We start from the raw sequence: 72,089 nt of genomic DNA on the forward strand, positions 1-72,089 counted from the left end.
TCAGTTTATTAGGCAAGCCACCCGCTGTGCCTTGCCTAATATATAGCATATATATATATATATATATATATATATATATATATATATATATATATATATATATATATATATATATATATATATATATATATATATATATATATATATATATATATATATATATATATATATATATATATATATATATATATATATATATATATATATATATATATATATATATATATATATATATATATATATATATATATATATATATATATATATATATATATACAAGAGCTTAAGAGTGGGGAGCAACACAAAAATACAAATAAAAGTGTAGGTGAGGCTTCAGAAAATTTCGCTGTAAATAAAGAAATAAACGTTAAAACTTGGGAGTAAATGGATGTGTGTGTGTGTGTGTGTGTGTGTGTGTGTGAGTGTGTGTGTGTGTGTGTGTGTGTGTGTGTGTGTGTGTGTGTGTGTGTGTGTGTGTGTATGTGCGTGTGTGTATGTTTGTGTGTGTATGTGTGTGTGCGTGTGTGTGTGTGTGTGTGTGTGCGTGTGTGCGTGTGTGTGTGTACTCACCTAGTTCTCACCTAGTTAAGGTTGCAGGGGTCGAGTCCGAGCTCCTGGCCCCACCTCTTCACTGGTCGCTACTAGGTCACTCTCCCTGAACCGTGAGCTTTATCATACCTGTGCTTAAAGCTATGTATTGATCCTCGCCTCTTCACCGACCGCTACTAAGTCCTCTCTCCCCCTGCTCCATGAGCTTTATCATACCTCGTCTTAAAACTATGTATAGTTCCAGCCTCCACTACATCGCTTGTCAGACTATTCCACTTCCTAACAACTCTATGACTGAAAAAATACTTCCTAACATCCCTTTGACTCATCTGAGTCTTCAGCTTCCAATTGTGACCCCTTGTTTCTGTGTCCCATCTCTGGAACATCCTGTCTCTGGCCACCTTGTCTATTCCACGCAGTATTTTGTATGTCGTTATCATGTCTCCCCTTGTCCTCCTGTCATCCAGTGTTGTCAGACCGATTTCCCTTAACCTTCCTTCATAAGACATTCCCCTTAGCTCTGGAACTAGCCTTATTGCAAACCTTTGCACTTTCTCTAATTTCTTGACGTGTTTGACCAGGTGTGGGTTCCAAACTGCTGCTGCGTACTCTAGTATGGGCCTGACGTACACAGTGTATCAAAACTTGAACGATTGATTACTGAGGTATCGGAACGCTATTCTCAGGTTTGCCAAGCGCCCATATGACTCAGCAGTTATCTGGTTAATGTGTGTGTGTGTGTGTGTGTGTGTGTGTGTGTGTGTGTGTGTGTGTGTGTGTGTGTGTGTGTGTGTGTGTGTGTGTGTGTGTGTGTGTGTGTGCGCGTGTGTGTGTGTACGTGTGCGTGTGTGTGTGTACTCGCCTAGTTCTCACCTAGTTAAGGTTGCAGGGGTCGAGTCCAAGCTCCTGGCCCCTCCTCTTCACTGATCGCTACTAGGTCCTCTCCCTTTCTGCCTCCTGAGCTTTGCCATACCTCTTCTTAAAACTATGTATGGTTCCTGCCTCCACTACTTCACTTGCTAGGCTATTCCACTTCCTGACGACTCTATGACTGAAGAAATACTTCCTAACGTCCCTGTGACTCGTCTGAGTCTTCAGCTTCCAATTGTGACCCCTTGTTTCTGTGTCCCCTCTCTAGAACATCCTGTCTCCGTCCGCCTTGTCTATTCCCCGCAGTATCTTGTATGTCGTTATCATGTCTCCCCTGACCCTTCTGTCCTCCAGTGTCGTCAGTCCGATTTCCCTCAACCTTTCCTCGTACGACATTCCCCTGAGATCTGGAACTAGCCTTGTTGCAAACCTTTGTACTTTCTCTAACTTCTTGACGTGCTTGACCAGGTGTGGGTTCCAGACTGGTGCTGCATACTCCAGTATGGGCCTAACATACACAGTGTACAGTGTCTTGAACGATTCCTTATTAAGGTATCGGAACGCTATTCTCAGGTTTGCCAGGCGCCCATATGCTGCAGCAGTTATTTGGTTGATGTGTGCCTCCGGTGACGTGCTCGGTGTTATGGTCGCCCCAAGATCTTTTTCCCTGAGTGAAGTCTGTAGTCTTTGTCCACCTAGCTTATACTCTGTCTGCGGTCTTCTTTGCCCCTCCCCAATCTTCATGACTTTGCATTTGACAGGGTTGAATTCGAGAAGCCAGTTTTTCTACCACGTGTCCAGCCTGCCCAGGTCTCTTTGCAGTCCTGCCTCATCCTCATCCGATTTAATTCTTCTCATCAGCTTCACATCATCTGCGAATAGGGACACTTCAGAGTCTATTCCTTCCATCATGCCGTTCGCATATATCAAAAATAGCACTGGTCCTAGAACTGACCCCTGTGGGACCCCGCTCGTCACAGGCGCCCACTGTTATACCTCTTCACGTACCATGATTCGTTGTTGCCTCCCTGTCAGGTATTCCCTGATCCATTGCAGTGCCCTCCCTGTTATATGCGCCTGATCCTCCAGCTTCTGTACTAATCTCTTGTGAGGAACTGTGTCAAAGGCCTTCCTGCAGTCCAGGAAAATGCAATCAACCCACCCCTCTCTCTCGTGTCTTACTTCTGTTACCTTGTCACAAAACTCCAGAAGGTTTGTGACACAGGATTTGCCTTCCATGAACCCATGCTGGTTTTCATTTATAATCTTGTTCCGTTCCAGGTATTCCACCACTCTCCTCCTGATAATCTTCTCCATGACTTTGCACACAATACATGTCAGAGACACAGGTCTGTAGTTTAGTGCCTCGTTTCTGTCTCCTTTCTTAAATATGGGGACTACATTTGCCGTATTCCATATCTCAGGTAGTTGCCCAGTTTCAAGGGATGTGTTGAAGATTGTGGTTAGAGGCACACACAACATCTCTGCTCCTTCTCTAAGGACCCATGGGGAGATGTTGTCCGGTCCCATCGCCTTTGAGGTATCAAGGTCACTTAGGAGCTTCTGCACCTCCTCCTCGGTTGTTCGTATGTCATCCAACACTTGTTGGTATATTCCCTCTTGATGTTCCCTTCTGTGCTGTCTTCCCAGAGCCCTTCCTGTCTCTACTGTAAAAACTTCCTTAACTCTCCTGTTTAGCTCCTCACATACCTCCTGATCATTTCTTGTGAGTTCTCCACCTTCTGTGTGTGTGTGTGTGTGTGTGTGTGTGTGTGTGTGTGTGTGTGTGTGTGTGTGTGTGTGTGTGTGTGTGTGTGTGTGTGTGTGTGTGTGTGTGTGTGTGTGTGTGTGTGTGTGTGTGTGTGTGTGTGTGTGTGTGTGTGTGTGTGTGTGTGTGTGTGTGTGTCATTAAAACAAAGTTTAGTTACTTCCTAAACAAATAAACAAATCAGTTTATTTTTACACAGTAAAAGTTTGTTGTACTTGTTGACAAGTTTGTTGTACTTGTTGACAAGTTTGTTGTACTTGTTGACAAGTTTGTTGTACTTGTTGACAAGTTTGTTTCCCTGATATAAAATTCTGCAAGTGAAGATTTATGTCTTAGAATTGTGCTGACGACCAAGAAACTTAGTGCCTCTGACTGTCAGACTGACTGCTGACACTTGACTGTCAGACTGACTGCTGACACTTGACTGTCAGACTGACTGCTGACACTTGACTGCCAGACTGACTGCTGACACTTGACTGTTGTCAGTATATTCACCATTTTTTCACACTTTCGTCTTATTTTTAAGTCGGCAAATTGTTGTTGTTATTGTTGTGTTTTGGAGGTGGCGATATGGAACTTTAAACCGTGTAAATGATTACGAAGTAAGAAAATAAAATCGAATTTATCTTAAGGAAGTCTCCAAACTTCATGTAAGCCGCTGGTAGACCTTGACCTACACTGAAATTGGCGTAAAACAAAACGAAAAGTAACTTAAGGTCGAAGGTCAACGAGTGGCTCTAAAACAGACGAAATATGTTGACCTGACATTCAAGAGAGATCTCTTCACAAGAGTCAACTGTGTGACTTAGTAGAGAACAGGAGGAAGTTCACGTTCCAGTGGTGGAACGTGTGTATGTGTACAGATTGTAAATATGTGAATGTAAAGTGTGTATACACGTGCTGAGATGGTGTATATGTGAGTAGAATTCCCATATTTGTGCATGAAATATTTGCATGGCAGCATGCATGCATGGCGTATGTGAGCAATTTATGTTAAGTCTGTCCATTGAAAGACGTGCAGACGTGTGAGGAATTTCATTTTTTGTGCTCTCAAAATATGTGTGACCATTAAAATTCATATGTATTTGAAAAATTTGTGTACATGATGTTTTATGAGTCTACATATGTGTAATATGTTAAGTAAATTTTACATGTAAGTGGAAAAAAATCATGACATACCTTTAAAATTTACACTTATGTGTAAAAATATTGTACGTGCTTATCTCAGCGTAAATAATTACAATGTGTAAGTCTCATGTTTACAAGGTATAGTCGATACTGTTGGTAAATAAACGGATGTGGAGAGAGAGGTCAGTTTGTAACATGTATCATTTGTAACATGTATCATTTGTAACATGTATCATTTGTAACATGTATCATTTGTAACATGTATCATTTGTAACATGTATCATTTGTAACATGTATCATTTGTAACATGTATCATTTGTAACATGTATCATTTGTAACATGTATCATTTGTAACATGTATCATTTGTAACATGTATCATTTGTAACATGTATCATTTGTAACATGTATCATTTGTAACATGTATCATTTGTAACATGTATCATTTGTAACATGTATCATTCACTGGGTAAAACCAGTGTCACCGTGTTTTTATACAATTGTTTTTCCTTCCAAGCTGCATATATTATAACGCTTTGTTAATATGGATGTGGAGACCAATTTGGATGTATCGTGTTGTCTTTTCGGAATAAAATGTCCAAAGAAGGCTTCGTGAAACTGATTTACTTATAAATCCTACAATAATATAGCGAATCTCATTGTCTTTATTCTTATTATTAATTATTTATGGGGATGATCTCTAATCCCTAAAGCTAGAGCTTTAGGGATTCCAGTTTGCAGACACAGATACGTCTGCAGTCAGGATGATCGCAAGGGCGCCTGTATACCTGGAGTATACCTGGAGTATACCTGGAGTATACCTGGAGTATACCTGGAGTATACCTGGAGTACTTGGAGTATACCTGGAGAGGGTTTCGGGGGTCAGCGCCCCTGCAGCCCGGTCTGTGACCAGGCCTCATGGTGGATAAGGGCCTGATCAACCAGGCTGTTTTTGTTGATAAGTAGCTTTATCATAAACAATTAACTTTGATTCAAATATAAAAGCAGAAGTATTGCAGGCCTAACAAGATCAGATCTTCTTTACAGACTCAGACATCAACGTCAAGAACAAGACGGATAAAGACACAAGCTCAGTATAATGCGAATCTTCATTGGCAATGTTTTCCCCACACATTGGACTTCATCAAATCTCAAACGGATCTTCCTGGATCGCAGTCAGCAAGATTCGAAACCACGTCATGGGAGACTGGCAAGGTTCTCCAAGTGACGCTTTACCTCTCGGATACAGATACCTCGAAAGCTGGGCAGTTTGGTTTACAAGCCATGTTTCTTCCCAGCAATAGCATACCAGTGGGTCTCAAGTATGGTTTCAAGTTATTTCATTCTCCTCTTGTATGTTCTGACCTCGCAAACGGTTTTTATATCAATGCACCACGCAGAAACAAACGAAGGTTTATATAGAGAAAATGGTTTCGAATCCTGCTGCTTGTGTGTGTCTGTTAACTACAACATATCTGTCACCTACTAACTGTTAGTTACGAAACACGGAATCTTTTTTTTTTTTTTTTTTTTTTTTTAGGCTTTGCTCTTTTGCCTGAACAATATTAAAAGTCTCTGTACTTTCTCTCACTCGTCGCTCCTGCACCTCACAAGTCCGCTACAAGTCAGTCGTCACTCTGTCCAGTAATGAACATCAAGACTTGAAAAAGATCGTGGTAAGCGAAACATATCTTGCAATAAAGAATTGAAAAATGTTGCAAATGAGTCCATTTACCTAATGCATTGTCGATATTTTCATGACTTTTAAATTCTCATATTTGCTTTGCAATTATGAGAATATATATGTGTGTCGTGCCTAATAAGCCGAATCGTCCAGTTTGGCTTGTTTGGCAAGGGTTCACCTTGCCGAATAAGCAGAATTAATTTTTTTTTTCCATAAACCAACGGAAATCGATCAGAACATTACGAAAAAATATATATCATTTATTTTAAGGAATAGAAAATAATAGACAGAGTGCATTGACAGAAAACAATATGAATACATTGGTAGAATATATCAAAGATTATGAATCTCCTCCAGCTCCTCCGAAGCTGGACGTGAGCCCAGTATGCAGCATGCATTTCCCCTCTGGATGGCCACGCTGAGGCGCTGGAACATGAAAGTTGCTGCCCTTGGGTCCCTGGTGGTATCGATGAGTCTGAAACCCAGTTCTTTAAGGAAACATGTGGCATTTTTTTCCCCATGATCCCAAGGTCTCTTATCCCACTGGGACAAATTGATACTGTTGGTTTATGTCCCTGTACTTGCTGACCTTGTACTCCTCCCTATGATCAACAGCTCCTCCCTGCCACCCGACACTGTGATGGATGTAGGTGTCAGCCAACATTACACACAGGTATAGTCCCATGCTAAGAGCTTGCCATTCTTCCAAGGATAGATGGTGATTTGCTGGGTTGTGGGTATTGTTGGCTGTTAATGATAAGGGCTCTCACTCGGCTGGGCATCCAGCTGTAGCAAGGGTTCTCTTTATGATGTCGTTGACTTCACTGTGTCTTGTATGCCAGCCCTTGGTTTTCAAACCGTTAAGACCATGTAGACCACATCGGTCTGCTTGCACATCACCACAAATACACGTATATTCTGTGTAAATTGGGGCAGCAAGGCAGAGAGCCACTGTAATACAGAGGGTCTTAGGGTCGAGGCGTGTTCCCATTGCCGAAATGGGAACTGTTTGGAGGAAATCTCCGGAGTGATGTGCACTCACAGCTTGGAGACGGGCAGTCTCCCTGTCTGATGTTACATCCCTAAGCATGTTGGCAAGCAAATTTTCAGCGATGGGGCCATCCCAACTTGACTGTAGGCCAGTGTTGCACTAGGGTATGGTGCTGGAGCAGCAAGAGTTTCTCATTCAGTGATGGCACTGGCATAGTTAGGGTCTCGTATTCCTGCTGAGTCACTGAGGTTGTCTGGAAGAATTTGTTTTATTAACTTATTTGATGCTATGGAAGATGATAGGAAAGCTGGTAGGGCTATCTGGGAGGATTTGCGTACTCCCAGCCCGCCACACCTGACTGGAAGTGAGGCTTGCAACTACTGTCCATCTTCGTAGGTAAGATTCAATACACTCTCTAGCATGGTCTTAAGGAGAGAGTCATATTCCTTGAGTTTTGGACTGCTGAAGGCTGCGGAGCATCTCAGGAAGTAGGTAAGTTTTGGGATTGACAGGCACCTGGTGAGTAGGTAGAAGGCATCATGTGTATCGATGTCTTTCACCCTGCCTTCCATTGTCCTGAGGTCTGAGATGTTTTTTTTCTAGGATCAGATCGCTGCCCAAGGACACACGATGGTGTGTGCGAGTACAACATCCAGTTCCGCTGGATTCGCTACTCTTAAGATTGATCGGGCAAGGACAGCGGAAAGATCGGACAGTGTAGTGACCCCAAACTACTCTAGGCGAAGCTTCTCAACTGAACTACACAAAGACGCACGTCCATGGCTATCGAATTATAATAGTAAGGATGGAAGATATTAAAGCAAAGGATGGTAGTTGCTAAAGATCATCAAAGACATTAAAAGAGCAAGAAAAGTGTCATCGTGAAGATTAATTGTATAGTACTGGAGGAACAGGATTGTAAAGAGCTCTGAGGAGACTTTGAAGATTGTGAGGGCGTCTGATAGTGTCGTCAAGGAAGGAAGTTAGTCATGGTATGTCACAAGTCTGTCTAGCTGTCTCCTCAAGGGAGGTTCCTTGACACTGGTGAGGGGCTTTTAATCTAGAGAATTGGATCTGTGTTCTAGTTCTCTGAATTGAGCCTGAATACCTTCCTCCCCCCTTCCGCAAGCGCTGTATAATCTCAACGGGTTTAGCGCAACACCCCCAAGACCGTATTAATAATAATATCTAGCAGTCTGTATCACTTTTTTATTTTCCAGAACACGTTTAGAGCTGCTTTGCTAATAATTATTTTTTTTTATTCGCCGGTATTCTCCCGGCCCGGGTCTTCTCCAAGAGTGGTGACCCGGTCTTGGCTCCTTCTCTGGGGAATGTCTTCAGACCTAAGTCTTAAACATAATTTTAAACTTTTAAGCCTTTTAATGGAAAAAGTAAACATACAGTAATCTTATATAAGTTTCTCAATAATACACACTAGATCCAGTCTTTCAAAGTATAAACGTAAAAAAATATTGTTGAAAATGTAAAAATGGTACAATAGCTGAAATATACATTTCTGAAAGATTTTTTTCCTTGACGTGTCATTATTTGAAATACAAATGGTAAACTATGGTAAATTATTAATAGTGAAACTTTGAACTGATTTTTCATTATTATTATTATGTTAAGTAAGTTAGTTTATTCAGGTATACACAGTTACAGTTACATAGATTATCATACATAGCAACATGTGTAGAGAACCTAAAATAACCCCAAAAAAAAAGTTAGTGATTTATTTCCAATAGGATCCTTTTAATACATTATTATACAATGTAGGAGATATTTTTATACTATAAAGGAGATATACTAGGCATGAGGTAAAAAGAGTTATTTACATTTACACGTGTGCTAGCTAAAAAAGCAAAAAATCATTCTCTTTCCTTTCTGTAGCTACATTCATCAGACACCTTCTGGCTCTGTTCTTGAACTGGTTCATGCTATGACTGACTTTGACATGTGCAGGCAGTCTGTTCCATTCCTTTATTGCTGTACAATAAAAGGTGTTGGAAGCCTGGCCACTGACTGTGGCTACTACAAAGTTGTGTTCTCTCCTCCTAGTACTAGGATTGCTTTAGTTCTCAACCTTGACAAAATTGGCAGCAAGATATTCTGGACACTGTTCGTGAGCAATTTTATAAACTTGATTTAATTTTAGTTGTTTTACTCTGTCTTCAATATTCAGCATATCCAACTGCTGTAATTCATCCTGGCCTACATGTTCTCTTGGTCCCAGGTCCAGGTTGAATCTTACCATTTTGTTCTGGGTAATTTGCACCTTATTTCGAGTCCATTTACAGAATTTGAAACCTGAGAATAAACTTGTTTCTGCTGTAAAGCGTATAGATTAAATTGCCTTAGCTGGGTTACCTAATTCATGCTGTAAATAGAATTTTAAATGATGCAATTAATATTGTGCCGCACACTTCACAGCACAGATCAGAGCAGCACTTTAACCTACACATACTCCATCAAAGGCCACAGTATTCTCGTCACACAGCCAGACCCCAGATAAGTATAGGCATCTAGCAGAAGCTAGGCGTTCCAGGGCGGGATTAAGGTCAGTTGATGCCCTAAGCACAGCCCAGTAATGGTGCCCCCTAGGACCTTCCATTGCTCAGGTGGCGAGACAGCAGACTCAGTAAGTACTGATGCTGAAATAAGACATTAAAAATTAAGTTTTCTTCAAGGCCATCATCCCCCACGCCAGTACACACATCCCCACGCCAGTACACACATCCCCCACGCCAGTACACACATCCCCACGCCAGTACACACATCCCCCACGCCAGTACACACATCCCCCACTCCAGTACACACATCCCCCACGCCAGTACACACATCCCCCACGCCAGAACACACATCCCCAAGCCAGTATACACATCCCCCACGCCAGTACACACATCCCCCCCGCCAGTACACACATCCCCCATTCCAGTACACACATCCCCCCCGCCAGTACACACATCCCCCACGCCAGTACACACCTCCCCCACGCCAGTACACACATCCCCCACTCCAGTACACACATCCCGCACGCCAGTACACACATCCCCCACGCCAGTACACACATCCCCCACTCCAGTACACACATCCCCCACGCCAGTACACACATCCCCCACTCCAGTACACACATCCCCCCCGCCCGTACACACATCCCCCACTCCAGTACATACATACACACATCCCCCACTCCAGTACACACATCACCCACCCCACACTCCAGTACACACATCCCCCACGCCAGTACACACATCCCCCACTCCAGTACACACATCCCCCACGCCAGTACACACATCCCCCACTCCAGTACACACATCCCCCACTCCAGTACACACATCCACCACTCCAGTACACACATCCTCCACGCCAGTACACACATCCCCCACTCCAGTACACACATCCACCACTCCAGTACACACATCCCCCACGCCAGTACACACATCCCCCACTCCAGTACACACATCCCCCACTCCAGTACACACATCCCCCACTCCAGTACACACATCCCCCACTCCAGTACACACATCCCCCACTCCAGTACACACATCCCCCTCTCCAGTACACACATCCTCCACTCCAGTACACACATCCACCACTCCAGTACACACATCCCCCACTCCAGTACACACATCCACCACTCCAGTACACACATCCACCACTCCAGTACACACATCCCACACACCAGTACACACATGCCCCACTCAAGTACACACATCCCCCACTCCAGTACACACATCCCCCACTCCAGTAAACACATCCCCCACTCCAGTACACACATCCCCCACTCCAGTACACACATCCCCCGCTCCAGTACACACATCCACCACTCCAGTACACACATCCACCACTCCAGTACACACATCCACCACTCCAGTACACACATCCACCACTCCAGTACACACATCCACCACTCCAGTACACACATCCACCACTCCAGTACACACATCCACCACTCCAGTACACACATCCACCACTCCAGTACACACATCCACCACTCCAGTACACACATCCCCCACTCCAGTACACACATCCACCACTCCAGTACACACATCCCCCACTCCAGTACACACATCCCCCACTCCAGTACACACATCCCCCACTCCAGTACACACATCCCCACTCCAGTACACACATCCACCACTCCAGTACACACATCCACCACTCCAGTACACACATCCCCCACTCCAGTACACACATCCACCACTCCAGTACACACATCCTCCACGCCAGTACACACATCCCCCACTCCAGTACACACATCCACCACTCCAGTACACACATCCCCCACTCCAGTACACACATCCCCCACTCCAGTACACACATCCCCCACTCCAGTACACACATCCCCCACTCCAGTACACACATCCACCACTCCAGTACACACATCCCCCACTCCAGTACACACATCCACCACTCCAGTACACACATCCCCCACTCCAGTACACACATCCCCCACTCCAGTACACACATCCCCCACTCCAGTACACACATCCACCACTCCAGTACACACATCCACCACTCCAGTACACACATCCCCCACTCCAGTACACACATCCCCCACTCCAGTACACACATCCACCACTCCAGTACACACATCCACCACTCCAGTACACACATCCACCACTCCAGTACACACATCCACCACTCCAGTACACACATCCCCCACTCCAGTACACACATCCACCACTCCAGTACACACATCTAACATTTTCTCAGTAATTCTAATCACATTATTAAAAAATGACAATTTTTGCAACTGTTTTATGCAGTTTTTAATAATATTGTTATAAGGAAAAATGCAAATGAAAAAAAAAATTATTGATTTGGTATAAAATAAAACACTGATAAAAATTTGTCGCTCTTAGAATATGCCGCTAGACCTATGATGGAATTTCTTAATATTCGACAGTTGCGGTTATGGTTCCCTCAAGGAATGTTCCTTGATGCTGGTGAGGGGCTCTTGATCTAGGGAATTGGATCTGTGCTCCTGCTCCCCTCAAGGAATGTTCCTTGATGCTGGTGAGGGGCTCTTGATCTAGGGAACTGGATCTGTGCTCCAGTTCCCTGAATTAACCCTAAATACCTTCCATCCCTCCCACAGGCGCTGTATAATCCTACGGGTTTAGCGTTTCCCCCTTTATAATACTAATACAGTTATGGTACCGGTACTCTGTGGCGCCTCCCTTCCCTTGGTACCCTAAGCACCTGTTTGTTACATAATGGGTAGCCCAGGGCTGTTTGTTTCCCATATCCCGGAGCACTATACTTGTAGAAGACTAAGGTACGTGACTTACTTATCTACGTGTCGGTATTCAATACCATTATTATATTATGAACTATTATTATATTAACGTCAGGAAACCCTTGTATATAATCTGGAGATCACTGAAGTGTTTGGCGCAGTGATCACAAATCTATTATCTGGACATACGATTTTTTTATCTGTCGATCATAATAGAGTTAGGAAACATTTGTCTAGTCTTGACAAGTTATCTGTCAAATCATTTTCCTGACGAATATCATACTAACAGTAACGAAAGGATCTGCGAATATGATTTTTCTTAATAATGTACAACGCGCCGAAGGTATGTTTTCCCAGAGAAAAATTAGGTCGAATAAAAACGGTCCCAAATGAACAGATAAATAAAGATTAAAACATGTACATGTATAAGGAGAGAAGAGAGGAAGTTATAGACGTATCAAAAGGGGAGAGGATTGACCAGTATGTTGATTTTAAAGCAGAGGCAAAGAAAAGATTGGAAAGGCTAAACGCGACTATGAAATTAAAGTAACTAGCGAATCAAAGACAAAGCTAAAAATGGCTCTTTCAAGTGTATAAGACAAAGATCAGGGGGGAAATTAGGACCATTGAGAACTAGGTCTGAACAGCTTACTGATAATGACGGGAAATGTGGACTCTTTTAAGTTATTTTTTGCTAATATTCACACCAGAAGACATAAATATTTACCAGTAGTCAAAAATTATTCAGGTCATGAAGAAAACAGTCAAGAGTTATAGTGAGTAAGGCGCATATGCAGCAGTTAGGTATCTTTGTTCCGAAACGTTTCGCCTACACGGCAGGCTTCATCAGTCGAATACAGAGGAGGCAACAACAGTGTGGATGTAAAGATGATGTAACCAGTCCATCACCCTTAAAAAAGTAGTTTTGAGGTGGTCAGTCCTTCAGCCTGGAGAAGAGTTCTGCTCCATAGTCTGGAACAATGTGAATTTGAAGCCTCAGACTGGAGACTTATACTGCCTAATATGAGGCGCAGAAAATCTTGAAGACAACGAGAGGCGGAGCCCACTATCAGCACCGTGAAAGTAAGAATTGAGAGGCATTGTAGCCAGCCTACTGGTCCATGCTAAGTAGTTCTCTCTCAGATCCAACCTTTTTCCTCTTAACCAGTGGTTAGGCAATAAAGTTTGTCGAAGATGATCTCTGTACTAAGATACCATTGTGCTGCAATGTCTGACAATATGAATATAATAATGGTACTTAATACCGACAAATGCATAAATAAGACACGTGCAGCAGTTAGGTATCTTTTTTTTTGTAATAAAAATACCTGACAGTTGCACATGTGTCTTATCTATTTTGACGGTCTATTATTATATTCACAATGTTAGACACTGCAAGCCATACATGTCGTAAAATGCGACTAAAATTCCGGATAAAGAAGGATAAAGAAGAATGTTTTTAGGTGGGGCTCTTAAATGTGCTTGGAAGGTAGTACTGGTAAGAATAAACTTATTGTTATGATTGAAAAGAAGCTGAATGTCCTGACACTAAGAGAAACAAAGTTAAATGATGTGGGAGACAATCAGTGAGAAGGAATAACTTGAAGTGTATCTGAGAGAATCAGAGAAAGGGAAGGAGTAACTTTAACACTAAATTATCAATTATGAAAAGAAAAGGGGGGATTATATGTTTATAAACTCAAGAATTATGTGTTAGAATGAAGGTGGGATGTGAGAAGTGAGTAATAGCGTGTTGGCACTTGGGGTGAGAGGTGTGTAAGAGAGAGATTTCTGAAGATTTTAAGTGAACGTTTATGGAGTTTTGAGCCAAGTGAGAGACATAATGTTATGGGAGACATTAATACTAAAATGAATGAAAGAATTGTAGATGATGTAGTAGGTATGATTGTAGTGCCAGGGATGTATGATTGTAGTGCCAGGGATGTATGATTGTAGTGCCAGGGATAAATAACCGTGAGAGGCCATTATCTGTGTTGTGTGTAGAGAGGGATTTAGTAATAAGTAATGATTATTATGAGAAAAGGAGGGTACATAAGTATACGAGACGTGATATAGGAGTGCAATGGTAGCAATTCGATAGACTTGAAACTAGTAAACAATAGATTATTGGGTAGACTTTCGTATGTACATGTTTTAAGAGGAGTGCACCAACTGTGACCTGGCGGTATCAGCTTCACCAACTGTGACCTGGCGGTATCAGCTTCACCAACTGTGACCTGGCGGTATCAGCTTCACCAACTGTGACCTGGCGGTATCAGCTGCACCAACTGTGACCTGGCGGTATCAGCTGCACCAACTGTGACCTGGCGGTATCAGCTGCACCAACTGTGACCTGGCGGTATCAGCTGCACCAACTGTGACCTGGCGGTATCAGCTTCACCAACTGTGACCTGGCGGTATCAGCTTCACCAACTGTGACCTGGCGGTATCAGCTGCACCAACTGTGACCTGGCGGTATCAGCTTCACCAACTGTGACCTGGCGGTATCAGCTTCACCAACTGTGACCTGGCGGTATCAGCTTCACCAACTGTGACCTGGCGGTATCAGCTTCACCAACTGTGACCTGGCGGTATCAGCTGCACCAACTGTGACCTGGCGGTATCAGCTTCACCAACTGTGACCTGGCGGTATCAGCTTCACCAACTGTGACCTGGCGGTATCAGCTTCACCAACTGTGACCTGGCGGTATCAGCTGCACCAACTGTGACCTGGCGTTATCAGCTTCACCAACTGTGACCTGGCGGTATCAGCTTCACCAACTGTGACCTGGCGGTATCAGCTTCACCAACTGTGACCTGGTTGTATCAGCTTCACCAACTGTGACCTGGTTGTGTCAGCTTCAAGTGTGACCTGGTTGTATCAGCTTCAACTGTGACCTGGTTGTATCAGCTGCACCAACTGTGACCTGGTTGTATCAGCTGCACCAACTGTGACCTGGTTGTATCAGCTTCATCAACTGTGACCTGGTTGTATCAGCTGCACCAACTGTGACCTGATTGTATCAGCTGCACCAACTGTGACCTGGCGGTATCAGCTTCACCAACTGTGACCTGGTTGTATCAGCTTCACCAACTGTGACCTGGTTGTATCAGCTTCACCAACTGTGACCTGGTTGTATCAGCTGCACCAACTGTGACCTGGTTGTATCAGCTTCACCAACTGTGACCTGGTTGTATCAGCTGCACCAACTGTGACCTGGTTGTATCAGCTGCACCAACAGTGACCTGGTATCAGCTGTACCAACTATGACTCATCAAGTCTCAAGCATCATTGTTAACATAATATAAGAACATAAGAACGAAGAACACTGCAACAGGCCTACTGGCCCATGCGAGGCAGGTCCAAGTCTCCTACCGGCTTAAGCCAATGCACCCAACCTAGTCAGGTCAGGTCACATTGACTTAAGGGAGGAACACGGCAACCGACCTGGTAGCACAAGCTATCAGGTCCAACTCACACCCACCCACATCCACTCATGTATTTATCTAACTTATTTTTAAAGCTACACAACGTTCTGGCCTCTATAACTGTACTTGGGAGTTTGTTCCACTCATCCACAACTCTATTACCAAACCAGTACTTTCCTATATCCTTCCTGAATCTGAATTTTTCCAACTTGAAACCATTGCTGCGAGTCCTGTTTAGGCTAGATATTTTCAGCACACTATTTACATCCCCTTTATTTATTCCTGTCTTCCATTTATACACCTCAATCATATCCCCCCTAATTCTACGTCTTTCTAGAGAGTGCAGATTCAGGGCCCTTAGTCTATCCTCATAGGGAAGGTTTCTGATACATGGGATCAACTTTGACATCCTCCTTTGTACATTTTCCAGAGCATTTATATCCATTCTGTAATACGGTGACCAAAACTGTGCAGCATAATCTAAATGAGGCCTAACCAAGGATGTATAGAGTTGAAGAACAACCTGAGGACTCCTATTATTTATGCTTCTTGATATGAAGCCAAGGATTCTATTAGCTTTATTGCGAACACTTATGCACTGTTGTCTTGGTTTCAAATTACTGCTAACCAGAACTCCTAAATCTTTTTCGCAATCCGTAATATTAAGATCTACATTATTTAGTTTATATGTGGCATGGTTATTGTCCTGTCCAACATTTAGAACTTTGCATTTGTCTATATTAAACTGCATCTGCCACTTCTCCGACCACTGCATCAGTCTATTCAAATCTTCCTGGAGTGCTCGAATGTCCTCGTCAGAATGAATTCGACGGCCTATTTTGGTGTCATCGGCAAACTTGCCGATGTCGCTCTTTATGCCCTCATCTATGTCGTTTATGTAGATTGTGAACAGCAGGGGGCCCAACATTGACCCCTGTGGAACACCGCTCGTGACGCTTCCCCACTCTGATTTCTCCTCATTTATGCAAACTCTCTGCTGCCTATTTGTCAACCATGCCTCTATCCAGGAAAAAATTTCTCCTCCTATTCCATGTGCCTTAATTTTCCTCAATAGTCTCTGATGTGGGACCCTGTCAAAAGCCTTACTGAAGTCCATATACACAATATCATATTCATTACCATGATCTACCTCCTCAAATACCTTAGTGAAAAAAGTTAATAAATTCGTAAGGCAGGAACGCCCCTTTGTAAAACCATGCTGAGATTCGTTGATTAATTTATGCTTTTCAAGGTGGCTACGAACTGCCTCGGCAATTATTGATTCCATAAATTTTCCCACTATGGAGGTTAGGCTTATTGGTCTATAGTTCGAAGCTAAGGACCTGTCACCTGCTTTAAAAGTAGGTATCACATTTGCCATTTTCCACTTATCTGGCACCATGCCAGTTTGTAGTGATATGTTGAAAAGATTAGCCAAAGGTTTGCTAAGCTCCTCTTTACATTCCTTTAGAACCCTTGCATACAGTTCATCAGGGCCTGGGGATTTGTTAGGTTTTAATTTATCTATTTGCCTAAGGACCATGTCACTTGTGACCCTAATCGTGCGCAGTTTATTATCGTCCTGTTCTACATAATTTATCATTTCCGGAATATCGCTGGTATCCTCCTGTGTAAAAACTGAGAGGAAGTATGTGTTAAAAATTCTACACATTTCCTTATCACTGTCAGTGAACTGACCCGAGGAACTTTTGAGTGGGCCTATCTTGTCCGTGATCTTACTTCTGTATACCTGAAAGAATCCTTTTGGGTTAGTCTTCGATTCTCTTGCAACTTTAACCTCATAATCTCTTTTTGCTTTTCTAATTCCCTTTTTTATTTCTCTCTTTAACTGAATATATCGATTTCTTAACTGCCCCTCTCCTCTTTTGATTTGCCTATATATGCCTCTCTTTTGACCAATCAGATATTTTAATCTATTGTTCATCCATTTAGGATCATTTTTGTTTGATCTGATTTCCCTATCTGGAACATAATTTGACTGAGCAGCTAGAACTATGCCCTGGAAAGCATCATATCGGCAACCATCACCACCTACCTGACCCTTAGTCAGGTCATTCCAGTTCAGCCCACCTAAGTAATTTTTCAGTCCTATGAAATCAGCCAAGCGAAAGTCAGGGACGGAGACTTGATTGCCATTATTAGGGGAATTCCATGATATATTAAAACTGAGTGATTTGTGATCACTTTCCCCAAGCTCATCAAGATTATTAATTAGTGTTTCCCTACTGGCAAGAACCAAGTCAAGGAGGTTATTTCCCCTAGTTGGCTCTGTCACAAACTGTTTTAAAAAACAATCCTGGATCGTATCAAAAAAGTCACCTGACTCTAAATTTCCTGTCAAATTGCTCCAGTCAATCTGTCTATAGTTGAAATCTCCCATTAGCACAACATTTTCGTATGCAGATGCCTTACGAATTTCGTCCCATAGAAGTTTACTGCACTCCCTATCAAGATTTGGGGCCCTGTAAATCACACTCAAAATTAGTTTTTCTCGGCCCTCGAGAAGCTGTAACCAAACAGATTCATTGGCTGACGCTTCTACTTTTATATCTTGTCTAACACAACAATTTAAATTGTCTCTGACATACATCGCTACTCCACCACCCTTCCTGTTGACCCTGTCAGTGTGGAATAATTTATAGCCTTGTATGCGACATTCAGAGGGCATCTCTCTATCTTTCATATTGAGCTAGGTCTCTGTTATAGTAATAATATCTATGTTTCCTGCACTTGCAATTAATCTTAGCTCATCTATCTTATTTCTTACACTCCTGCTATTAGTATAGTAAACCTTAAGGGAGCTAGTCCCTTGCTGTCCTCTGCTGTCCCCCTTTGTTTGCTGACCTGATCTATTGTATTTATTTATAACTTCATGCTGAATGCCTTTTATACATTTACTGTTTCCAACCCTAGTGTTGCAACCTGTTTGTTTCCCACACACACCCATACCTCTATCTTCTATCAGTTTAAAATCATAGGCATTCCACCAATGGCCTTCTCAATTGAGTTTGCAAGTGCTACCACCCCAGCCCCAGAGAGATGTACCCCATCCCTTGCATACATATCATGCTTGCCATAAAAGTTGTTCCAGTTGTCAATGAATGGGATTGCAAGTTCCTTGCAGTATCTATCTATCCAGCAATTTACACCAATTGCCCTAGACAACCATTCATTTCCTACTTCCCTTCTAGGCAAGATGCTACATATGATTGGGACCCATCCCTTAGACTTAATGAAATCTATAGCTGACCTGTACTTACCTAGCAGCTCTTCACTCCTACCCTTCCCAATATCATTTCCACCAGCACTGAGACAAATAATGGGCTTGTTCCCATTACCTGACATGATATTATCCAGCCTGTTAACTATGTCCCCAACACCAGCTCCAGGGAAGCACACTCTATCTCTCATCTTCTTATTCCTATTACAAAAAGGACGGTCAATATATCTTACCTGAGAGTCACCAACCACAAGAATGCGCTTACCTCTGTTAGCAGGGGCAGTAGTACCCTTACCTTCACTGGCCACTGAAGTACATTCATCCTGAAGAACAGAGAAGCGATTTCCTACCTTCAGATCTTCACTCTTAACTTTCCTTATTCTGGTTCTCCTCCCATTACTGGTTACCACTCGCCACTTGTAGCAGGTGCTGGACTGCACCTCACTGCTGGTAGCCGTTGCTGCCTCCCCAACTACAGCCTCCTCACAGCGAGAGACAGACTGCACCTCACTGCTAGAAGCCTCATTCCCCACAACTCCAGCCACCTCACACTCTCTCCCAGACCCATTGAGGTGGACCTTCAGCCTCCTAATCTCCTCCTGGAGAAGCAAGACCTCCTCCTTCAACTCTCCAACCTCAATTTTTAAAACACTGCAGAAGCAAGCCATGCTTTGTAACCGTCCACGCTAATCCCCAAAGCAGCTCAGGGTCTGTGACCTCAAGTGACGACTGACAACTGAACACTGACATCAAGTCTCAAGCATCATTGGTAACATAGACAACAAGTCTCAGGCATCATTGTTAACATAGACAACAAGTCTCAAGCATCATTGTTAACATAGACAACAAGTCTCAAGCATCATTGTTAACATAGACAACAAGTCTCAAGCATCATTGTTAACATAGACAACAAGTCTCAAGCATCATTGTTAACACAGTCACAAGTCTCAAGCATCATTGTTAACACAGTCACAAGTCTCAAGCATCATTGTTAAAACAGTCACAAGTCTCAAGCATCATTGTTAACATAGACAACAAGTCTCAATCATCATTGTTAACATAGACACAAGTCTCAATCATCATTGTTAACATAGACAACAAGTCTCAAGCATCATTGTTAACACAGTCACAAGTCTCAGGCATCATTGTTAACACAGTCACAAGTCTCAAGCATCATTGTTAACACAGTCACAAGTCTCAAGCATCATTGTTAACACAGTCACAAGTCTCAAGCATCATTCTTAATATAGACAACAAGTCTCAGGCATCATTGTTAACACAGTCACAAGTCTCAGGCATCATTGTTAACATAGACAACAAGTCTCAGGCATCATTGTTAACACAGTCACAAGTCTCAGGCGTCATTGTTAACATAGACAACAAGTCTCAAGCATCATTGTTAACACAGTCACAAGTCTCAAGCATCATTGTTAACACAGTCACTAGTCTCAAGCATCATTGTTAACACAGTCACAAGTCTCAAGCATCATTGTTAACACAGTCACTAGTCTCAAACATCATTGTTAACACAGTCACAAGTCTCAAGCATCATTGTTAACATAGACAACAAGTCTCAATCATCATTGTTAACATAGACAACAAGTCTCAAGCATCATTGTTAACACAGTCACAAGTCTCAAGCATCATTGTTAACATAGACAACAAGTCTCAAGCATCATTCTTAGCACAGTCACAAGTATCAAGCATCATTGTTAACACAGTCACAAGTCTCAAGCATCATTGTTAACACAGTCACAAGTCTCAAGCATCATTGTTAACACAGTCACAAGTCTCAAGCATCATTGTTAAAACAGTCACAAGTCTCAAGCATCATTGTTAACACAGTCACAAGTCTCAAGCATCATTGTTAACACAGTCACAAGTCTCAAGCATCATTGTTAACACAGTCACAAGTCTCAAGCATCATTGTTAACACAGTCACAAGTCTCAAGCATCATTGTTAACACAGTCACAAGTCTCAAGCATCATTGTTAACACAGTCACAAGTCTCAAGCATCATTGTTAACACAGTCACTAGTCTCAAGCATCATTGTTAACACAGTCACAAGTCTCAAGCATCATTGTTAACATAGTTAACACAACAAGTCTCAAGCATCATTGTTAACACAGTCACAAGTCTCAAGCATCATTGTTAACACAGTCACAAGTCTCAAGCATCATTGTTAACACAGTCACAAGTCTCAAGCATCATTGTTAACACAGTCACAAGTCTCAAGCATCATTGTTAACACAGTCACAAGTCTCAAGCATCATTGTTAACACAGTCACAAGTCTCAAGCATCATTGTTAACACAGTCACAAGTCTCAAGCATCATTGTTAACATAGACAACAAGTCTCAGGCATCATTGTTAACACAGTCACAAGTCTCAGGCATCATTGTTAACATAGACAACAAGTCTCAGGCATCATTGTTAACACAGTCACAAGTCTCAGGCATCATTGTTAACATAGACAACAAGTCTCAAGCATCATTGTTAACACAGTCACAAGTCTCAAGCATCATTGTTAACACAGTTACAAGTCTCAAGCATAATTGTTAACACAGTCACTAGTCTCAAGCATCATTGTTAACACAGTCACAAGTCTCAAGCATCATTGTTAACACAGTCACAAGTCTCAAGCATCATTGTTAACACAGTCACAAGTCTCAAGCATCATTGTTAAAACAGTCACAAGTCTCAAGCATCATTGTTAACACAGTCACAAGTCTCAAGCATCATTGTTAACACAGTCACAAGTCTCAAGCATCATTGTTAACACAGTCACAAGTCTCAAGCATCATTGTTAACACAGTCACAAGTCTCAAGCATCATTGTTAACACAGTCACAAGTCTCAGGCATCATTGTTAACACAGTCACTAGTCTCAAGCACAATTGTTAACACAGTCACAAGTCTCAAGCATCATTGTTAACATAGACAACATGTCTCAAGCATCATTGTTAACACAGTCACAAGTCTCAAGCATCATTGTTAACACAGTCACAAGTCTCAAGCATCATTGTTAACACAGTCACAAGTCTCAAGCATCATTGTTAACACAGTCACAAGTCTCAAGCATCATTGTTAACACAGTCACAAGTCTCAAGCATCATTGTTAACACAGTCACAAGTCTCAAGCATCATTGTTAACACAGTCACAAGTCTCAAGCATCATTGTTAACACAGTCACAAGTCTCAAGCATCATTGTTAACACAGTCACAAGTCTCAAGCATCATTGATAACACAGTCATAAGGCTCAAGCATCATTGTTAACACAGTCACTAGTCTCAAGCATCATTGTTAACACAGTCACAAGTCTCAAGCATCATTGTTGACACATTCACAAGTCTCAAGCATCATTGTTAACACAGTCACAAGTCTCAGGCATCATTGTTAACACAGTCACTAGTCTCAAGCATCATTGTTAACACAGTCACAAGTCTCAAGCATCATTGTTAACAGTCACAAGTCTCAAGCATCATTGTTAACACAGTCACAAGTCTCAAGCATCATTGTTAACACAGTCACAAGTCTCAAGCATCATTGTTAACACAGTCACAAGTCTCAAGCATCATTGTTAACACAGTCACAAGTATCAAGCATCATTGTTAAAACAGTCACAAGTCTCAAGCATCATTGTTAACATAGACAACAAGTCTTAAGCATCATTGTTAACATAGACAACAAGTCTCAATCATCATTGTTAACATAGACACAAATCTCAATCATCATTGTTAACATAGACAACAAGTCTCAAGCATCATTGTTAACAAAGTCACAAGTCTCAGGCATCATTGTTAACACAGTCACAAGTCTCAAGCATCATTGTTAACATAGACAACAAGTCTCAATCATCATTGTTAACATAGACACAAGTCTCATTCATCATTGTTAACATAGACAACAAGTCTCAAGCATCATTGTTAACACAGTCACAAGTCTCAGGCATCATTGTTAACACAGTCACAAGTCTCAAGCATCATTCTTAACATAGACAACAAGTCTCAGGCATCATTGTTAACACAGTCACAAGTCTCAGGCATCATTGTTAACATAGACAACAAGTCTCAGGCATCATTGTTAACACAGTCACAAGTCTCAGGCATCATTGTTAACATAGACAACAAGTCTCAAGCATCATTGTTAACACAGTCACAAGTCTCAAGCATCATTGTTAACACAGTCACTAGTCTCAAGCATCATTGTTAACACAGTCACAAGTCTCAAGCATCATTGTTAACACAGTCACTAGTCTCAAGCATCATTGTTAACACAGTCACAAGTCTCAAGCATCATTGTTAACATAGACAACAAGTCTCAAGCATCATTGTTAACATAGACAACAAGTCTCAAGCATCATTGTTAACACAGTCACAAGTCTCAAGCATCATTGTTAACATAGACAACAAGTCTCAAGCATCATTCTTAGCACAGTCACAAGTATCAAGCATCATTGTTAACACAGTCACAAGTCTCAAGCATCATTGTTAACACAGTCACAAGTCTCAAGCATCATTGTTAACACAGTCACAAGTCTCAAGCATCATTGTTAAAACAGTCACAAGTCTCAAGCATCATTGTTAACACAGTCACAAGTCTCAAGCATCATTGTTAACACAGTCACAAGTCTCAAGCATCATTGTTAACACAGTCACAAGTCTCAAGCATCATTGTTAACACAGTCACAAGTCTCAAGCATCATTGTTAACACAGTCACAAGTCTCAAGCATCATTGTTAACACAGTCACTAGTCTCAAGCACCATTGTTAACACAGTCACAAGTCTCAAGCATCATTGTTAACATAGACAACATGTCTCAAGCATCATTGTTAACACAGTCACAAGTCTCAAGCATCATTGTTAACACAGTCACAAGTCTCAAGCATCATTGTTAACACAGTCACAAGTCTCAAGCATCATTGTTAACACAGTCACAAGTCTCAAGCATCATTGTTAACACAGTCACAAGTCTCAAGCATCATTGTTAACACAGTCACAAGTCTCAAGCATCATTGTTAACACAGTCACAAGTCTCAAGCATCATTGTTAACATAGACAACAAGTCTCAGGCATCATTGTTAACACAGTCACAAGTCTCAGGCATCATTGTTAACATAGACAACAAGTCTCAGGCATCATTGTTAACACAGTCACAAGTCTCAGGCATCATTGTTAACATAGACAACAAGTCTCAAGCATCATTGTTAACACAGTCACAAGTCTCAAGCATCATTGTTAACACAGTTACAAGTCTCAAGCATAATTGTTAACACAGTCACTAGTCTCAAGCATCATTGTTAACACAGTCACAAGTCTCAAGCATCATTGTTAACACAGTCACAAGTCTCAAGCATCATTGTTAACACAGTCACAAGTCTCAAGCATCATTGTTAAAACAGTCACAAGTCTCAAGCATCATTGTTAACACAGTCACAAGTCTCAAGCATCATTGTTAACACAGTCACAAGTCTCAAGCATCATTGTTAACACAGTCACAAGTCTCAAGCATCATTGTTAACACAGTCACAAGTCTCAAGCATCATTGTTAACACAGTCACAAGTCTCAGGCATCATTGTTAACACAGTCACTAGTCTCAAGCACAATTGTTAACACAGTCACAAGTCTCAAGCATCATTGTTAACATAGACAACATGTCTCAAGCATCATTGTTAACACAGTCACAAGTCTCAAGCATCATTGTTAACACAGTCACAAGTCTCAAGCGTCATTGTTAACACAGTCACAAGTCTCAAGCATCATTGTTAACACAGTCACAAGTCTCAAGCATCATTGTTAACACAGTCACAAGTCTCAAGCATCATTGTTAACACAGTCACAAGTCTCAAGCATCATTGTTAACACAGTCACAAGTCTCAAGCATCATTGTTAACACAGTCACAAGTCTCAAGCATCATTGTTAACACAGTCACAAGTCTCAAGCATCATTGATAACACAGTCATAAGGCTCAAGCATCATTGTTAACACAGTCACTAGTCTCAAGCATCATTGTTAACACAGTCACAAGTCTCAAGCATCATTGTTGACACATTCACAAGTCTCAAGCATCATTGTTAACACAGTCACAAGTGTCAGGCATCATTGTTAACACAGTCACTAGTCTCAAGCATCATTGTTAACACAGTCACAAGTCTCAAGCATCATTGTTAACACAGTCACAAGTCTCAAGCATCATTGTTAACACAGTCACAAGTCTCAAGCATCATTGTTAACACAGTCACAAGTCTCAAGCATCATTGTTAACACAGTCACAAGTCTCAAGCATCATTGTTAACACAGTCACAAGTCTCAAGCATCATTGTTAACACAGTCACAAGTCTCAAGCATCATTGTTAACATAGACAACAAGTCTCAAGCATCATTGTTAACATAGACAACAAGTCTCAAGCATCATTGTTAACATAGACAACAAGTCTCAAGCATCATTGTTCTCAAGTCTCAGGCATCATTGTTAACACAGTCACAAGTCTCAAGCATCATTGTAACATAGACAACAAGCATCATTGTTTAGACACAAGTCTCACATCATTGTTAACATAGACAACAAGTCTCAAGCATCATTGTTAACACAGTCACAAGTCTCATCATTGCATCATTGTTAACACAGTCACAAGTCATTGTTAACATAGACAACAAGTCTCAAGCATCATTGTTAACACAGTCACAAGTCTCAAGCATCATTGTTAACACACTCACAAGTCTCAAGCATCATTGTTAACACAGTCACAAGTCTCAACAAGTCTCAAGTCTCAAGCATCATTGTTAACACAGTCACAAGTCTCAAGCATCATTGTTAACACAGTCACAAGTCTCAAGCATCATTGTTTGTCTAACACAGTCACAAGTCTCAAGCATCATTGTTAACACAGTCACAAGTCTCAAGCATCATTGTTAACACAGTCACAAGTCTCAAGCATCATTGTTAACACAGTCACAAGTCTCAAGCATCATTGTTAACACAGTCACAAGTCTCAAGCATCATTGTTAACACAGTCACAAGTCTCAAGCATCATTGTTAACACAGTCACAAGTCTCAAGCATCATTGTTAACACAGTCACAAGTCTCAAGCATCATTGTTAACACAGTCACAAGTCTCAAGCATCATTGTTAACACAGTCACAAGTCTCAAGCATCATTGTTAACACAGTCACAAGTCTTAAGCATCATAACACAGTCACAAGTCTCAAGTTAACACAGTCTCAAGCATCACAAGTCTCAAGCATCATTGTTAACACAGTCACAAGTCTCAAGCATCATTGTTAACACAGTCACAAGTCTCAAGCATCATTGTTAACACAGTCACAAGTCTCAAGCATCATTGTTAACACAGTCACAAGTCTCAAGCATCATTGTTAACACAGTCACAAGTCTCAAGCATCATTGTTAACACAGTCACAAGTCTCAAGCATCATTGTTAACATCAGTTAACACACAAGTCTCAAGCATCATTGTTAACACAGTCACAAGTCTCAAGCATCATTGTTAACACAGTCACAAGTCTCAAGCATCATTGTTAACACAGTCACAAGTCTCAAGCATCATTGTTAACACAGTCACAAGTCTCAAGCATCATTGTTAACACAGTCACAAGTCTCAAGCATCATTGTTAACACAGTCACAAGTCTCAAGCATCATTGTTAACACAGTCACAAGTCTCAAGCATCATTGTTAACACAGTCACAAGTCTCAAGCATCATTGTTAACACAGTCACAAGTCTCAAGCATCATTGTTAACACAGTCACAAGTCTCAAGCATCATTGTTAACACAGTCACAAGTCTCAAGCATCATTGTTAACAGTCTCAGTCACAAGTCTCAAGCATCATTGTTAACACAGTCACAAGTCTCAAGCATCATTGTTAACACAGTCACAAGTCTCAAGCATCATTGTTAACACAGTCACAAGTCTCAAGCATCATTGTTAACACAGTCACAAGTCTCAAGCATCATTGTTCAAGCATCACAGTCTCAAGCATCATTGTTAACACAGTCACAAGTCTCAAGCATCATTGTTAACACAGTCACACAGTCAAGTCTCAAGCATCATTGTTAACACAGTCACAAGTCTCAAGCATCATTGTTAACACAGTCACAAGTCTCAAGCATCATTGTTAACACAGTCACAAGTCTCAAGCATCATTGTTAACACAGTCACAAGTCTCAAGCATCATTGTTAACACAGTCACAAGTCTCAAGCATCATTGTTTCAAGCATCATTGTTAACACAGTCTCAAGCATCATTGTTAACACACACAGTCACAAGTCTCAAGCATCATTGTTAACACAGTCACAAGTCTCAAGCATCATTGTTAACACAGTCACAAGTCTCAAGCATCATTGTTTGTTAGCATCATTGTTAACACAGTCACAAGTCTCAAGCATCATTGTTAACACAGTCACAAGTCTCAAGCATCATTGTTAACACAGTCACAAGTCTAAGCACATTGTAACACAGTCAAGTCTCAAGCATCATTGTTAACACAGTCACAAGTCTCAAGCATCATTGTTAACACAGTCACATCAGTCTCAAGCATCATTGTTAACACAGTCACAAGTCTCAAGCATCATTGTTAACACAGTCACAAGTCTCAAGCATCATTGTTCACAAACACATTGTTAACACAGTCACAAGTCTCAGGCATCACATAGACAACAAGTCTCAAGCATCATTGTTTCACAAGTCTCAAGCATCAGTCACAAGTCTCAAGCATCATTGTTAACACAGTCACAAGTCTCAAGCATCATTGTTAACACAGTCACAAGTCTCAAGCATCATTGTTAACACAGTCACAAGTCTCAAGCATCATTGTTAACACAGTCACAAGTCTCAAGCATCATTGTTAACACAGTCACAAGTCTCAAGCATCATTGTTAACACAGTCACAAGTCTCAAGCATCATTGTTAACACAGTCACAAGTCTCAAGCATCATTGTTAACACAGTCACAAGTCTCAAGCATCATTGTTAACACAGTCACAAGTCTCAAGCATCATTGTTAACACAGTCACAAGTCTCAAGCATCATTGTTAACACAGTCACAAGTCTCAAGCATCATTGTTAACACAGTCACAAGTCTCAAGCATCATTGTTAACACAGTCACAAGTCTCAAGCATCATTGTTAACACAGTCACAAGTCTCAAGCATCATTGTTAACACAGTCACAAGTCTCAAGCATCATTGTTAACACAGTCACAAGTCTCAAGCATCATTGTTAACACAGTCACAAGTCTCAAGCATCATTGTTAACACAGTCACAAGTCTCAAGCATCATTGTTAACACAGTCACAAGTCTCAAGCATCATTGTCACAAGTCTCAAGCATCATTGTTAACACAGTCACAAGTCTCAAGCATCATTGTTAACACAGTCACAAGTCTCAAGCATCATTGTTAACACAGTCACAAGTCTCAAGCATCATTGTTAACAAAGACACACAAGTCTCAAGCATCATTGTTCAAGCATCACACAGTCACAAGTCTCAAGCATCATTGTTAACACAGTCACAAGTCTCAAGCATCATTGTTAACACAGTCACAAGTCTCAAGCATCATTGTTAACACAGTCACAAGTCTCAAGCATCATTGTTAACACAGTCACAAGTCTCAAGCATCATTGTTAACACAGTCACAAGTCTCAAGCATCATTGTTAACACAGTCACAAGTCTCAAGCATCATTGTTAACACAGTCACAAGTCTCAAGCATCATTGTTAACACAGTCACAAGTCTCAAGCATCATTGTTAACACAGTCACAAGTCTCAAGCATCATTGTTAACACAGTCACAAGTCTCAAGCATCATTGTTAACACAGTCACTAGTCTCAAGCATCATTGTTAACACAGTCACAAGTCTCAAGCATCATTGTTAACACAGTCACAAGTCTCAAGCATCATTGTTAACACAGTCACAAGTCTCAAGCATCATTGTTAACACAGTCACAAGTCTCAAGCATCATTGTTCATCACAAGTCTCAAGCATCATTGTTAACACAGTCACAAGTCTCAAGCATCATTGTTAACACAGTCACAAGTCTCAAGCATCATTGTTAACACAGTCACAAGTCTCAAGCATCATTGTTAACACAGTCACTAGTCTCAAGCATCATTGTTAACACAGTCACAAGTCTCAAGCATCATTGTTAACATAGACAACAAGTCTCAAGCATCATTGTTAACACAGTCACAAGTCTCAAGCATCATTGTTAACATAGACAACAAGTCTCAAGCATCATTGTTAACACAGTCACAAGTCTCAAGCATCATTGTTAACACAGTCACAAGTCTCAAGCATCATTGTTAACACAGTCACAAGTCTCAAGCATCATTGTTAACACAGTCACAAGTCTCAAGCATCATTGTTAACACAGTCACAAGTCTCAAGCATCATTGTTAACACAGTCACAAGTCTCAAGCATCATTGTTAACACAGTCACAAGTCTCAAGCATCATTGTTAACACAGTCACAAGTCTCAAGCATCATTGTTAACATAGACAACAAGTCTCAAGCATCATTGTTAACACAGTCACAAGTCTCAAGCATCATTGTTAACATAGACAACAAGTCTCAAGCATCATTGTTAACACAGTCACAAGTCTCAAGCATCATTGTTAACATAGACAACAAGTCTCAAGCATCATTGTTAACATAGACAACAAGTCTCAAGCATCATTGTTAACACAGTCACTAGTCTCAAGCATCATTGTTAACACAGTCACAAGTCTCAAGCATCATTGTTAACACAGTCACTAGTCTCAAGCATCATTGTTAACACAGTCACAAGTCTCAAACATCATTGTTAACATAGACAACAAGTCTCAAGCATCATTGTTAACACAGTCACAAGTCTCAAGCATCATTGTTAACATAGACAACAAGTCTCAAGCATCATTGTTAACACAGTCACAAGTCTCAAGCATCATTGTTAACACAGTCACAAGTCTCAAGCATCATTGTTAACACAGTCACAAGTCTCAAGCATCATTGTTAACACAGTCACAAGTCTCAAGCATCATTGTTAACACAGTCACAAGTCTCAAGCATCATTGTTAACACAGTCACAAGTCTCAAGCATCATTGTTAACACAGTCACAAGTCTCAAGCATCATTGATAACACAGTCACAAGTCTCCAGCATCATTGTTAACACAGTCACTAGTCTCAAGCATCATTGTTAACACAGTCACAAGTCTCAAGCATCATTGTTAACACAGTCACAAGTCTCAAGCATCATTGTTAACACAGTCACAAGTCTCAAGCATCATTGTTAACACAGTCACTAGTCTCAAGCATCATTGTTAACACAGTCACAAGTCTCAAGCATCATTGTTACCATAGACAACAAGTCTCAAGCATCATTGTTAACACAGTCACAAGTCTCAAGCATCATTGTCATACAACAGGCTGGTCGGACCACTGTTTGTATCTGTAAATTTCTTTTCTGTGGACTGACAACTCACGTTTTGTTACACATACAATACCTGCACACAGTTGACAACCGTACTGGAGAGTCATTAAAATATTGTTTCTGCACGGGGACTGATCACAGGGACTGATCACAGGGACTGATCACAGGGACTGATCACAGGGACTGATCACAGGGACTGATCACAGGGACTGATCACAGGGACTGATCACAGGGACTGATCACAGGGACTGATCACAGGGACTGATCACTTTGTTTACACTGCGATAAATATGCAAAATCGTTCATTTCAAGGGTTTTTTTTCCTGCAAGTTGGAATTGTGCTCATAAGTTTGGTAAATTTTATACTTTTAGTGTTTATGATGCGGTATTATTATGTGAATTTTACGAAAAATATCCCTCCTCTCTCCCTCGATTCCTCTCTCTCTCTCTCAACTATGTCAAGTGCGTGGTAAAACTCACGACTCGCTCGCCGCGAGTTTCAATCCCCACCCGTTCCCTGGTATGCTTGCTATCATGTTATTCGATTTCGCGAGCTCTTAAATATCCACTAATGTGAGTAACGTTGACTTGTGTCTTCTGCTGATAAACAGGTCACGATGTTTGACCTCACTGGATTATTATCCAATATTAGATCTACATAATACACTTTTATATGTAGTATATAACGTCTGAGTCATCACCATTATAGAAAGAAACTGAATATGTCCCTAAACTCCAATAACACTGAATTACTTTTTGCATTATAAGCCGATCAATCTTAGTTTGGAGGAAAAACTTGGATTGATTTTGGAAGAAATTTGGAAAAACTGAAATGTTGCTTTTTCATGTAATAATTCCTAACTGTGGCAGCCACTTACCTTCAACTCTGGTAACTTCATAATGCAACTTCCCAGCGAATTCGAGCATTAATGTGTTGGTGCGTTCTAGTATTTTAGTGTTTCTGAGATTAGCAAGAGAATGCCTCTTCAGTTTGGCATCAAACCTGGCGTTTCTCTTAATGGAAGGTTTGAATTAGTTCTAAGCTGTGTGTCCTAATTTGCCTTTTTTTTTTAAATTGAACGAAATGCGATATTAATTTCCATATGATGACTTGTGAATGTCTCCTCTGATTCCCTTTAAGTCTTCAACGTTAATATTTAACAGCTTTACGGACTTATGGTGCACTCTGCACTAGTCCAGTCACCTGCACTCTACACTAGTCCAGTCACCTGCACTCTGCACTAGTCCGGTCACCTGCACTCTACACTAGTCCAGTCACCTGCACTCTGCACTAGTCCGGTCACATGCACTCTGCACTAGTCCGGTCACATGCACTCTGCACTAGTCCGGTCACCTGCACTCTGCACTAGTCCAGTCACCTGCACTCTGCACTAGTCCAGTCACATGCACTCTACACTAGTCCAGTCACATGCACTCTGCACTAGTCCGGTCACCTGCACTCTGCACTAGTCCGGTCACATGCACTCTGCACTAGTCCGGTCAGTCCGCACTCTCCAGTCACCTGCACTCTGCACTCTGCACTAGTCCTAGTCCGGTCACATGCACTCTGCACTAGTCCGGTCACCTGCACTCTGCACTAGTCCAGTCACCTGCACTCTGCACTAGTCCGGTCACCTGCACTCTGCACTAGTCCAGTCACCTGCACTCTGCACTAGTCCAGTCACCTGCACTCTGCACTAGTCTGGTCACCTGCACTCTGCACTAGTCCAGTCACCTGCACTCTGCACTAGTCCGGTCACCTGCACTCTGCACTAGTCCAGTCACCTGCACTCTGCACTAGTCCAGTCACCTGCACTCTGCACTAGTCCGGTCACCTGCACTCTGCACTAGTCCAGTCACCTGCACTCTGCACTAGTCTGGTCACCTGCACTCTGCACTAGTCTGGTCACCTGCACTCACCCACACGAGGCTCGGGTTATGCAATGATACATCTTTCTTGCATCACGCAGATACCAAAATAAATCGTTATTGTTAAATTATTATTGTTGCTGTTATTATTATTATTATTATCATTATTATTATTATTATTATTATTATTATTATTATTATTATTATTATTATTATTATTATTATTATTATTATTATTATTACTATTTTTAACTACGCAAATAACCAAAACAAAGGAGAAACTTGCAACTTTTCTGCTCGAGTTGTATCATCAGTTAGTCATGTTGGACCGAAACGTCGTCATCAGTTATTCTCTCCTATGTGTTGGTTATTGGTGTATTATTCCAGTCACGGTATTGTGAGTTTCATTTTTCATTGCTATAATTAGTAGTAATATTTATTATTATTATTATTATTATTATTATTATTATTATTATTATTATTATTATTATTATTATTATTATTATATCACTACATACATGTGAGAGCATTAAGGTTATAAAGATCACAACAGCGCCTGGGAAATGCGAGGTGATCAGATATGATCACCTCGCATTTCCCAGTATTCGAGACTGGAGGAGCACTTTGAGCTGGGAGATCATTCAGCGCTTCTACCTACCTGTACTCTACCTGAAGGGTGTTCCAGGGGGTCAACGCGTCCATGACGCTGCTTCCCAGTAGATTAGAGCCTGATTAACCAATATGTTACTGCTGGCCGCACGCAGTCCTATATATGAACCGCAGCCGACTTTAGGACTCTATTCGGTTCCCTCTTGAAGACAGCTAGGACTCTGCTGGTAAGTAAGTTTATTCAGGTATACACAAATACATTTAAATAGATTATCATACATAGCAGCATATGTGTAGAGAACCTAAAATAACCCAAAAAAGTCAGTGACATTTCCATTTCGGCTCTTTTTAATGCCTTATTATTATACTATAAAGGAGATATATTATTATTATGCTATAAAGGAGATATTCTAGAAATAAGGTAAAATGAGTTATTTGTATTTACATGTGTGTTAGCTAAAAATAAAAAATCATTCTCCTTCCTTTCTGTAGCTACATTCATCAGACACCTTTTGGCACTCTTCTTGAACTGGTTCATGTTATGACTGACTTTGACATGTGCAGGCAGTCTGTTCCATTTCTTTATTGCTGTACAATAAAAGGTGTTGGAAGCCTGGCCACTGACTGTGGGTACTACAAAGTTGTGCTCTCTCCCCCTAGTACTAGGATCGCTTTGATTCCCAACCTTGACAAAATTAGCAGCAAGATATTCTGGACACTGTTTGTGAGCAATTTTATAAACTTGATCTAATTTTAGTTGTTTTAGTCTGTCTTCAACATTCAGCATATCCAATTGTTGTAATTCATCCTGGCCTTTATGCTCTCTTGGACCCAAGCCCAGGATGAATCTTACCATTTTGTTCTGGGTGATTTGCAGTCTCAGTTTTTTTGTCAAGGCAGAGTACCATGAAGAGCAAGCGTAGTCCATATGACATTGCATAAGAGCTAGACATAGGGTCCTGCGAGCCTCAGTAGGTAGACACTGTGCTTGTCTGTAGAGGAACTTCAGTCTGGCATTCGCTTTCTTTACTACACTATTCCCTATCAATTCTCCTGACATGCATGAGTCAAAGAGGATTCTCAGATATTTTACTGAGGAATTTGAAGTGATGGGTTCCCCATTACACCGGGACATTAAAATTATTTACCCTTCTCAGTTTGTTTCGTGTAACGATAGTTTGTTGTCCACTAACTAACCACTTGCTGCGGGACTCCAGTTGTGGGTCTTTACCTGACACTAACAGAGCACTGAACACTGTCATCCGCATACAGTAGAAGTTTGCACTTGACACTGAAGGGCATGTCGTTTACATAACACAGGAATAATAAGGGACCCAGAATACTACCTTGGGGAATTACACATACTGTCGGTAGGGGTTCTGATTCTGTACACAAATAACCTGCACATAGAAGAGAGAAGCTTACGACGACGTTTCGGTCCGATTTGGACCATTTACAAAGTCACACTAACGAAAAGGAGAGCAGGATGGGTATATATAGGCAGGAGGTGGTAGTAGAGGAGGTGGAAGGAAGTAGTAGTGGGGAGGCAGTAAGAGTAAGAGGGGCAGTCAAATACTAAGAAAAAGGAGCACTGCAAGGGAGCTAGGTGCCCACAGAAGGTAAGAGCAAATACACAGGGCAGAAGAAAGACAACCCAAAGGAGAAAAAGGAAAGATGAAAGGGGAAGAGGAAGAAGAAGAAAAAAAAGGAGGAATCATGTGAGGTCACGAGTGTTCTGAAGTTTGGAGCATTTTACAATGTAGTGGAAGAGGAAGGCATCTACAGAGATGAAGCCAGGACTAAGATTCATACAAGGAAAGTTTTGTATTGGAAGGATTCAACCAGACGGCGACTGATAAAGTTGGAAGTAGGGAAGACAGTTTTAGCAGAAGACCAGTCAATAGGATGACTGTGATCTCTGACGTGACAGAAAAGAGCATTGTTAGTGTCGGCAAGCCTAACACTACTTTTGTGCTTCCTAAGTCTGTCAGAAAGAGATCAGCCAGTTTCTCCAAAGTATTGAAGAGGACAGGAGGAACAAGAAATAGAGTAGACACCAGGAGCATCTGTAGAGGGAGGAGAGGTATGAACAAGATTAATGCGAAGAGCGTTAGTCTGGCGGAAAGTAAGTTTGATGTCTAAGGAACGGAGAGAGTTGTTGAGATTAGAAAGACCGGAGATGTAGGGAAGGCAGAGGACAGAAGAGTTCCCAGGAGTAGAGAGTTTGGGAGAGAAGAAATTACGTTTAGCACGTGAAAAGGCAGAGTCTATGAAATGGCAAGGGTAGCTAAGGCCCAAGACGGGAAAATGAATTATGAAGAGTGGAAATTTCTGATTGAAGGAACTGAGGATCACAAATGCGGAGAGCACGAAGAAAGAGAGAGATAAGAGCACTTTTCTTGACAGAGGAAACATGATAAGAAAAGTAGTGAATGTACATGCCTCCTACTGTTACTACCTTCCCACTACTACTTCCTTCCACTTCAAATACTACCACTACTACCACCACTACTACTACTACCACCTCCTACCTATATATACCCATACTGCTCTCCTTTTCGTTAGTGTGACTTTGTCAGTGGTCCAAGTCGGACCGAAACGTCGCCGTAAGCTTCACTCTTCTATGTGCGGGTTATTTGTGTATCGTTCCAGTCACGGTATTGTGCCTTTTTTGTTATTTGTTCTGATTCTGATTTGTTGATTTTGACAATTTGTGTTCTGTTGCTAAGCTAGGACTTAAGCTTGTCTACGGAACCTATGCTGATAGCTTGAAGTTTCTTACATAATATATTGTAGTTGACAGTATCGAAGGTCTTTTGCAAGTCTAAGGTTACCATTCCTATGAGGGGTCCCTATCGACATTTCAATTATCATGTAATCCATCAGATTAATTAGGGAGGTGTCGGTTGAGTACGATCTCCTAAAGCCTGATTGGTAACTATGAAGAATGTTGTTGTCATTAAGATAACTACTTGACAGTACACTGCCCTCTCTAGAATTTTGGATATTATACTGAGTATACTAACAGGCCTATAGTTGCTTACATCAGACCTACTATTTTTCTTGAAGACAGGAGTAACTCTGGCCTCATTGAACCCCTCTGGTACGGTATTAGTGATGATGGACAAGTTTATTATGTGAGCAATAGGGATTGACAGTTCAGGTGGGCTGAACTGGAATGACCTGACTAGGGGTCAGGTAGGTGGTGATGGTTGCCGATATGATGCTTTCCAGGGCATAGTTCTAGCTGCTCAGTCAAATTATGTTCCAAATAGGGAAATCAGATCAAACAAAAATGATCCTAAATGGATGAACAATAGATTAAAATATCTGATTGGTCAAAAGAGAGGCATATATAGGCAAATCAAAAGAGGAGAGGGGCAATTAAGAAATCGATATATTCAGTTAAAGAGAGAAATAAAAAAGGGAATTAGAAAAGCAAAAAGAGATTATGAGGTTAAAGTTGCAAGAGAATCGAAGACTAACCCAAAAGGATTCTTTCAGGTATACAGAAGTAAGATCAGGGACAAGATAGGCCCACTCAAAAGTTCCTCGGGTCAGCTCACTGACAGTGATAAGGAAATGTGTAGAATTTTTAACACATACTTCCTCTCAGTTTTTACACAGGAGGATACCAGTGATATTCCAGTAATGATAAATTATGTAGAACAGGACGATAATAAACTGTGCACTATTAGGGTCACAAGTGACATGGTCCTTAGGCAAATAGATAAATTAAAACCTAACAAATCCCCAGGCCCTGATGAACTGTATGCAAGGGTTCTAAAGGAATGTAAAGAGGAGCTTAGCACACCTTTGGCTAATCTTTTCAACATATCACTACAAACTGGCATGGTGCCAGATAAGTGGAAAATGGCAAATGTGATACCTATTTTCAAAACAGGTGACAGGTCCTTAGCTTCGAACTATAGACCAATAAGCCTAACCTCCATAGTGGGAAAATTTATGGAATCAATAATTGCCGAGGCAGTTCGTAGCCACCTTGAAAAGCATAAATTAATCAACGAATCTCAGCATGGTTTTACAAAGGGACGTTCCTGCCTTACGAATTTATTAACTTTTTTCACTAAGGTATTTGAGGAGGTAGATCATGGTAACGAATATGATATTGTGTATATGGACTTCAGTAAGGCTTTTGACAGGGTCCCACATCAGAGACTATTGAGGAAAATTAAAGCACATGGAATAGGAGGAGAAATTTTTTCCTGGATAGAGGCATGGTTGACAAATAGGCAGCAGAGAGTTTGCATAAATGGGGAGAAATCAGAGTGGGGAAGCGTCACGAGCGGTGTTCCACAGGGGTCAGTGTTGGGCCCCCTGCTGTTCACAATCTACATAAACGACATAGATGAGGGCATAAAGAGCGACATCGGCAAGTTTGCCGATGACACCAAAATAGGCCGTCGAATTCATTCTGACGAGGACATTCGAGCACTCCAGGAAGATTTGAATAGACTGATGCAGTGGTCGGAGAAGTGGCAGATGCAGTTTAATATAGACAAATGCAAAGTTCTAAATGTTGGACAGGACAATAACCATGCCACATATAAACTAAATAATGTAGATCTTAATATTACGGATTGCGAAAAAGATTTAGGAGTTCTGGTTAGCAGTAATCTGAAACCAAGACAACAGTGCATAAGTGTTCGCAATAAAGCTAATAGAATCCTTGGCTTCATATCAAGAAGCATAAATAATAGGAGTCCTCAGGTTGTTCTTCAACTCTATACATCCTTGGTTAGGCCTCATTTAGATTATGCTGCACAGTTTTGGTCACCGTATTACAGAATGGATATAAATTCTCTGGAAAATGTACAAAGGAGGATGACAAAGATGATCCCATGTATCAGAAACCTTCCCTATGAGGATAGACTAAGGGCCCTGAAACTGCACTCTCTAGAAAGACGTAGAATTAGGGGGGATATGATTGAGGTTTATAAGTGGAAGACAGGAATAAATAAAGGGGATGTAAATAGTGTGCTGATAATATCTAGCCTAGACAGGACTCGCAGCAATGGTTTTAAGTTGGAAAAATTCAGATTCAGGAGGGATATAGGAAAGTACTGGTTTGGTAATAGAGTTGTGGATGAGTGGAACAAACTCCCAAGTACCGTTATAGAGGCCAGAACGTTGTGTAGCTTTAAAAATAGGTTGGATAAATACATGAGTAGATGTGGGTGGGTGTGAGTTAGACCTGATAGCTTGTGCTAACGGGTCGGTTGCCGTGTTCCTCCCTTGAGTCAATGTGACCTGACCTGACTAGGTTGGGTGCATTGGCTTAAGCCGGTAGGGACTTGGACCTGCCTCGCATGGGCCAGTAGGCCTTCTGCAGTGTTCCTTCGTTCTTATGTTCTTCTTCTTATGTTCTTATCTTTTAGAAACTTAGAAGAGATATTATCTAGGCCGGTGCTTTTATTTGGGTTTAACCTGCTTAGTTCTTTTTGCACGAAGTCATGAAATGCACTTACTAGTTGATAACTCTCTGTGGTTACCCCTTTATTGGTATAGTATGTTTTAAACTTATCAGAGTCTGTGTTAAAGGTATTTGATGCAGCTGGTAGTTTACTTACTAGTGTTGATGCGACAGTTGTGTAGTAGGAATTAAAACAATTTGCCACTTTATTTGTTTAGTGGGATACCTCGTTATCGGTATTTAGTACTATGTTAGGTCTATCTATGGGTTTATGGTTATACCCCAACTGTTTTAGTTGTTGCCAGAGCTTTCTTGTACTCTTCGATTTTTGAGCAATAGTGCCTTGCCTTCCTCCTTTGACACGCCTCTGCACTCTGTTCCTCACCTTTGGAATTCATTTAGTGATGTAATATCCTGTCTGTTTGCCTTAAATCATTTTAGCAGCTGGTCTCTGAATTTCATATTATCTAATATGTCAGTAGTCATCCAGGGTTCAGTTCTCCGTTTAATCCTAACTCTTTTAACTGGTACAATATTATCAAGGATGGCAGTGAACATTGTTCTGAATTTTTCCCAGGCATAGTTTACGTCCGTGCAACTTGTTATCACTGTCCAATCACAACTGTGTAGCCTATTGACCAGTATTTCTTTACTGTAGTTTCCAGTTGACCTCATTTTTATTGTCCTGTGTAGGGTAATCCGTTCCCTAATGACTTTCCTGGTGCAGTAAATGATGAAATGATCGCTAAGGCGTCTTATGTATGATAGCAGGCTGTTCAGCAGTCTTGCTCCCCTAACAATTATGGTGTTGTGTCTCAGTGTACTCATGGTATACTGGGAGAGCTGCTTCCATTTTATATAGCACAAATTGCATGAATAAATAGGAGGCCTGGTCACAGACCGGGCCGCGGGGGCGTTGACCCCCGGAACTCTCTCCAGGTAAACTCCAGGTAAATAAAATTACGTTCATTACATCCATAGGTAGGTGCTGGAGGTTCTTGTTCGAAAACCTTGAGTAGTCCAAGATTGCTTCACTGAGGCATTTGAACATTCCTCAAGCCCAGTGGAACTTTGATGCTGTGATATGTGCACTTCAGTGTGCACCGTGAATACAATGTTTCTCTCGGTACGCATTCATTAAGCGGGAAAAACTCATCAGAATATATACAGTGGAAAATTTTGATAATTTTCCTGGGATTTGTGTGTAAAAATTCATGAGGGATAATAACGATGGCAGCTGTCATAAATATAGCAGCTACCATGAAGGAAGTTACCATGATGGTAGTTATCACGAATATAACAGTTACCATGAAGGTGGTTACCATGATAATAGGTGTGAATCTTCAGTGACTTTTAAGAAATTTTCTGTAAGGAGTTGAATAAGTAAAGTGAAAATGTTGTAATTTAGAGGAAATTAATATTTCAGTAATGAAAATGTAGTACACACCTGGAAATGTTATTAAATTAATTGAAAAGATGTATTGGTAGAAAAAAAAACGTGGGGAAGACCATAGAAAATTTTTGAGTAATAGAGATCGGACTTGGAATTTGTGGAGAATTAATGTCATGTAATCTAAGCTGATATAATAAGTGAATTTAACGTGTATCTGGAAGGATTCAGATACAAAGTGAAATTATCAAAATGCAGATGACATGAATGAAAAACGTGAGCCTCCAGGTGTGAATTAAATCTCACTACAGGTAAAGTATCTTTTAATTGGCCAATAGTAGTTTACTAACCTGGTAGGGATGAGTTAGGATAAAAAAATCAAGACCATAATTTGGCAAGATATATTTTCTTTTTGTATAATTGAAACTATGTAACTTATGTTTTAATTATTACAACTGTGTTATTTACATAATAAGATACTAACAAATTATATAAAAATTTGTTAAGAATTATATGTTCACATAATTTTAGGTCCTGACGTGTGAGTTTTGGGAGCTGAGAAGGTGAACATCGAAGGAGTGACAGTGTTGTGACCCACTGCTGCTCAAGTCCCACCCGTCGCCGAGGTACAACTATATCAGTAAGTGTACTTTGTATTAGATGTACCAGAGATCTCCCTAGTTATGTGTGAGAAATGTTAATTCAGGACTGTACCTGTGAAATTCGTACACATAATTCCTCACATATACATTGATATCATGTGACTGATTCAGAATATAATTATAATGTAGCTTAGATTATAGGATTTATTTAGTACATTACTGTTAATAAAATATGGGATTTAATCGAATGCATTGATTTATTAGGAGCATCTGATATATATTTGCTACGCTGCCAAGTTTCTGTAGCCCATTTTTTTTTTTTTTTTTACATTTATAATCTTAGAATTTAATGAGGCAGGGGGTTAAAAATCATATTATTTTTTTGCTAGGATATACTAAAAAGATCAGAGACGATTGTTAGAGTATATTGGTGACTGTACAGTAACTTAAGTATGAGGATTTGGTGTTTTAAATGAGGAGTGTGTAAGTTTGGTCAGAGAAAGAGTAACTGATATTTTCATTATTTATTTGTGAGAGTTGCACCTGTTTGGAAGAAGTATTATACATTATAAGGTTCTCTGATGCTCGTGGGGCGGTTATGAAAAAAAATTTAAATTGTTATAAGGTAGAGTTAGAGTAATATTTATGATTTTGTAAAGTTTGGGTATAAACTTTAGGGGCAAAAAAATATTTATTATTTATATAAGTTTAGTTTATATTTATATACACGAAAGATGTTAAAAACTATTCTTTTATTTAGTTTAATAAGCTGCTTGAGTGTTATTTATAAATCCTGTGTAGGTTAGGATGTAGAGATTATAGAAACTGTTTTCACTCAGTGCAGCTGTGGCCATCATCAGGGGGTGATGTAGCGATCCTTGCTCTAATTTGGAGGACCATTATATTAGTCTGGCATTAAGATCAGATGAGATTTGGAGATGTGTGAAGGACAGGTGAAAGTCTGGGCGTTTAAAATTTTACTTTAAACTTATTAAAGATATCACAGATGGGGAACCTCAGGCAGTGAATTATATATTTTTAAGGCCTTTTATTTGCCTGGAATTTCTAAACATGGTGTTAGAAATTGTGTATATAAAGTTTATAGGTACTGTCCTGAATTATTACACACTCACACACACAATTTGGGGAGGGCACAGCTAAAACAGACTTAACACTTATTGATATTTGCTGTACCTCGGAGATGGGTAGGATTTTGGGTATACTGGGTAGCAAGAGTATCCCTCTCTTCGATACCCACCAACTCATCCCACCTCCACAAAGGTTGGACCTTTAAATAGTTATGAATTATTAAATTTAAACCAGTAACACTGGTAAATTATGTTTCTGGACTGTATATGGATTATTAATGACCTGGCTTTACTAATTAGTGATTTGGTCCACAAAATATACACATTTATGGGAGAATGTATATAATTACACAAAATACACAGCAATTTTTGTATCATACAATTAACTAATTATGAATCCAAAAATTTATGAAACACACTTACCCCAAATATTACTTGGGTCCCACATCCTAATACTTCCCTAACAGACAACTGTACTAGAGGTTAGCCAATATAGTAATCTTTTGTAGTGAACTGGGAAGCTTACATACATGAGGTGTGCCACCTTCCCAGACGCCGCCGCGTCTCTGTATATTCCACTTTATTGTAGTCGAGTCACTCTCAAATTTAACAATTACAGGAGCCCACAACGTTTATTTATTTCACAGTCCACCATTCACACCAATACACTCCTTATCGGACGTGATTAATCCATATTTTTCTCTGTTACTCTCCACCGCCACTCCCCGGCCTCTGTGTTGCTTCTCTCGTGGCTAAAAATTTTCTAAAAGTCACACTAACACTACATTTTTAAACAATATTACATTATTCAATGTTTACACACTAATTTCAGGGAAATCTGAAAAAAAATCCATATATGGTAAGCTGCAAGGCAGAGTAATGGCTATATAATATAAAAATGGATGTTTCCAGTATCATGGTGTGGCAATATCATATTTAATCGTGACTGTAATTTACCAGGTGTAGAAATAATTAATAGCTGATTTAATTGTTTGTATCTATGTTATAATGTTTCGAATAAGGCACTGATATAACGTAAGGTTTAGTATTTGCGGTGAAGAATGTAAGTTTCATTGTCCTTATACACAGACAGACCTCTCATAACACGCTTTTTTTAGAATGTTAATTTTATTTAAATTCCAAAATAATCAGAAAGCGGCTTGAGCCTTTACATAATGAGGTTAAATTTTGAGAAAATGAATTTGGGTTGGCTCCCCCTCGGAAAATTCCCCTCCGCGCTGTAAAGTCAGGGAAAAATTGAAATCGGGCTCGATCTTACGTGGAAAATTCTCCTCCACGCAGTAGGTGGTGATAGCATTGGTAGGTGGTGGGGCTAGTAGGTTCTGGAGGTGGTATTTGATGATAGATGGAAATAGTGCTGGTAAGTGGTCAAAAGTGATGGGGCTGGTAGGTTGAGGAGGTGGTAGCTGGTGATAGTGCTGGTATGTGGTCATAGGTAACCGGACTCATAGGCAGCGCCGCATTAAGGCCCTGGGCTGCAGCCCAGGGGACTCTGCCAGCCGGAGGACCTCAAGCGGGCGGAGGCCCTCTAAATTTTCACAGATAACAGTAACTCTGAAGTGTTCACAGTTACTATTATATGCCAACAGTAACAACCTGGTTAATCAGGCCCTGATCCACCATGAGGCCTGGTCACAGACCGGGCCAAGGGGGCGTTGACCCCCGGAACCCTCTCCAGGTATAGTATGTTATTACATAATATATATGATGAACTGTTGACTTGTGAGTATTTTTTGATAGAGATTTAAAATTGGGTCCCTATTAGGCAGGCGTTATTCGGTTTGGTAAGACTTTATAATGCTCTTAGATCAGCGTGTCAAGCCTAGCGACAAAGGCCCACCCTGCTTTTTATTTGATTTTCATATTACCATGTTTTAATGATGGCTGAATTAAGTTTAATATTAATGGTGTGCATTTTGCCAGTGTGTCATTGTTTTATTGTGTGTTAATAATATAAATTGACTTTTTTATGCAAACAATAACTAATCTGAGACCAGGTGATTCATATAAAGAATTCAATTTTCCTTCATTAGACGTTTATTATGGCCAAAAGCATGTCACCTGTTTCCACGATGAGATCTCCCCCTAAATCAGTATTTAGTATTTTTTTTTTTTCATCCTTTCAGATTAATCATGAAAGAGAGAAAAAGAGGTTTGAGACTGGAACAAACAAAAGGAAAAGACAACAAGAGAAGACGCAGAAGCATGAAGAACTGCTCAGTAAATGTCCAAAATTATTTGATCTTGGGTTCACACGCTCTGCAGCAGTAGAACCGCAGAGCAGACAACAAATACATCTAAATCCAACGATTATGATGGCAACATGAAGGAGACACTAGAAGTTCAAGTTGTCTCTGATAATGCTAATGTCACAGGAGTTGATGCTGAGTCAGCCTGAGGTTGTCCACCAGAAGAAAGAGAGCCTGGGATCTGAATATCAAGATGACATTGGTTTGTGGACAAACTCAAAAGAACAGAGGAGGTACATGACTTTTGGTATAAAACAAGGCACCGCGGAATGCCAGCATCGTGATTACAGACTTTTCTTTATCCAAAAGACAATACTCTGATCAGAAAATTTTCTCGTTCACTGATATTTCGAAAACATATAACTGGCGAAAATATAAAAAGGGAATGGATAATGTATTCTCCCGCAACAGGAAATGTACATTGCTTTGCTTGCGCTTTCTTTGGTGGATTTTCAGACTGGAAACATGTTTTAGAGAAATTTGTTTCCAACGGAGGAGCTTTCGGCCCCTCCATACCTCCTAGCGACTGTCCCTCTGCTGTCCCTCTTTTTTTTTCTTTCCTTCTTTCTTTTTTTCTTAAAATAACAAGAAAGAAGATATTACAGAAGATGCACCTATTATTATGGAGTCTTCGCTCTGTGAAACCCTTCCTCCTCCCAGGCCCCATTCTGATCCCACACCCTGTTCTGATCTGTCTTCATTATCGGACCATTCTCTCGACTCTTGTCATACCCCTATACCTTCTGCCAGTGACTCTTCGTCGCCTGCTTCAGATGCTGTGGAGTCACCCGTTTCTGTTCATGCCGCTGCTTCTAGCACGCCTTTCACAATGCATCCGGCTTCCTCGAATCCAGTGCAACAGTTCTCGGATCGCCTGGCTCCCTCGGGTCAGACTGCCCACGGTTCTACCCCTAAGCGTCCAAGACAGCCTACTAACGACAGTTCGTCGATGACCACTCAAAAACGACCTACACGACACTCACTGCCTTTGTGTACCAGACTAAGGAGTATGCAGTGGACAAAATTCTTTTCTTTACAAACTATGTCTCAAACTGATTATCTTTCTGATAATGGAATTGGTAAAACTCTCTTACGGCATGTTAGCCATAATATATCTTTCTATGCTCTTTGAAGTGGTGCATGTGTCATAACAGTGCAGAATTTAGAGCAAGCTCATGCTCTCTCCCACATCACTTCCATAAATAACATACCAGTCACCGTTCATAAGCACGCTACTCTTAATTCTTGCAGTGGTACTGTAGTCTTACCACATACCTTTGTACAGAGTGATTTTTTTGTCTTGCAGCGTGGATATTTTAGAACAATTAGTCCTTCAGAACCTCCCTGTTCTCAAGGTAGATCCGTACATCTGGCCTGGTTGTGGGCGGAGGCGTTTTCCTAGTAACATTGCTCGTTTAACCTTCGACTGCCATGAACTTCCGTCCTCTGTCTATATTGCAGGACATCGCCTAAAGGTCTATCAAGTGGTTCCCACTCCCCGAAAGTCGTAATTGCTGGCGTTTTGGACACCCTGCTAAACACTGCAGATCTGTGGCAGAATGCCCGGTCTGCAGTGCAACAGATCATTCCAATACGTCTTGTAGTCTTCCACCATCTTGTCTCAATTGCAGGGAACCTCATCCTTTCGTTTCACGCCATTGCCAGGGTTAGCATAATGAACGAGAGATCCGTTATCTTAAGGAGCATAAGGGCCTCACTTACACTATGGCTGTCTCTCAGCTCCGCCTTCGAGGTAAACTCCCTCATGTCGTGTATGCTTCGGTAGCCCGAAAACCTCCATCCTCGACTGTCCTCCCGCCTCCCAATCCCTCTGCGTCTGTGTCTTCCGGGCTCGCCCCAGTTTCTAATTCTATCCTCTGACACTTCTACCTCCGCACCACTTCCTACTTCTACTTCATCTCACTCGCTTGCTTCTCAGTCTACGAGACCTCGCAGACCTACACTTTCTTTGCATCCACCACCTGCACAGAATATATCTCCTGCTTCGGAGCCTCGTTCTCACCCCTTTTCCAGCTCTCACACGAAGGTAGAGGTTCACCCCCCTCGTGCAGACCCCTCTTCCCTTGTTCCCCCCCCTGTCTACCTCCATAGTTGGTTTAGAAAGACACGTAAGCAAACACTATAACATATTTATTAGAAAACGTTTCGGTCCTGGAACCTTGATCACTTCTAACATACAGAGGTAGAAAGACATTATATATATAGGCGGAGAGTGAGATGTGACGCACGTGACCTGACCTCAGACGCCGACGGTGCCTAGAAGCCTCACTAATCACCGTCACCGACACTATAGAACGCAACACTGGAAACTACAAAATTTCAAAAACATTGGCATACATGATACTTAAGCAGCACCAACCCAACAACACAGGAGTCACGTGATTTCATCGTCTACCCTCGCCTCGCATGGGCCAGTAGGCCTTCTACAGTGTTCCTCCATTCTTATGTTCTTATGACATTCCTCAGGTCACGTGCGTCACATCTCACTCTCCGCCTATATATATAATGTCTTTCTACCTCTGTATGTTAGAAGTGATCAAGGTTCCAGGACCGAAACGTTTTCTAATAAATATGTTATAGTGTTTGCTTACGTGTCTTTCTAAACCAACTTGTCGGTATTTATTACCAAGGTTTATACCACCTCCATAGTTACCCTCCAACCTCCTTCCTCTCCTGTTACACTGCAGGCCTCTACCCCAGCCGACTCATCTCTTCAGGTTCGGTTCATACTCCCTGCTCCCCCCTCAGACCTCTTTAGTTGCCTCTGTAGTTACTCCAGCCTTTCCTTGCAATGCCTCTCCTGTCCCTGACATCATGGCATCGTCGGCTTCCTTAACAACAGAGACGTTAGACGCTATCTCCAGCTATATTGCGGAGACGACACCCCTGATGGACACCAACGCGACTCCTTCTACCCCTTCTATTTCGCAACCCTTGCAACACTCTATTCCTCCGCAACATTCACATTCTTCCTTGCCTACACGCATACCATTACCCCCACACATTGACTTTACATAGGTTTTATCGTTTCTTATTGTTGCCAATTTTATTTCTGTACATGATGTCTTTTTTACAATGGAATATTCGTGGCCTTAGAGGCAGTCGAGGAGAACTTCAAGTGTTGTTCTCCCAGTTGTTCCCAGTGTGTGTTGGGTTGCAAGAGCCCAAAATTCGTTCTTCTGTCATTCACCCCATTTCAGGCTACGTGCTATTACATTCTTCAGCTCTTTTACCTGATGAATCATTTAATGAAAGTGCACTTCTTGTGTGCGTTGATATACCATATCAACAAGTTTTTTTTTGTTTCCCACTGCATTATACTGCAGCTCGGATTTATTTACACAGTTTACAGTTTGGTCTCTTTATCTTTCTTCCTCCCATGCATTCTGTATCTTTGATATCATGTTTTTAATTTCTTCTCTACCACCGCCCATCTTGTTGTTGGGTGATTTTATCGCTCACCATCACCGGTGGGGAGGGTCCCACTGTGACTCTCATGGTGATCAGTTGGAGACTCTTCTCACTTTTCATCCTCTTCATATTTTAAATACAGGTGCTCCTTCCCATTTTGACTCTCACACACAGGCTCTCCCCTGCATTGATCTTTTTATCTGTTTCTCGACCATTGCACTTGATTTCACGTGGTCTTTTCTTCAAAATTTACATGATAGTGATCACTTTCCTATCCTTCTTACTTCTACTACATATACCCAACCGTTTCAGAACTCTCGTTGGCAGTTTGCTCGAGCAGATTGGGACTTATACTTCCATCTTACCACCTGTTGAAAGGACCCCCTTTCGTCGTCTATTGATGAACTGGCGCACCAGTTTTCGACCTTAGTCCTATCTGCGGTGACTCGTTCTGTCCCACAAACCTCAGGCAGGCATTCTCAGACATGCATACCTTGGTGGTCTCCTACATGCACCCGCACAGTGCGTTTAAAACATGCTGCATGGGGCCGTTATCAATATAACCGTAACGCAGAGCATCTGTTGGACTTTAAGTGGGCAAGGGCAGTTGCTCGCTGCGTCATATGAGACGCTAAACCTGCTCGTTGGCGAGACTACATGTCTACCATTACCTCGTCTTCCACTATGTGCACGATTTGGAAAAAGGTGCAGAAATTGTGTGGTAAGTACACTCTGAATCCAGCTCCTATTTTGCGGGTTGCTGGAGTTGATGTCGCAGAACCTTTAAAAGTTGCCACAGAAATCGGGAACTATCTTGTCCGTATCTCCCAAAGGCTTCACCTCTCTCCCTCATTACTTGCGTCTAAACTTACCAAAGAGCAATTGCCCTTAGATTTCTCCTCCAGCGGATTGGAGCCTTATAACATACCTTTTACTCTTCTAGAATTAGTGCACGCTTTCCATGTGCCGGCCGTCGGCACCGGGACCTGATAATATCCACATCAGTATGCTACAACATCTCCAATCTACGGCCCTTCCCGCTCTTTTACGTCTTTTCAATCTAATTTGGGAGCGAGGGGCTCTCCCACAACACTGGAATTTTTTTTTTTTTTTTTTATATTTTATTTAATACAGCACAATACATGAAATAAATAAAAGAATATGGTATTAGTTCTTCCACAGAAATTCATAATTCCCTTGTTAGAATACATTGGAAATTCAACTGTATACGTACACAAACTGTTCCCCTCCCCCATGTTATTATATCCCTATCCTAAGTTATATAATGGAACACAAGATTTCACATATATCTACAAAATTCATACCATGTACATTATTAGACTATGTGCAAAGAACCCTCAGACCTACCATATGCATTAGTGCCTCACTTTTCATGTTATTTATGTTTTCCAAACGCTCATTATAGATAAACAGGCACACATATAACAAGAGATCAATCACAACTCTCAGTAATGATTCCACCAACCAATTTACTGTTTCTCAACAATGATACATCTTAACAGCACAGCGCTGTCCATAATTACGTTACCAACTCACCCACGCTTGTGAGTGAATAAAAAAGAATCCAAAACCAAACACAGTACCACTCAGTACACCTGCACTCCTGCCTGCTTACACTGCTTACTACCGTTTCGCAAATCTGGCACCTTGGGGCTTGACACCTCTCACTATTGTCCCAGTGACCTGACCAGTGTGGTCTGCAAGGTAATGGAACGATTGGTGAATAGACATCTGATCACAAACAGAACTACCTGGGGTGGAAGGAACGTGAGTATTTATAGTCCGGCTGAGGTCAGGTGAAGAATGCTGCATCTGATGATGTACCGAGTTGGGTTGTAGAGTCTAAAAACTTGGGTAGCTTGGAAAGGAGACTGGACAAGTTTGTGAGCAGACCTTCTACAGTGTTCTTATGTGGGATAGCGATGAAGAAGTTTCTTGGCAAGTGGTTCAGCTATGTTATAGAAGCCACTATTCTGGTTGAAGTTGTCGGATATAGAAATAAGTGATGATTCCAGGATTCTTCGGTATTGAGTGTTGTCTTCTGTGGCGATAAGTCTTGAGTTTCTTGTCCTGTCTCCTTTCCAAGCTACCCAAGTTTTTAGACTCTACAACCCAACTCGGTACATCATCAGATGCAGCATTCTTCACCTGACCTCAGCCGGACTATAAATACTCGCGTTCCTTCCACCCCAGGTAGTTCTGTTTGTGACTTGAAAAAGCCCACTGTGTGGGCGAAACGTAGTCAATAAAGGATCACATTATACTGCATTTGTGTTTATATTGCCATTGTGTCGGTATTTTATACCATTTATTTCCATTTATTTCCATCGACAGTGAGAAGCGATCAAGCGACTTAGCTCGAGTGGTGACGTGTGCTTACCTAACACATCGACGATCTCGCCTCTCGAAATTACCCCGTGTTGAGTAGTGCTTTGAGTAGTGCTTGCTGGACCTTCGTCTTCCTCTCCACCATCAGGATTGGTGCGTCGGTGGTTGCCGACCGAAGGGCAGGAAGCCTCTTGCTGCCTGAATTCTCTTCGCCTGTTGACTGCACGCCATACAGCCAGTCTTGCCACCACTCAGGATATACAGTGCTCCATCAAGCTACAGTTCACCTCCTCAGTGTCCTGCGCCAGGCAAGTACGTGTGTCTACTTACACGTACTTGCCTAGCTGAGCACTCTCACTGTTTGGCCGATTGTCACCTCCAATTACATCTTTTCGTAATTAGACGATGCCTTCGTTGCCTTCCACCTCCCACCCCCCTTCCTCTCTCCCCCAACCTCCCACACCTGCCTCTGCTACTAAATCCAATTCCTTCTCGCTAAACCTCAAATTTTCTAATCCTGATGCCACTATCTGTCCGGAAAATTTATAATATCAGATCACTGGTGCACCTCAACTTAAAGTCTTCAAAACCAACTCAGGCTTCAAACTCCTTCTTGACAAACATTCCTACGAAGCGTACACCTCAAGCGATACCAGACAAAAACTTCTCAACGCAGGCTTCACCATTATTTGGACTCCTGAGCACCGTGCCAAAAGCACAGTCATTGCTAAACACGTAGACTACTCTCTCCTGACAGCCTATGACACAGACAAAGAAGACTTAATAAAAGATATCAGTACTAAGAACAAAGTCTCTGTTGACGATATTTACAGACCAGAAAACTCTACCATTCTCAAAATACGCTGTTCTACTCCTGCTGACGCCTCTACACTCTTCAGTCAAGGAATCTTTGCCAAGACCATCCGCATTCCTCCAAACGCTCTCTTCACTCCGAACTTCCACCCAATCACACAATGTCTTAAATGCTACAAATTCGGCCACGACAAAAACACATGCACATCTACACAAGTCTGCTCCAGATGTTCAGCAACTGGCCACTTCTGGAATACTTGCAACCTCCCCCTTAAATGTTCTAACTGCGGCGGGTCACACACTGCAGTTGCAAATTCCTGCCCTTCTAGAAAGCACATTCTCTCCTCCCTCAGAGCAAACCAACCTCCCTCCCTACCCAACCCCTTCCCTGCTCCTCCCTCCCCTTCCTTACCTCCCTCCCCTTCCACACCTCCCTCCCCTACCCCCAATGCCTGGGCCTCCCCACGCACTTGGTCTACCTCTTCTACTCTACACACATCAAACACCAACACACAGACTACAAGCACTTCTCCTTCTACACCCACACTAGACTACAAAACTAACTGTCAACTTGCCACTGCTGCCCACTCTGCGATGGTAATCTCACAAGCTTACCAATCAGACTACTCACATGTCCTTAACCTAATCTTGTCTGCTAACAATCTTCCCTCTTTAATTATCCCTCCTTCCTGCTTCTCTTCCAAGCCTCCTACAACCTCTCCCTCCTTCCTCTCTCCCACCCCCCCACTTCCTACTCCCACCAGCTCTCCTCCTCCACTACCTCTCTTCACTACTTCTACACCTCCCACCAACACACCTACTGCTACTACCACCCCTCCCCCCACTTCCTTACCCACTTCATCCCCTTCCAAAGCTTCCACTTCCTCACAGCTTACCAAAACTTCCACTTCCTCTGCATCCACCTTCGCCCACTCCACCACAACCAAAACCTCATCCAGGTCCAACTCCACCTCCTCCAGACAAAATCCACTCAAACCTAAACCTACCCCAACTTCTAACGGACAGACCAAAGAACATAAAAACAGATCCATCTCTTCCTCCCCCTCCAGGAAACGGGTCCGTAGCACCTACAAACACACATCCACTGATGGCACCACTATCACGGGCTTTAATCCAAACTCCTCCCCCGACATTAACTTTGCTAAGACGAAACCATTAAATCACGTTTAAGGCGATTCAGTTCAACGTACGTTCTTACTTTACAATTAGACACCTACTGGCCGAGCTCCTTGAAGCAGAGAGGCCAGATATTGTTTTGCTAAACAGTACCTGCCTCAAAGCCCCTCAATGTATCCGCCATTATGGTTATACTGCACTACAGTCCCCCTATGATCCCCACGATGGGGTTGCCATCCTTGTCAATTCCAACATAAAACATGAATTTCTCCCAATCCCTTTTATTCACCAACACTGTCTTGCGGTCAGAATACACACCCACCTTGGCCCCTTTATCTTTTTCACCACCTATGCTCGCCCAAACACTACTCTCAACATACACGACCTCTCCTTAGTCTTCAACTACACCAACACACCAACTTACCTACTAGCTGACATGAATGCCAAACACACTGCCTTTCATCACACCAGTAACAACCAACTTGGTCACCAATTACTCAACTTCACAAACCATAAACACCTAATTCATCTTGGCCCAGACTTCAATACCTTCTTCAACCACACGGGCCAAGGCAATCCAGACATCATTCTGGCAAACCGAGCCAGTTCTCTATTTCAACACTACATCTCACCTGGCCCTATTACAGGCTCTGATCACATCCCAGTCATCTTACACATCTCCTCCAACCCTATCCTCATTCCAACCACACCTTCATTCTCCTACAAGAACGCTGACTGGGATACTTTCAAACAACACATAGACAATATTAACCTCACCTATGACTACAACAACAAACCTATCTCTGACATCGATACTCAACTTGATCTCATCCAGGACACCATTACACAAGCAGCCAACATCGCAATACCAAAGAAAACTCACACCACTCGTTATTCCTTCAAACCGTCACTCAGAACAAGAAGACTAATTATCTGCTACCACAACCGCTTCCTCTACAACACACATAGATTTAATCAAGTCCGATTAGATCTCACTTACCTTAGAAACAACATTTTACACAGCCTAGACCAAGACCACAACAATCACTGGTCACGACTAATACAACAAGCGGACAGGCAGCGTGTTAAAAACACTAAAGCCTTCTGGAACTTTATCAAAAAAATCAGAGGCACTACTCCCACCAACAAATTCAAACACATCACCCACAACAACACACACATCTCAGACCCACAGGCTGCTACCAACATCTTCAAACACATCTGGGAGAACATCTTCCACGCTCACCCACCCCACCCTAACGTTATTCAACACATCCAGAACATAGAACACTGGAACACTGCACACACACAAGAAACAACACCAGACAGCCACATACATCTAGACACTCTTACCTCCTCCCAAGAACTCGACACTCCTTTCACCAACACAGACATTAAAACTCTCCTCAGACACCTTCCTCCAAAGGCTCCTGGTGCCTCTGGCCTAAACCATATTATCCTGAAACACCTTCCTGACTCTATCATTACTGCCTACACAAACCTCCTCAATGCCTCCCTTGCCTCTGGATACTTCCCTTCCCTCTTCAAAGCTGCTACTGCTATCCTCCTTCCTAAACCCAATAAAGACCACTCTGACCCTAGAAACTATCGCCCTATCAGCCTCCTCGAAACTTTAGGAAAACTCTTTGAAAAACTCATTAATCATCGCCTTCGCAGATACCTGGAACATAATTCTCTACTTTCAGATGGCCAGTTTGGCTTCAGAACACACAGATCCACACAGGATGCCATTAACATCATTCTCAACTACATCCACATAAACACAAAACAAAGAAACAGGACAGCCCTGGTTGCAAAAGACGTTGAAAAAGCTTTTGACACTGTGTGGCACGAGGGGCTCAAATACAAACTCTGCACTAACTTCAACCTGCCTCTCAATACTCGTAAACTCCTCTGCAACTTCCTAGACGGCCGTACCATGAGAATCAAATTCCAAGGCTGTTACTCTGACTACTTCACACTAAATGCTGGAGTACCCCAGGGATCTGTCCTTTCCCCTACCCTCTACATTTTATACACTAACGACATTCCAACACCTATATACCACAACTCCATCACACTAGCCTATGCAGACGACATTACACAACTTATCACTCATGCCAATATAGATACACTCACACACAAAACACAAAATGAGGTTGACAGGATAGCCATCTGGGAACAAAAATGGAGGATCAAAACCAATGCAGCAAAATCCAGCATTACGTATTTTAACTACAGGAAACGTGATCCTCCATTACCTGTCGAACTCAGAACAGCTGACACCCGCACTTACTTCCCTATCACACAATCTGTCACTGTCCTTGGCGTTAATCTTGACTACCTTCTTCGTTTACACGGACACATTCACTCAAGGCATGCAATAGCTAGTAAGGCCCTTGCGGGCCTCTACAAGCTGAAACATGCCTCTCAACGCACCAAACTACACCTCTACAAATCCCTAATACGTCCTCTGATAACTTACTCTCCTCTAGCCCTCTCTCTTGCAGCAAAAACAAACTTACTTAAACTGCAGCGTGTCCAGAACAAGGCGCTGCGCTGGGTGCTTGATGTCAGATGGGAGGACTTCGCCACAAGCGAGTCTCTCCATGCCCAGTTAGACGTCCCTGCGCTGAATCTGTACTGGAAGAGGCTCAGTGACAGACAGATAGACAAACTTGAGACACGACATGACTACTGGACCTCTCTCCTTGACGAAGACATTCGCAGACCCACAAACCAACACAACCTTTTCTACTCCTTGCATGATCCTGCTCCTAACCCTACTTACAAATAACCTTGGATCCGCTGACAGGTACCTTCTAAGACAGGTACCATTCTCTGACCCACGTTCGCCTTAGCTTTTTTGGGTTAAGACATGACTCAGTTCTGCACTCCTCTCTAGCTCTAAAGGTCGCAAGTCCCTTACTCCCAGCTCACCCCACCGGAGTCCCAACAGAAGAACCGGAATTTCTCTTTTCAATATCTGTCCCACGATCGCCTTTGCTGCTGGGTTAAGCCCTGGCTCTATTTCTACGACTAAGAACACTCCTCTCCAGCACTATTCTTCGTCTGTCCCGTCTTCCCCGCTCATCCCATTTGGGATCTTACCTGAACTTTCGTTCGTTCGTTCACCCCAGGTAGTTCTGTTTGTGACTTGAAAAAGCCCACTGTGTGGGCGAAACGTAGTCAATAAAGGACCACATTATACTGCATTTGTGTTTATATTGCCAATCGCCGGCTGACGTGGAGAGACCTCACATTTCTTCGTTAAAGACAGCTTGCCATGGTCGGTTAAATCTCCTTAAGGTTCTCACACATCGTTCATGGGGAGCAGATCGTCGCACTCTTCTCCGTTTCCATTCCACCCTAGTCTTGTCCAAGCTAAATTATGGTGACCAAATCTATTCTGCAGCCTCTCCTGCAACTCTAAGTTAGATCCTATACATCACCAAGGTCTTCGGCTGTGCCTTGGTGCCTTTCGTTCATCCCCTGTTGAGAGCCTCTTTACAGAAGCGAATTTTCCATCCTTGTCTGATCACCGTGATGCTCTTTGTCTTTGCTATTATGTTCAATCTTATGACCTCTACAATCCTTCCGTATATAGGATAATCACTAATGTTAGTAGACGTTCTTTATTTGTTCATCGCCCCTGTTTACTCCGTCCCTTTTCTCTCCACCTACATTCGCTCTTGTCTTCTCTTCAGTTACCACCTCTCTATGTTCATGTAATGTCACTTTTCCCTGCTCCCTTGGGAGGTTCTGGCTGTTCGTGTCTGTTATTTCCCACTGCCATGTGCGAAAGCCCAACTACCTACGATGGCTTCCGCTCTTTTTCTTGACCACTTCTGCTCTCATTCTCACCATCGGTGAGAATGAGAGCACCATTTTCACCATCGGTGAGAATGAACCATCGGTGTACACCATCGCGGTGTACACCGATGGTTCTAAGTCTTCTGATGGCGTTGGATTCGCAGCAGTGTTTATGGACAGTGTCGTGCGAGGGCATTTGTTACCCTCGGCTAGCATTTTTATGGCTGAATTGTATGCCATTCTTGTAGCACTCATCCGTGAATATGAAAATGGTATACAATACCGACAGGTTGGTAGGTAAGACACATAGGCAACAGTTAGGCAATGTTGTTAGGTAAGACACATATGCAACAGTTAGACAACTTTTTTCCGAAACGTTTCGCCTACACAGTAGGCTTCTTCAGTCGAATACAGAAAGTAGGCAGGAACAGTAGAGATGTGAAGACGATGTAATCAGTCCATCACCCTTAAAGTCGTAGAATTTGAGGTTGTCAGTCCCTCGGCCTGGAGAAGTTCAGTTCCATAGTCAGGAACTATCTGAAGATCAAGCGACAGTGCGGAGACTTAAATACTGTCGGAAGGAGAGGTGCAGGGTAGTAGTAGTAGTAGTAGTAGTAGTAGTAGTAGTAGTAATAGTAGTAGTGAGAGGCAACTGAGAGGTCATGTCCCTCTCAGATCCAACCCTTCTCACTTGAAAAGCTTGTTCAAGGTGTTTTCTGTACCAAGATGCCACGTGTTGCAGTGTCTGACAAGATGAACATCAAAATGGTATACAATACCGACAGGTTGTTAGGTAAGACACATATGCAACAGTTAGACAACTTTATTCCGAAACGTTTCGCCTACACAGTAGGCTTCTTCAGTCGAATACAGAAAGTAGGCAGGAACAGTAGAGATGTGAAGACGATGTAATCAGTCCATCACCCTTAAAGTCGTAGAATTTGAGGTTGTCAGTCCCTCGGCCTGGAGAAGTTCAGTTCCATAGTCAGGAACTATCTGAAGATCTGTATTCGACTGAAGAAGCCTACTGTGTAGGCGAAACGTTTCGGAATAAAGTTGTCTAACTGTTGCATATGTGTCTTACCTAACAACCTGTCGGTATTGTATACCATTTTGATGTTCATCTTGTCAGACACTGCAACACGTGGCATCTTGGTACAGAAAACACCTTGAACAAGCTTTTCAAGTGAGAAGGGTTGGATCTGAGAGGGACATGACCTCTCAGTTGCCTCTCACTACTACTATTACTACTACTACTACTACTACTACTACTACTACTACTACTACTACCCTGCACCTCTCCTTCCGACAGTATTTAAGTCTCCGCACTGTCGCTTGATCTTCAGATAGTTCCTGACTATGGAACTGAACTTCTCCAGGCCGAGGGACTGACAACCTCAAATTCTACGACTTTAAGGGTGATGGACTGATTACATCGTCTTCACATCTCTACTGTTCCTGCCTACTTTCTGTATTCGACTGAAGAAGCCTACTGTGTAGGCGAAACGTTTCGGAATAAAGTTGTCTAACTGTTGCATATGTGTCTTACCTAACAACCTGTCGGTATTGTATACCATTTTGATGTTCATCTTGTCAGACACTGCAACACGTGGCATCTTGGTACAGAAAACACCTTGAACAAGCTTTTCAAGTGAGAAGGGTTGGATCTGAGAGGGACATGACCTCTCAGTTGCCTCTCACTACTACTATTACTACTACTACTACTACTACTACTACTACTACTACTACTACTACCCTGCACCTCTCCTTCCGACAGTATTTAAGTCTCCGCACTGTCGCTTGATCTTCAGATAGTTCCTGACTATGGAACTGAACTTCTCCAGGCCGAGGGACTGACAACCTCAAATTCTACGACTTTAAGGGTGATGGACTGATTACATCGTCTTCACATCTCTACTGTTCCTGCCTACTTTCTGTATTCGACTGAAGAAGCCTACTGTGTAGGCGAAACGTTTCAACAGTTAGGCAACTTTATTCCGAAACGTTTCTCCTACACAGTAGGCTTCTTCAGTCGAATACAGAAAGTAGGCAGGAACAGTAGAGTTGTGAAGACGATGTAATCAGTCCATCACCCTTGAAGTCGTATTCGACTGAAGAAGCCTACTGTGTAGGCGAAACGTTTCGGAATAAAGTTTCCTGTTGCCTATGTGTCTTACCTACCAGCACTCATCCGCATTGCATCTATGCCTGTGTCACCATTTGTGGTCGTTTCAGACTCCCTTAGTGCTTTACAGGCTATACAGAAATTTGATACACCTCACCTACTAGTTCTTCGTATCCAACTTTGGTTACCCCGTATCTCTAGCAAACAGAGATATTTTTTTTGTTGGTTCTCTGGTCATGTTAATGTGCAGGGCAATGAACAGGCAGACACTGCTGCGTGGTTAGCAGTACATGACCTCCCAGTTTCATATAGAGGTGTTCCATTCATGGACTATTTTGCTGTAATTGCTACCCATCTTCGCACCCGTTGGCAACGACGTTGGTCTGATCTGCTCCATAACAAACTTCATTCTGTTAAACCGAGTGTAGGTTTTTGGCCATTTTCTTGTCATCAGTGTCGAGGTTGGGAGACTACTCTCTCCCATCTTCACATTGGCCACACTCGTCTTACTCACGGGTATCTCATGGAGAGGCGTCCTGTTCCTCTCTGTGAGAATTGTGAGGTTCCAGTATCTGTTAGCCACATTCTGTTGGACTGCCCAGTCTTTCAAAGAGCACGCATTTACCTCCAACGTCGTCTCCGCTCTGCTGCCCTTTCTTTACCTTCCCTTCTTGCTGACGGATCCTCCTTTAATCCAGACTCTCACATTGACTTAATGACAGCAAATGATTTACTACACAAACTCTGATGATGATGTCTCTAGCACTCTCCTGATCAGTCCTTTCCACCTTAATCTCTAGCTACCCTCTACCCCTGCTCTGTCCTCTGCCCCGCTGCACTTCATAACCTAATAATCATCCCTCTCCCTCTTACTACCCATTACCCCTGCATCCTTCCCTGCCCCGCTGCACTGTGTAAGTAACCCTTGTGGTGTAGCGCTTCTTTTTTATTATTATAATATTAATATATATATATATATATATATATATATATATATATATATATATATATATATATATATATATATATATATATATATATATACATATATATATACACATATATATTTCACATTAAAGCGCCGATTTTTTGAGGAACAAAACTGTTACGTTGTGGTAGGTATAATGTTTGTCAGGAAACAGAACAAGTGTTTCCTGACGCGGGTCTCAGTCACATGATGACCCACAGCTGGAGCTTTTGGTCATCTGCCCGAGGAATTTCTCTGGCTTACTCGTCCACCTCTTTAATAATCATGGTTGTGATATAACCATTAATGTATTATTGTGTAACGTTGTGTGAGATCTGCTTTATTATAGGTGAATGTTATTTAATACTATGTATAATCCTAGTGTTAATTATGGACCAATTTCCATTTGTCAGTTATCATTCCTTTCCATTCCTGATATTATTCATTGCTTTATTCATATTAATTAAATATTTATAGATTCATTGTTCTACAGTATCCATATTTATTACGTTTGGTGACAGCATTATATTATGTGTAATATAAACAAACTCTACTGAGTTCAGCAGCAGTGGTGGTTGTCAGCCCATCACAACACCAGCAACAGTGGTGGTTGTCAGCCCATCACAACACCAGCAACAGTGGTGGTTGTCAGCCCATCACAAAACCAGCAGCAGTGGTGGTTGTCAGCCCATCACAACACCAGCAGTAGTGGTGGTTGTCAGCCCATCACAAAACCAGCAGCAGTGGTGGTTGTCAGCCCATCACAACACCAGCAGCAGTAGTGGTGGTTGTCAGCCCATCACAACACCAGCAGCAGTGGTGGTTATCAGCCCATCACAACACCAGCAGCAGTGGCGGTTATCAGCCCATCACAACACCAGCAGCAGTAGTGGTGGTCAGTCCATCACAACACCAGCAGCAGTGGTGGTTGTCAGCCCATCACAACACCAGCAGCAGTGGCGGTTATCAGCCCATCACAACACCAGCAGCAGTGGCGGTTATCAGCCCATCACAACACCAGCAGCAGTGGTGGTTGTCAGCCCATCACAACACCAGCAGCAGTGGTGGTTATCAGCCCATCACAACACCAGCAGCAGTGGTGGTTGTCAGCCCATCACAACACCAGCAGCAGTGGTGGTTGTCAGCCCATCACAACACCAGCAGCAGTGGTGGTTATCAGCCCATCACAACACCAGCAGCAGTGGTGGTTATCAGTCGATCACAATACCAGCAGCAGTGGTGGTTATCAGCCCATCACAACACCAGCAGCAGTGGTGGTTATCAGCCCATCACAACGCCAGCAGCAGTGGTGGTTATCAGCCCATCACAACACCAGCAGCAGTGGTGGTTGTCAGCCCATCACAACACCAGCAGCAGTGGTGGTTGTCAGCCCATCACAACACCAGCAGCAGTGGTGGTTGTCAGCCCATCACAACACCAGCAGTAGTGGTGGTTGTCAGCCCATCACAAAACCAGCAGCAGTGGTGGTTGTCAGCCCATCACAACACCAGCAGCAGTGGTGGTTGTCAGCCCATCACAACACCAGCAGCAGTGGTGGTTGTCAGCCCATCACAACACCAGCAGTAGTGGTGGGTGTCAGCCCATCACAACACCAGCAGCAGTGGTGGTGGTTAGCCCATCACAACACCAGCAGCAGTGGTGGTTGTCAGCCCATCACAACACCAGCAGCAGTGGTGGTTGTCAGCCCATCACAACACCAGCAGCAGTGGCGGTTATCAGCCCATCACAACACCAGCAGCAGTGGCGGTTATCAGCCCATCACAACACCAGCAGCAGTAGTGGTGGTCAGTCCATCACAACACCAGCAGCAGTGGTGGTTGTCAGCCCATCACAACACCAGCAGCAGTGGTGGTTATCAGCCCATCACAACACCAGCAGCAGTGGCGGTTATCAGCCCATCACAACACCAGCAGCAGTGGCGGTTATCAGCCCATCACAACACCAGCAGCAGTGGTGGTTATCAGTCCATCACAACACCAGCAGCAGTGGTGGTTATCAGCCCATCACAACACCAGCAGCAGTGGTGGTTATCAGCCCATCACAACGCCAGCAGCAGTGGTGGTTATCAGCCCATCACAACACCAGCAGCAGTGGCGGTTATCAGCCCATCACAACACCAGCAGCAGTGGTGGTTGTCAGCCCATCACAACACCAGCAGCAGTGGTGGTTATCAGCCCATCACAACACCAGCAGCAGTGGTGGTTATCAGTCGATCACAATACCAGCAGCAGTGGTGGTTATCAGCCCATCACAACACCAGCAGCAGTGGTGGTTATCAGCCCATCACAACGCCAGCAGCAGTGGTGGTTATCAGCCCATCACAACACCAGCAGCAGTGGTGGTTGTCAGCCCATCACAACACCAGCAGCAGTGGTGGTTGTCAGCCCATCACAATACCAGCAGCAGTGGTGGTTGTCAGCCCATCACAACACCAGCAGTAGTGGTGGTTGTCAGCCCATCACAAAACCAGCAGCAGTGGTGGTTGTCAGCCCATCACAAAACCAGCAGCAGTGGTGGTTGTCAGCCCATCACAACACCAGCAGCAGTGGTGGTTGTCAGCCCATCACAACACCAGCAGTAGTGGTGGGTGTCAGCCCATCACAACACCAGCAGCAGTGGTGGTGGTTAGCCCATCACAACACCAGCAGCAGTGGTGGTTGTCAGCCCATCACAACACCAGCAGCAGTGGTGGTTGTCAGCCCATCACAACACCAGCAGCAGTGGCGGTTATCAGCCCATCACAACACCAGCAGCAGTGGCGGTTATCAGCCCATCACAACACCAGCAGCAGTAGTGGTGGTCAGTCCATCACAACACCAGCAGCAGTGGTGGTTGTCAGCCCATCACAACACCAGCAGCAGTGGTGGATATCAGCCCATCACAACACCAGCAGCAGTGGCGGTTATCAGCCCATCACAACACCAGCAGCAGTGGCGGTTATCAGCCCATCACAACACCAGCAGCAGTGGTGGTTATCAGTCCATCACAACACCAGCAGCAGTGGTGGTTATCAGCCCATCACAACACCAGCAGCAGTGGTGGTTATCAGCCCATCACAACGCCAGCAGCAGTGGTGGTTATCAGCCCATCACAACACCAGCAGCAGTGGCGGTTATCAGCCCATCACAACACCAGCAGCAGTGGTGGTTATCAGCCCATCACAACACCAGCACCAGTGGTGGTTATCAGCCCATAACAACACCAGCAGCAGTGGTGGTTATCAGCCCATCAAAACACCAGCAGTAGTGGTGGTTGTCAGTCCATCACAACACTAGCAGCAGTGGTGGTTATCAGCCCATCACAACACCAGCAGTAGTGGTGGTTGTCAGTCCATCACAACACCAGCAGCAGTGGTGTTTATCAGCCCATCACAACACCAGCAGTAGTGGTGGTTATCAGCCTATCACAACACCAGCAGCAGTGGTGGCTATCAGCCCATCACAACACCAGCAGTAGTGGTGGTTATCAGCCCATCACAACACCAGCAGTAGTGGTGGTTGTCAGCCCATCACAACACCAGCAGCAATTGTGGTTATCAGCCCATCACAACACCAGCAGTAGTGGTGGTTGTCAGCCCATTACAACACCAGCAGCAGTTGTGATTGTCAGCCCATTACAACACCAGCAGCAGTGGTGGTTATCAGCCCATCACAATACCAGCAGTAGTGGTGGTTGTCAGCACATCACAACACCAGCAGTAGTGATGATTATCAGCCCATCACAACACCAGCAGTAGTGGTGGTTGTCAGCCCATTACAACACCAGCAGCAGTGGTGGTTGTCAGCCAGTTACAACACAAGCAGCAGTGGCGGTTGTCAGCCCATCACAACACCAGCAGCAGTGGTGGGTGTCAGCCCATTACAACACCAGCAGAAGTGGTGGTTGCCAGCCCATCACCACACCAGCAGCAGTGATGGTCAGCCCATCACAACACCAGCAGCAGTGGTGGTTGTCAGCCAATCACAACACCAGCAGCAGTGATGGTCAGTCAGTCACAGCACCAGCAGCAGTGCTGGTTGCCAGCCCATTACAACACCAGCAGCAGTGGTGGTCAGTCCATCACAACACGAGCAGCAGTGGTGGTTGTCAGCCCATCACAACACTAGCAGCAGTGGTGGTTGCCAGCCCATCACAACACCAACAACAGTGGTGGTTGTCAGCCCATCACAACACCAGCAACAGTGGTGGTTGTCAGCTCATCACAACACCAGCAGCAGTTGTGGTTGTCAGCCCATCACAACACTAGCAGCAGTGGTGGTTGTCAGCCCATCACAACACCAGCAACAGTGGTGGTTGTCAGCCCATCACAACACTAGCAGTAGTGGTGGTTGTCAGCCCATTACAACACCAGCAGCAGTGGTGGTTGTCAGCCAATTATAACACCAGCAGCAGTGGCGGTTGTCAGCCCATCACAACACCAGCAGCAGTGGTGGGTGTCAGCCCATTACAACACCAGCAGAAGTGGTGGTTGTCAGCCAATCACAACACCAGCAGCAGTGGTGGTCAGTCCATCACAACGCCAGCAGCAGTGGTAGTTGTCAGCCAATCACAACACCAGCAGCAGTGATGGTCAGTCAGTCACAGCTCCAGCAGCAGTGCTGGTTGCCAGCCCATTACAACACCAGCAGCAGTGGTGGTCAGTCCATCACAACACCAGCAGCAGTGGTGGTCAGTCCATCACAACACCAGCAGCAGTGGTGGTTGTCAGCCCATCACAACGCTAGCAGCAGTGGTGGTTGTCAGCCTTCACAACACCAACAACAGTGGTGGTTGTCAGCCCATCACAACACCAGCAACAGTGGTGGTTGTCAGCTCATCACAACACCAGCAGCAGTTGTGGTTGTCAGCCCCTCACAACACTAGCAGCAGTGGTGGTTGTCAGCCCATCACAACACCAGCAACAGTGGTGGTTATCAGCCCATCACAACACCAGCAACAGTGGTGGTTGTCAGCCCATCACAACACCAGTAACAGTGGTGGTTGTCAGCCCATCACGACACCAGCAACAGTGGTGGTTGTCAGCCCATCACAACACCAGCAACAGTGGTGGTTGTCAGCCCATTACAACACCAGCAGCAGTGGTGGTTGTCAGCCCATCACAACACCAGCAACAGTGGTGGTTGTCAGCCCATCACAACACCAGCAGCAGTGGTGGTTGTCAGCCCTTCACAACACCAGCAGCAGTAGTGGTAGTCACCCCATCACAACACCAGCAGCAGTGGTGGTTGTCAGCCCATCACAACACCAGCAGCAGTGGTTGTCAGTCCATCACAACACCAGCAGCAATGATGGTTGTCAGCCCATCACAACACCAGCAGCAGTGGTGGTCAGTGCATCACAACACCAGCAGCAGTGGTGGTTGTCAGCCCATCACAACACCAGCAGCAGTGGTGGTTGTCAGCCCATCACAACACCAGCAGCATTCGTGGTTGTCAGCCCATCACAACACCAGCAGCAGAGGTGGTTGTCAGCCCATCGCAACATCAGCAGCAGTGGTGGTCACTCCATCACAACACCAGCAGCATTCGTGGTTGTCAGCCAATCACAACACTAGCAGCAGTAGTAGTAGTCACCCCATCACAACACCAGCAGCAGTGGTGGTTGTCAGCCCATCACAACGCCAGCAGCAGGGGTGGTCAGTCCATCACAACACCAGCAGCAGTGGTGGTTGTCAGCCCATCACAACACTAGCATCAGTGGTGGTTGTCAGCCCATCACAACACCAGCAACAGTGGTGGTTGTCAGTCCATCACAACACCAGCAACAGTGGTGGTTGTCAGCCCATCACAACACCAGCAACAGTGGTGGTTGTCAGCCCATCACAACACCAGCAGCACTGGTGGTTGTTAGCCCATCACAACACCAGCAGCAGTGGTGGTCAATCCATCACAACACCAGCAGCAGTGGTGGTTGTCAGCCCTTAATAACACCAGCAACAGTGGTGGTCAGTCCATCACAACACTAGCAGCAGTGGTGGTCAGTCAATCACAACAACAGCAGTAGTGGTGGCTGTCAGCCTACCACAACACCAGTAGCAGTGGGGGTTGTCTGGTTATCAGCCCATCACAACACCAGCAGCAGTGGTGGTTATCAGCCCATCACAACACCAGCAGCAGTGGTGGTTGTCAGCCCATCACAACACCAGTAGCAGTGGGGGTTGTGTCAGCCCATCACAACACCAGCAACAGTAGTGGTTGTCAGTCCATCACAACATCAGTAGCAGTGGGGGTTGTGTCAGCCCATCACAACACCAGCAGCAGTGGGGTTGTGTCAGCCCATCACAACACCAGCAACAATAGTGGTTGTCAGCCTTTCACAAAACCAGCAACCGTGATGGTTGTGTCAGCCCATCACAACACCAGCAACAGTGGTGGTTGTGCCAGCCTACCACAACACCAGCAACATTGATGGTTGTCAGCCCATCACAACACCAGAAACAGTGGTGGTTGTCAGTCCATCACAACACCAGCAACAGTGGTAGTTGTGTCAGCCCATCACAACACCAGCAACAGTGGTGGTTGTCAGTCCATCACAACACCAGCAACAGTGGTAGTTGTGTCAGCCCGTCACAACACCAGCAACAGTGTCGGTTGTGTCAGCCCATCACAACGCCAGCAACAGTGGTGATTGTGTCAGCCCATCAGAACACCAGCAACAGTGGTAGTTGTGTCAGCCCATCACAACACCAGCGACAGTGGTAATTGTGTCAGCCCATCACAACACCAGCAACAGTGGTAGTTGTGTCAGCCCATCACAACACCAGCAACAGTGGTGGTTGTGTCAGCCCATCACAACATCAACTACTTACCACCTTCTCATCTCACCAGCAGTATATATATTATTGTAACCACGAACGAGTGGTATTGAATGATTAACAACACTGCGACTAGCCGAGGATTTAAACCCATGTAGTTTTGGCCCGCCTCATGGTGAGCGAAAAATCACATGGCGCTCTCAGCTACTGGAGCACTCAATCCTACAAGAATCATGTATCCAGCAGAGCTAGGTGTTTTACCTTGATCCGAGGACATACGGTGGTGTGGGTGCCTCTGAGCTAATTATATTCTACTCCCCGTTTCGTGTACTAGCCTTCACGAGCAGTATATATGTTACCACGAACGAGCGTTATTGTTACTCGCAGTGTTGTTAATGATTCAATACCACTCGTTCGTGTTTACAATAATATATATACTGCTGGTGAGATGAGAAGGTGGTAAGTTGTTGATGTTGTGATGGGCTGACACAACCACCACTGTTGCTGGTGTTGTGATGGTGTTGTGATATACTGCTCGTGAAGGCTAGTATACCAAACGGGGAGTACAATGAAATTAGCTCAGAGGCACCCACACCACCGTATGTCCTCAGACCAAGGTAAAACACCTTGCTCTGCTGGGTGCTTGATTATTGTAGGATTGCGTGATCCTGCAGGGGAGAGTGTCATGTGATTTTCGCTCATCATGAGGAGGGCCTGGGATCGAAGCCTGGAGGGCCGCAGTTTTGTAAATGATTCAAAACCATTTGTTTCGTGGTTTCATTGCTAATATAGACTGCTTGTGGAGGCAGGTACTCAAACAAGAGGAGGCTGAAATTAACCCTTGAGCATACCACTGCCACGAGTGTCCTCGGATCACGAACAACATCTCTGTTGGGTGCGTGATCTTTGTACGCTCGATGACTGAGTGGATAAGTTGACATGTACACTGAGGGGTCTCTTGAGGCTGGAAAATGTGTCGTGAGGTCGAACCCTGGCCTACCTCAGTTTCGTAAATGAAATATATATATATATATATATATATATATATATATATATATATATATATATATATATATATATATATATATATATATATATATATGCAAAACAACCACTCTGAAAGAATAGAGAAATTCCAAGCGCTGTCGTGACTACTCACATTATCAAGGAACTATGAAAGTGAAGCATCCAAGGAAGCTATATGCTTCACTTTCATAGTTCCCTGATAATGTGAGTAGTCACGAAAGCGCTTGGAATTTCTCTATTCTTTCAGAGTGGTTGTTTTGCATATATATATATATATATATATATATATATATATATATATATATATATATATATATATATATATATATATATATATATATATATATATATATATATATATATATATATATATATATATGTGTGTGTGTGTGTGTGTGTGTGTGTGTGTGTGTGTGTGTGTGTGTGTGTGTGTGTGTGTGTGTGTGTGTGTGTACTCACCTATTTGTGGTTGCAGGGGTCGATTCATAGCTCCTGGCCCCGCCTCTTCGCTGATTGCTACTAGGTCCTCTCTCTCCCTGCCCCATGAGCTTTATCATACCTCGCCTTAAAACTATGTATGGTCACTTTCTAGACTATTCCACGACCTGGCTACTCTATGACTGAAGAAACACTTCCTAACATCCCTTTGATTCATCTGAGTCTTCAACTTCCAATTGTGACCTCTTGTGTCTGTGTCCCTTCTCTGGAACATCCCGTCTTTGTCCACCTCGTCTATTCCGCGCAGTATTTTATATGTCGTTATCATGTCTCCCCTGACCCTCCTGTTCTCCAGTGTCGTCAGGCCGATTTCCCTCAACCTTTCTTCGTAGGACAATTCCCGTAGCTCTGGGACTAGTCTTGTTGCAAACCTTTGCACTTTCTCTAATTTCTTGACGTGCTTGACTAGGTGTGGATTCCAAACTGGTGCTGCATACTCCAGTATGGGCCTGACGTAAATGGTATACAGAGTCTTGAACGAATCCTTACTGAGGTATCGGAACGCTATCCGTAGGTTTGCCAGGCGCCCGTATGCTGCAGCAGTTATCTGATTGATGTGCGCCTCAGGAGATATGCTCGGTATTATACTCACCCCCAGATCTTTTTCCTTGAGTGAGGTTTGCAGTCTTTGGCCATCTAAACTATTTTGTGTCTGCGGTCTTCTTTGCCCTTCCCCAATCTTCATGACTTTGCATTTGGCAGGGTTAAACTCAAGGAGCCAGTTGCTGGACCAGGCTTGTAGCCTGTCCAGGTCTCTTTGTGGTCCTACCTGATCCTCATCCGATTTGATTCTTCTCATTAACTTCACATCATCTGCAAACAAGGACACTTCTGAGTCTATCCCTTCCGTTATGTCGTTCACATATACCAAGAACAGCACAGGTCCTCGGGGGGGGGGGGGAGTGTATGTGTGAGTCTTGATATGTGTGTGTGTGTGTGTGTACTCACCTAGTTGTACTCACCTAGTTGAGGCTGCGGGGGTCGAGTCCGAGCTCCTGGCCCCGCCTCTTCACTGATCGCTACTAGGTCACTCTCCCTGAGCCGTGAGCTTTATCATACCTCTGCTTAAAGCTATGTATGGATCCTGCCTCCACTACATCGCTTCCCAAACTATTCCACTTACTGACTACTCTGTGGCTGAAGAAATACTTCCTAACATCCCTGTGATTCATCTGTGTCTTCAGCTTCCAACTGTGTCCCCTTGTTACTGTGTCCAATCTCTGGAACATCCTGTCTTTGTCCACCTTGTCAATTCCTCTCAGTATTTTGTATGTCGTTATCATGTCCCCCCTATCTCTCCTGTCCTCCAGTGTCGTCAGGTTGATTTCCCTTAACCTCTCCTCGTAGGACATACCTCTTAGCTCTGGGACTAGTCTTGTTGCAAACCTTTGCACTTTCTCTAGTTTCTTCACGTGCTTGGCTAGGTGTGGGTTCCAAACTGGTGCCGCATACTCCAACATGGGCCTAACGTACACGGTGTACAGGGTCCTGAATGATTCCATATTAAGATGTCGGAATGCTGTTCTGAGGTTTGCTAGGCGCCCATATGCTGCAGCAGTTATTTGGTTGATGTGCGCTTCAGAAGATGTGCCTGGTGTTATACTCACCCCAAGATCTTTTTCCTTGAGTGAGGTTTGTAGTCTCTGACCCCCTAGACTGTACTCCGTCTGCGGTCTTCTTTGCCCTTCCCCAATCTTCATGACTTTGCACTTGGTGGGATTGAACTCCAGGAGCCAATTGCTGGACCAGGTCTGCAGCCTGTCCAGATCCCTTTGTAGTTCTGCCTGGTCTTCGATCGAGTGAATTCTTCTCATCAACTTCACGTCATCTGCAAACAGGGACACCTCAGAGTCTATTCCTTCCGTCATGTCGTTCACAAATACCAGAAACAGCACTGGTCCTAGGACTGACCCCTGCGGGACCCCGCTGGTCACAGGTGCCCACTCTGACACCTCGCCACGTACCATGACTCGCTGCTGTCTTCCTGACAAGTATTCCCTGATCCATTGTAGTGCCTTCCCTGTTATCCCTGTTTGGTCCTCCAGTTTTTGCACCAATCTCTTGTGTGAAACTGTGTCAAACGCCTTCTTGCAGTCCAAGAAAATGCAATCCACCCACCCCTCTCTCTCTTGTCTTACTGCTGTGTGTGTGAGTGTGTGTGTGTGTGTGTGTGTGAGGTAGGTGACTTGTGCGGTGTAATGTGCAGTCTCAGTGGTCCTTGACTGACCACAACTTCTTGTGACCTGACCCCCACCCTCCTGGGACTTGACCTGCACCTACTTACAATGTTGCCCTTAAAAGCTTGTCCTGCCACCTAGTTTATAGTAAGTTACTCGCCTTGTTCATTGAATTACCAATTGCTATTCCTTATTGAATACTTGAGTGCCTATTCTTTATCGTACTATGAGAGACCATTCACAATCAGCTTGGCAGTTAATTGGAACCTGTAACCCTGGAACACCCACACAACCACTCATAGGTGAGTACAGTACTTGCAATGCAGCTGTAGAAGCCTGTAGATTGTCCAGCTCGATGTGACGTCCTGGCGCAGATCCACCTCAATTTCTTCTCGTTAATAATGTACCCTATTCACTGTATTTCTCTCACTGGACACACGATTGTTTCACACTATTAGCTTTCTTGGGTGACACATGACAACGTCGCCTTACCATCCACACTAGCCTGCCGCTCTACTGCGCCACCACGGTTTACTTTCTAGATCACTTTCAAAATTGTGGCTCTCCCCACACTTATGCGGCTCAGGCAGATTGTAATTCGCTTCTAGGATTGTTCACTACCCTAACATACTTTGCAACAATTCCAGAAACACTTGGGTAGCCCTCAAAAACACTTATATTCGCGGAGCACGGAAGGCGTGACTCGCGCGCTCGGTGTCCCTACTGGTGTGTGTACTCACCCATTTGTAATCACCTATTTGTGGTTGCAGGGGTCGAGTCATAACTCCTGGCCCCGCCTCTTCGCTGATTGCTACTAGGTCCTCTCTCTCCCTGCGCCATGAGCTTTTTCATACCTCGCCTTAAAACTGTGTATGGTTCCCGCCTCCACTACGTCACTTTCTAGGCTATTCCACGGCCTCACTACTCTATGACTGAAGAAATACTTCCTAACATCCCTTTGATTCATCTGAGTCTTCAACTTCCAATCGTGACCTCATTGTATCTGTGTCCCATCTCTGGAACATCCCGTCTTTGTCCACCTTGTTTATTCCGCATAGTATTTTATATGTCGTTATCATGTCTCCCCTGACCCTCCTGTCCAGTGTCGTCAGGCCGATTTCCCTCAACCTTTCTTCGTAGGACAATCCCCGTAGCTCTGGGACTAGTCTTCTTGCAAACCTTTGCACTTTCTCTAATTTCTTGACGTGCTTGACTAGGTGTGGATTCCAAACTGGTGCTGCATACTCCAGTATGGGCCTGACGTAAATGGTATACAGAGTCTTGAACGAATCCTTACTGAGGTATCGGAACGCTATCCGTAGGTTTGCCAGGCGCCTGTATGCTGCAGCAGTTATCTGATTGATGTGCGCCTCAGGAGATATGCTCGGTGTTATACTCACCCCCAGATCTTTTTCCTTGAGTGAGGTTTGCAGTCTTTGGCCATCTAAACTATATTGTGTCTGCGGTCTTCTTTGCCCTTCCCCAATCTTCATGACTTTGCATTTGGCAGGGTTAAATTCAAGGAGCCACTTGCTGGACCAGGCTTGTAGCCTGTGTGTGTGTGTGTGTGTGTGTGTGTGTGTGTGTGTGTGTGTGTGTGTGTGTGTGTGTGTATGTGTGTGTGTGTGTGTGTGTGTGTGTGTGTGTGTGTGTGTGTGTGTGTGTGTGTTTGTATGTGTGTGTACTCACCTATTTGTACTTACCTATTTGTGGTTGCAGGGGTCGAGTCTTAGCTCCTGGCCCCGCCTCTTCACCGGTTGCTGCTGGGCCCTCTCTCTCCCCGCTCCATGAGCTTTATCAAACCTCGTCTTAAAACTGTGTATGGTTCCTGCCTCCACAACGTCATTTTCTAGGCTATTCCACTGCCTGACAACTCTATGACTGAAGAAATACTTCCTAATATCTCTCTGACTCATTTGTATCTTCAACTTCCAATTGTGGCCTCTTGTTTCTGTGTCCCCTCCCTGGAACATCCTGTCTTTGTCCACCTTGTCTATTCCACGCAGAATTTTATATGTCCTTATCATGTCTCCCCTGACCCTCCTGTCCTCCAGTGTCGTCAGGCCGATTTCCCTTAATCTTTCTTCATAGGACATTCACCTTAGCTCTGGAACTAACCTTGTCGCAAACCTTTGTACTTTCTCTAGTTTCTTGACGTGCTTCATCAAGTGTGGGTTCCAAACAGGTGCTGCATACTCCAGTACGGGCCTGACGTACACGGTGTACAGTGTCTTGAACGATTCCTTACTAAGGTATCGGAATGCTGTTCTCAGGTTTGCCAGGCGCCCATATGCTGCAGCATATGCTGCTGCAGTGTGTATGTGTGTGTGTGTGTGTGTGTGTGTGTGTGTGTGTGTGTGTGTGTGTGTGTGTGTGTATAGATAGATACATTGAATTTATAATAGTTTATAATTTTCAGAATGCTTTTAATCTGCGGACGTAAAAAAAAATTCCTGGAAATGCTAACCACTGGAATGTTTTAGTGTCTGTTTATGTACAAATTTCAAACATGAATTTTCTTTTAAATACAAGTGTACTATATTTTTTCCCGCACATGCGGGATTTTTTATTTGTAAATGTAGCTTTGTGTTTACTAGCGTGAATGAAGCTGTGTGCACTCACCTAGTTGTGGTTGCAGGGGTCGAATCACAGCTCCTGACCCCGCCTTTTCACTGGTAGCTGCTGTGTGTGTGTTGGGGAGCTGTGTAACCCCATTAATGATTATAACACACCAACTAATTATTGTTAACATATGCAAAAGATGGTGAGAGAAACGGGGGAGACAGAAGAGACAAGGAAGAGGACACAGACAGTATGAAAAGGGGGAAGCAAAGAGATGGGAAAGAGTGGAGGAGGAAAAGAATGGAGAAAGAAGAGAGAACAGAAAGGGGAGTGAAAGAATGGAGAGAAGAGATGAGGGAGAGATGAGAAAACGAGAGAGACAGATAGAGACGAGTATAACAACTATCTACTCTGATGCCTCGGTAAGAAATATTGGAGGTGCAGCATAAAATTGGCTGCCCTTGTATGTGTGATACATCACTGAGTCTGGTCTCTCTCACAAGCCTACACCACTGAGCCCGGTCTCTCTCACAAGCCTACACCACTGAGCCCGGTCTCTCTCACAAGCATACACCACTGAGCCCGGTCTCTCTCACAAGCCTACACCACTGAGCCCGGTCTCTCTCACAAGCATACACCACTGAGCCCGGTCTCTCTCACAAGCCTACACCACTGAGCCCGGTCTCTCTCACAAGCCTACACCACTGAGTCTGGTCTCTCTCACAAGCATACACCACTGAGCCCGGTCTCTCTCACAAGCCTACACCACTGAGTCTGGTCTCTCTCACAAGCCTACACCACTGAGCCCGGTCTCTCTCACAAGCCTAC

The sequence above is a fragment of the Cherax quadricarinatus genome, chromosome 11 (assembly GCF_038502225.1).
Source record: "Cherax quadricarinatus isolate ZL_2023a chromosome 11, ASM3850222v1, whole genome shotgun sequence".
In the NCBI taxonomy this organism is placed as follows: domain Eukaryota; kingdom Metazoa; phylum Arthropoda; class Malacostraca; order Decapoda; family Parastacidae; genus Cherax; species Cherax quadricarinatus.